Source organism: Pan troglodytes, chromosome 13 (assembly GCF_028858775.2).
Source record: "Pan troglodytes isolate AG18354 chromosome 13, NHGRI_mPanTro3-v2.0_pri, whole genome shotgun sequence".
NCBI classification, from domain to species: Eukaryota; Metazoa; Chordata; class Mammalia; order Primates; family Hominidae; genus Pan; species Pan troglodytes.
The window spans coordinates 136,847,508-136,919,596 of NC_072411.2; the positions used below are offsets into that span (position 1 = coordinate 136,847,508).

Consider the following 72,089-nt stretch of genomic DNA (forward strand, 5'->3'; position numbering starts at 1 on the left):
AGCTGACAAAATTGAGGCCCCGTGATATTTTTGCAGGTACTGATAGAGCTGGCACAAGGACCCAGGAGACCTCCCACACAGCATCCTTTCTACACCAAGACACAGGCTTGATGACTCATCCTCTGTTGACATGAATTTCCAAATTATTAGCTCTTTCCTGGGTAATCAGTGACATCTCATCTTTCCTGGGTTTGCATGGAGTCTTCTGGAAGATTTGGGGTCAGTCTCTACAGCAGCTGCATCTTAATGTGATCCCCCCATGAGTCAAGCCTTGTGTGACCCTTCCCCTTGAGTGGAACCTGCGACTTGATTCTAGCCAATGGAGTATGTCAGAGGTGATGGGATGCCCCTCACTAAAGGTAACGTTACATGCAAGGTGGTACCCCAACCATGGGGCCATGGACCAGTACCCGTTAGGAACCAGGTTGCACAGCAGCAGGTGAGTGGTGGGTGAGCCAGCGAAGCTTCATCTGTATTTACAGCCGCTCCTCATTGCTCACTTACCACCTGAGCTCCACCACCTGTCAGATTAGCAGCAGCATTAGATTCTCACAGGAGCACAAAACCCATTGGGAACTGCGCATGTGAGGGATCTAGGTTGTGTGCTCCTTATGAGAATCTAATGCCTGATGATCTGTCACTGTCTCCCATCACCCCCAGATGGGACTATCTAGTTGTAGGAAAACAAGCTTAAGGCTCCCACTGATTCTGCATTATGGTGAGTTGCAGAATTATTTCATTATATATTACAATGTAATAATAATAGAACATGCACAATTAATGTAATGTCCTTGAATCATCCTGAGACTGCCCCCCACCCCACCCCTGGTCCATGGAAAAATTGTCTTCCATGAAATCAGTCCCTGGTTGCTGCTGTAGGAGATGCTCTCACAGCTGACTGGAGTGAGATTACTTGAAGACATAAGCTGCCATCCTGCAAGAACACCACATGGCAAGGAACGGCAGACAGCCTTTAGGTGCTGAGAGCAGCTGCAGCTACAGCCAGCTAGAAAACAGGACTCAGTGTAGAGCCACAAGGGACTGAATTCTGCCAACAACCACACGAGCTTGGAAGAGGCATGCAGCTTGGCCGATATCTGACCACAACCTTGTAAGAACCTGAGGTCCCAACTAAGCCATGCCCAGTCTGCTGACCCACAGAAGTTGCAAGAGGATAAATGCACAGTTGATTCTCATTATACACCATAGTTATGTTCTGTGAAGTCACCGTGAACACCAAATTAGCAAATACCATTGCTGCTATGGGGAATGCAGGGTTAGGTTCCTATGAGTCTCCGGTCACAACATTTTTTGGTCACCCAATCAATATGTAACCTTGTTTTATGTGTGTTTCTATTGACAGGCACCTGATTTAATATATATTGTTGATTCATTACATTGAACAACTCATGGCCAACAACGCCACAACTCATGCCTGTGTGAAGCTTCTCTAACACGGAATTCCTCCAGGAAGCACATCACAGCCTTCTCATGCTTGGGAACACCAGACGGCTCTTCTGTGCTGTGCCTGGGACCATCTTAAACAGTGAAATCAACATCAAAAACACAAATTGGTGACAAACCATGGCACTAAATAGACTGTGAAAAGGACAATTGTTTACAGCGTGCGAGCTGGAGCAAGAAGGCAGAGCGTTGCTTTGTTCAACTCAGTGGGATGTGTGCCTTGGGTGACTCAAATGTTTCAAAGCTCCATGCACATCCACCAGTGAGCACGAAAGGCACCTCGGGTATCAATTTTGGGGTTACTAATCAATTTCAGCAGTGGGAGAATTCACAAATACGGAATCTGTAAATGATGAGGATGGGCTGTTTTGTTGTTTTCAGCTGCTGAGTTTGTGATCACTTGTTAGGCAGCCATCGCCAACTAACTCAGTCTCTCACTGCCGTCACTCTGCCTGCCGGCGAACCCCAGCCAAGCTCCCTCTCAGAAATAAAATTCTGTTTCCGGTGAACATGCTGTTTCACACTCTGACTTTCTTTGCCTTCAGTCTTCCTTTGAACGTGACTCCTGTTCTGCACGTATGAGGATGTTAAACAAATACTGTTCTTCTGACAAAACCTTTCTGTTACTTGAGTGTTTTATAGCACATTCCTAGAACTCCTATGTATTAGAAAAGCACAAGGAGGTGGAAGGCTTTGCTGCACTTCATAAAAATATGGTCTCTGTAGCAGACACAACTCATTCCCTCAGCCTGGCTTAAACATGAGGTCAAATCTCCTTTATTCCTCATTTTAAATCATCACATGGTTTAAGCTTTTTTCGTATCCCGCAAGATCATTTTTCTTGCTTTTACAAGAATCCCACTTCCTTTCCCTGATGGATCAAAGAATTCCAGAGCTCACTCACCATGACTCACCCATGCCCCAGCCAAGTTCACAGGGCCGACAGAAAACCAGGAAAGTCGTTCTGTCCTCTGGCCAGCCCAGGCCTTGGCTGCATTGCTGTGGTCATTGCCCTGCTGCACAATTTCTCAACCCCAGGGTCACTGGCCACCAGCTCCTTTCCTTTGCTCTCTTCTATACCATTACAGAAAATTGGTTGAATATCTCCATGTGACTGAAGCAGGGACTGTCCCCTCTCACATCTGTCCCTCAGTGCAGGCACCCTCGCCCTTTGGACACAATCCTGAATATCAGACCAGCCAGATGTGTCCCACATTCATTGGCAGAATTGAAGCTGAAAGACCCCAGATCCTGCTCTGTACAGCCTGGGCTTAGCGCTGTCTCCAGTAACTGAGCTGAGTAGGTTGACACCTGTGCATAAAGCCATTGCTTCTCCCAAGGCTTGCACAGAAGATTTAGTGGGCAGGTTGCTAGCACCTTCTACTCTCCACTCAACATTGTCTCAGAGACCATCATCTAACCCTCCACATTAGTGCACCCCTCACCCTCCAAATATGGAATCTGCCCCTCCCTCAATCAGTCCTCAAAACCAGCCTGCCCTCAAGACAGGGTAAAAAACCCTCCCGGTTGCATGTACAGATCCTCCTCCTTTTACAACGGGGTTATGTCCTAATAAACCCATTGTAAGTTGAGAATATCATAAGTTGAAAATGCACTCAATACACCTCGCCTACCCAACATTATAGTTTAGCCTAGCCTAGTTTAAACATGCCTTAGCCAACAGTTGGGCAAAATCATCTCACACAAAGCCTATCTTATAATAAAGTGTTGAATATCTCATGATATTTATTGACTTCTGTACTAAAAGTCAAAAACAGAATGGTTGTATGGATAGCATTGCAAAGTTGAAAAATCGCAAGTCAAACTATGGTAAGTTGGGACCCTCTGTGTTAAAAAATACTATCACAAAGTAGCTCAGAGTAGGACACAAACATCCTCATGTTGAACTGCACCACTGCAGCACAGAACTTAGATAAATGAAGAGAAAGAACAACATTACGTTTATGACATAGGAAGAAAAATCTGATTGTCCACGCACAATTAGCAATGTTTCCCCATCCCAGGGGTTCAGAGTGATTTGCCTATTTTCCCATGTTGCTAGGTTAGTCATCATCATCTGCTTCAATGCAGCAAAATAGGAGGAGAATTAATGAACCATTTCACAGCAAGCACTCACCGCGTCTCAGCATAGGCTTACAGAGTAGCCTCAAAAATAAATTACGCAGACCTGCTTTATGCTTGCAGAATGGAGAGAAGAGCTAACAAAGCCATAATTTTCCCTTCTTTTAAGCCTCTGCTCAAAATATATAGTTTTCCACTTTGGTTGATTCCCCTAGGATTTTGTATTGGTGGTGATTGATTTTCTTCTTTTATCATTATCAATTGATGCTATGTTTTCAGATCACTGAACATTAGAGATGTTACAATCTCATTTATAGAAAGCTATAAAAAGTTAAATTTGGAGAATGAGGGACAATACATAAAAAGCATTCTGAAGCATACTAGCACTTTGGCCTGTAAAATGAAGATAATTGTAATAATTTATCACATAATTCTGCTTAAGATTTAATTATGTTGTGACTTTGAGATTTCTTCTTTCAGAATTTATAACTGCAATGAATCTTAAAACAATAAAGGAGTTGGAGAAGAATAAGGCAGAAGAAAATCCTTGATGTAAAAAAGACACAAGCACAGGATTCTTCAAAGAAAGAAGAAGAATGAGACAAATCTATGTGCCAATGATTACTCTCAACTCAGCCGTTAGCTCATTTGCATTATTTTAATATACATCACCTGCTCATAATATTCCATTTGGCTTCAAAATTCTTCCTCCCTCCATGGCAGAAGTGATTGGACATTATTCTCATGTGACTTCTTTATCCTAGATTTCTCCTTAACAGCTACATTCCAAACTAATATTAAGAACCATCACATGATACCATTTACAAATCATAGGAAACATGCATGGAATTCAAAAGGGATAAAGTAGCATTCTCCAAAATATTTTATGGGCATTCTTATTTGTGCTTCACCTATTCTAAAAAGTGTTTGAGCCTTCTCACTACAATACATGTATTAAAGTAGAATTTTTAAAAGTAAGAGAAGAAAACCGTGGGAATAATGGAAAACAAGGATAGGAAAAGTAAGATGAGGTCAGTGCACCTGTATTATTCAACTAGTACTGCAAAAGTGCTGCATAATAGACAATGACAAAATCTCCGTGGCTGACAACTGCAGCATTCCCTTTGCACTCATAAGCCTGTGAGTCAGCTGGGGGCCTCTCTCACCGCAGACCCTGCTGACTCTGCTCCACGAGTCTCTCGCCCTCCTGGGACCAGAGAGGCCAGTTGGGGCATGTTCTTTTCATAGTGAAGGCAGACCACAGGCTGGCAAATGGAAATGCATGATGCTTCCTAAGGCCTAGGCTCAGACCTGGCAACTGTCAATTCCACTTTCCTCATCTTATGTAAGTAGAAACTCTAAAGCAAATCTGCATAAGGAATGGGATTCTGGGAAATGTAGTTCCCAGCCTTAGATGCCTATAGTGATGGTGGTAAAGGTGAGGGTGATGGTGTGATGGTGATGGGTAGTAGCGGTGATGATGGTGGTAACAGTGGTGGTAATGATGGTGATGATGGTGACAGTGGTAGTGACAGTGGTGGTTATGGTGGTGATGGTGGTGATGCTGTTGGTGGTGATGGTGGTGGTGGTGGTGGGTGATAATGGTGGTTATGGTGGTGGCGGTGGTGGGTGGTGATGGTGGTGATGGTGGTAGTGACGGTGGTGGTTTTGGTGGTAGTGGTGATTATGCTGGTGGTGAAGGTGAATGGTGGTGGTAATGGTAGTGATGTGATGGTGATGGTGATGGTGGTGGTTATGGTGGTGATGGTGGTGGTTATGGTGATGATGGTACCGGTAGCAGTGATGTGATGGTGGTGGAGGTGCAGTGGTGGTGGTAACAAGCTGAAAATAGATAATTAAGCACAGTATGAAAATGTTCAGTCCCTGAGCACCTTTCTAGACATAAGCTTGAAACAACTTCTATACTTTCTAGAATTCAATTCAAAGGGAAACATGATCACAGAGGCTGTAAGATTCACTTAGGGATGGGTCATTTATAATTCATTGGGGAGCAGGTTCTTTTTGTGTGAAGTTTTATCTTCATCAATTTCAATCATTTCTGTTTTTTATCTGATGATTCCACTGTTTTCTCTGTTTTCTTTTTCTGTCACCCTTATGTCTCATCATATCTCTCATTTTTTTCATCTTTTTATGTTTGGGAAAGGTTTTCCTGACTCCACCTTTATTTTTTAATCTCAAATAGTTGTTCTTTTCCATTTCTTTCTTTTTCAGAATATTTTGTTCTTGGTTTATGTACTAAAAATTTTACATCTCTCTATTAATTGGAATATTATTCTTAGATATTTTCTGTATCACAAATTACCATATTTTTTCTGTTTATATTTTTTTCTGTTTCTTTGTTCAGCTCTTTCTTGTTTGAGCTAGAAATCAAAAGGTATCTGAGACAAATGTCAATCAATTTAGAGGTTTATTTTGCCAAAGTTGAGGATGCACCCAGGAAAAAAAAACAGAAGTTACAGTAGGATCTGTGGCCTGTGCTTTATCCGAAGAGAGTTTCATGAACATCAATATGTAAAGGCAAAAGAGCAGACAGGAGTGAAAGGAGGAAAGAAAAAAAAAAAAGGAGGGCAGGCAATGAGGCAAGCAGTTACATTCTTGTGAGGCTCTGATTAGTGCTCACTGCATCGACATTTTACATAAAAAGAGAGGAGTAGGGGGAAAAGTCAATAATGCATTCCTCTCGAGCTCAGTAAATCTACATTTTACATAAGATAAAGTTAGCATGTGAAATTACAGCTCTCTGGGAACAAAGAAAGGCAGGTTTTGTTTGTTTGTTTGTTTCTGTTATATGTATTTTGTTTTGTTTTGTGTGAATCAGTTCACAGGCTGAACTTTTTGCCTCTGGCATAGTGACTTTGGGGTCTTAAGATTTTATTTTTCTTGCACAGAGTTTAGGTCTCCTCCTCTGCTTGGTGATTTTTGGTCTTCTGTTTGGGATTGAGAAAACAGGATGGGTATGTGGTGTTGGTTCTCTCTGTGGCTGAGTCTCTATGGTATGGTAGGGTGTGTTCAATTATTTTAGAAAATAGGCTACAGTGGTTTCTCTTGGAACATCTACAGGCCACCTCTTCTATGGATCAAGGAGTATATATTCTTTGTGAACTTGTGACTTATCAGGACTTTAATAACCCCCCTGCATACCCAGTTAACATATTCTAGGAAGTCGCTTCACCACACGTTTCATTAGCCAACACATTTCCCTCTAACTAGCAGTGTCTGCATTTTCCATTAAATAATCCATGACTTCTCATACTATTTGCCTTTGCCAACTTCATCACATATTCAAACTCCTTCTCTAATAATAAGGCTATATGAACTAAAAATCAACACAGCTTTACAGCATTTTTAATATTTGGAAAAGTCATTTCCCCTCATAATACTTTCTTTCAAAACATTTAAAATTTATTCTCAACACTTTTTTCTTCCACATGAACTTTGGATTTATTTTAACAAGTTTTCCCAAAAATAGTATAGAGACTTTGTTTGGAATTATTTTAATTATGTAAGTTGGGAAATTTAATCATACAAAATAGTCTTATCATCCAAGACATGTTATGTAAATATTGGTATTACTTATTTTTTGGTGTGTAATAATAGTATCTATAATTATTTGTATGTTTTCCAAGTGGTTATAGACATTATAAAGACCTGATTTTTTATATATTACTTTCAGAATCAGCCACTGAATTCTATCCACAATCCATATGTTATTTTGATTGACAGTCTGGGGTGTTCATATACAATCATACTGGCTGCAAATAGTAATACTTCTGTCTTCTTCATATCAAATGTATATTACTTGTTTTTGTCTTCTGTCCAGAGCCTCCAAAGTAACATTGTAATGTGTTGATAGGAATGAGAAACGAAGACCTTCACTAAGTTTATTTTTCTACAGTTTCTCTATTCCTTGACTACACTGGGCAGAGGTATTTATTGTCTTTGCAAATAAATCATTTTTTGTTTCACTTATCAATCCCATCATCTTAAAAGTCATTAATTTCTGATTTCATCTATATTATGTTCTTTCTAATTCCCTATGTTGAATGATAACATATATTTATTTTCTTCTTCATTTGGAAATGAAAGAATTTAGGGTTAATAATTGGCCTCTCCAGATATCTTGGAAAGCCTTAGTTACATAGTGTCTTCCTTTTTAATAATTTTCTAAATATACTGAAATAATATTTGATATCCTATTAGTTATCTGAGAGGGCTTTTATTTTATTTGTTATATCTTAACTAATTGGATTATTCTTTCTAAATGTTTATTATAAATCTTGAATTTTAGAAAATTATGTTCACGAATAGCAAGTTTTGCTTTGAGGATTTTATAGAGGCAAATATATGCAACTTTTGTAAATGTTTCATGGACATTCAAAAATTAGTAGTCCTATTAGTACGAGCTCTATCTTTATCTTTTCTAAGTCTTACATTATCATTGTGATAGGCTGAACAGTGGCCCCTCAAGATATACAGGTCCTAATCCCTCAAACCTTTGGATATTACTTTATAGGACAAGACTTCGCAGATGTGATTAACAGTCTTGAGATGGGAAGATTATCCTGAATCAACTTAAAGGAAAAAAAAACTGAGGCAAAATTAATAAAAGTAGAGAGTTTATTTGGGCCAAATTTGAGGACTGCAACCCAGGAGCATAGATCCAAATTGCCCTGAATCTACATTCTAATTAACAGCAGTTACAAGTGGGATTTTAAAGAAAAGAAGGAGAGGCAGTTCCTAAGCTGTTTACCAAGAATTTACATTAAAATAACATAGTCTATTGAATGGCTATACATTGTCTTTTGTATCACTAATTCCAGGAACAGGATATATGGGTGAGACAGCTGGTCTGAAATGCTTTTAAACAATTGCCCCCAGCATAGTTGTGGAAGGGCGGGGTGAGACTGAAGCCCTGTGCTCGAGTCTCTCTGAGCCTGGTAAGTTCTGCCCACATCGTTCAGACTGCTCTCAGCTATTTTTCTTTTCTCACCTGGATTATCCAGGTATGCCCTAAATGCAAGTCACAAGTATTCTTACAAGAGGGAGGCAGAGAGAGATTTGATAGAGAAGAAGAAGGCCTTGTGACCACTGAAGCTGGACGCTATGCTGCTGGCTTTGAAGGTGGAGGGAGGGGCCAGGAGCCAGGGAATGTAAGGAATGCAGCTCCAAGCTAGAAAAGGCAAGAAAGGGCAGGAAAACAGGTCCTCCCCAGAGCCTCTGGAGACGGTGAGGCCCTACTGACATCTCCATTTCAGCCCAGTGAAACTGATTATAGCCTTCTGACCTGCACAACTGTGAGACAGTCAATATGTGTTGTTTTAAACCATCACATTTGTGGCAATTTGTTATGGCAGCCACACGCAACTAATTCTCTTTTCATTGTTTCCTGATCTACCATAGAGTAGTGGTACTGATAAACTCTCCCTAATAGTTGTATTTTGATCATTTCTTCTTGACTTTTAAAATGTGAATATACAGTGCCAGTACTGTGTTTCTCAGCATATGAAGGCTAAGGACCATTTTTACTGCTAATACCTTTCATAACACAACATGACTTTTATTGCCACTTTAAGGCTCCTTGAGTTGATGCCTACATTTTCTTCATATTGAAATAATCGTTTCCTCTGTCATGTGAACTTTTCTGTCTATCTTTCCCCAGTCTTTTATTTTAAATTGTAAAAGACCTCTCCTTAATATTTATTTCTTGTATCATATCCTATTTTTGCTTCCTACTATAAGACTTTGCTTTGATATAGCGGAATTTAAACTGCCAACATTTATCATCATAACGAAAATGCTTGACCCTTATGCCTCTCATCTTCCTTTGTTAGGCTTTCCATTGTATACTTTACTGTAGCTTTCTTTTATATTCATGTTATTTGTATAATGGTATTTTTAAAAATTATACCAATGAATACTTTTAATTTTTAAAATATCTATTTAAATGTGTTCTCTAATTATCTAAGTCCAGAATAAAGCAATTATTTTGGCTCCTTTTTACATAAGACTTAAAATTTATTACACTTTATCTCTTCCTATGCACTTGATTATTTCCTAGTCTTTGTTAATTTACTTTCACATTACAGACCTAGATCGACGTATATTATCATTGCTATTTTTAATAAAGTAAAAATTATTTGAGATTTTTTTTCTCTTTTTAGGCCATTTTAATGTAACTCATTTATTCATCCAATAAATATTTATTGAGGACCTATACTATGAGCCAGATCCTGAGCTAAGAAGTGGCAGAGCCTCAGTGATCAAGACCACACAGCCTCTGCCTAGGCCTCATGGGCTGTGGTGCTGTGTGGTCTCTGTGTTTGATCCATTTCAGTTCTCACCTACCCTGTGTTCAGGCCACCCTGAACTGGGCTTGGTTCTTTAGAATCACCGTACCTACCATGTTACCAAGCCACCATGCCCTAAAGCCACCATGCCACTATGCCCCTATACCACCATGCTACCCCACTACCACACCACCATGTCACCACGCCACCATGCCACCCATGCCATCATGTCACCATGCTACCACACCATCATGCCATCATTCCACCATGTCACTATGCCACACATCAACTCACCACCATGCCACCATACCACCATGACATGCCACCATGTTGCAATGTCCCCATGTCACCACCTCACCACACCACCATGCCACCACATCATCATGCCACCATGTTACCATGCCACCACATCATGCCATATCACCATGTCACACACCATCATGCCACCATGTTACCATGCCACCACATCATGCCATATCACCATGTCACACACCATCATGCCACCATATCACCACATCATTATGCCACCATGCCACGATACCACCATGTCACCATGTCACAACATCACCACGCCACCATATCACCACATCATGCCACAATGCCATCATGTCACATCACCATATCACCATGCCACCATCTCACCATGATATGGTGAGGTGTTACTTACTGTACCACTGTGTCATGATGCACCCTGTCATACTGAACTATGTTATCACGTTACCACACCACCATCTCACCCTGTCACCATCCCGCCATGCACCATGCCACTATGTTACCTGTCTCCTGGTAGATGTTTGCCTGTTTATTTCCCTCTTGTCCCTTGGACTGTGGGCTTCACAAGGGCATGGACCTTTCTGGTTTTGTTCAAAATTTTGCTTACTAGCACAATGCCTTGGCACCTTGCAACCATTCAATAAATGTTTACTAACTAAAGGGGTGACTAAGTAAGGTGCTCTTTTTTTGGTAATTAATTCTTTTTATTGATTGCTTTTATGTTGGCTAGAATATCTCTTAACTAATTATAAAAGAGAATGTGAATGGTCATTTTCTAATCCCCAATGTAACCAAGGATGACCCTGTGTTGCAAAAGTGTGGCTGGGTATGATAGTCTTTGTACCTAACTTTGACTCAATTTTTACCTCTTAGAAGTGTGTGAATTTGGGGGCATCATGCCCTGGCTTTTGCAGAAGAAATGTCTGATGTCAGATTAATTTTTGTTTGTTTTTAAATAATCTGCCCTCTTTTCTCTTTTGTCTAAATATATGTGAATTTTTATCTTTTTCCTTTAAAAAATCCCATGTAGTGTGTTGGTCTTGCCTAGTATATGGTGAGTGTTCTTCCCCCTGTGGATTAAATGTTCTATCCAGAGAAGTTTTCATGAATTACAACCTCCCTTGAACTACACTGTCCACGTGCAGGTGGCCAAGTGACCTTCCCCCACCCACCACCATGTCGAGAACTAGAGCTCAAAGATATAGAGGAGGAATAAAGGTAGATGAAAGTAGGAACACCGCTGATAGCTTCAGAGATAGTCCTTGTGCAGTGAGAGGGTGTCCGCTCTGTTTTCTGATTAATGTGGACTCAAACAAGGATCACCCAGGGGGTCAAAGTCTTTTCCTACCTTCTCTGGGACCTGCTATGCTGATCTCATGCAGCGGACTTGGGGGAATTCCCTGTGTTCCTCAATTAAACCCAAGCTCTGCTAAAATATACAAATAGTCATCCTAAACTCTAGGTCCAACATTGGCCTAGAAACTCTAGGTCCTAATTTTCCAAGCTGTTAGATGTTTTTATTTTCCGGATTTTTTTTTTTTTTTTTTTTTTTTGAGACGGAGTTTCGCTCTTGTCGCCCAGGCTGGAGTGCAATGGCATGATTTCAGCTCCTGCTCACTACAGCCTCTGCCTCCTGTGTTCAAGCGATTCTCCTGCCTCAGCCTCCCAAGTAGGTGGGATTACAGGTGGCCACCACCATCCCCAGCTAATTTTTGTATTTTTCGGAAGAGATGGGTTTCACCATATTGGCCAAGCTGGTCTCGAATTCCTGACCTCAGGTGATCCTCCCACCTCAGCCTCTTAAAGTGCTGGGAATACAGGCATGAGCCACCATGCCCGGCCTGTTTTTGGGATATTTTAATGGAAAGTGATGGAGTATGAATCTGGCCTGCTCAGGTAGCTCTAGGTCAGCCATGAAATCTGCGTCCTGATAAGGAGCCTGGAGAGGCTTCCTCAAATCCCCAGGCCATGGCATTGCCAGCGCAACACTTGCATCTCCTGACTTAGCCCAGCACTGCCAAGCAGACCTCACGGGTGTCCTTCTGCCACCTTCGTGCTTCCTCCATCCTGGTCTCCCTGTCTGTTTACATCGGTGTTTCTCTTGGCCCAGGGCAGGGTCTCTTTATCTCACGGCCTCTGTGGTCCAGTTAGTTAGGAGAGAGTTTTGAGCAGGTGCAATTAGTGTGGAGTCTCTGGGGCCTGCACTCACACATGCGGGATCCTGACAAGCCCTGAGTCCTGGAACAGCCGCACCCTGCAGTAGCACCCATGGAGCAGCCTTTAGGCCCTAATTCTCCTTTCAAACAATCAGAAGCTTCTGTGGGCCAGAGCCGTCCATAGGGCCTTTGAGAGCCTGGGGAGGTAGAAGGGAGAGTGAGGCATCCATAGCAGTGTCTTCAGGGAAAGGGGGGTTTACCTGTCCCCTGGCACAGTTAGATGTGTAGCTCATGCTTTGACTATAGGGTGCTCTTATGTGTCCACACTTCACAAAGCACAGGGCAGCTCTGTGTTGTTGCCCAGAAGAAAATGAACCGCCCCCCCACCCCACTTCCACTATATGAATTCTCTGCATCGCTGCCTCTAGGCAGCAGGACAGCCAGCAGTAAGCTGCAGACATCCCACCATGCTGCAGCTTGCTGTCTGCAGCAGGAAGCCCCACATACAGCCTGACAGTCAGGCCAAGCCATTTGGCCATTCACCAGTGCTGCAAGCTCAGGCAGGTTGCTTAACCTGTCTCAGTTCCTGCTTCTGAGAAGTAAAGCTAATGGGGTCTATGTCATGAGATTACTGGAAGATTAAGTAAAATAACAAGCATCAGGCAGCTGACACAGAAAGTGTGCCTGAGAGGTGGATGGATGGCTCCCTAGCCCCTCTCTTTGTCTTCTGGGCTGAGCCCCTCCTGATCCCCACAGGGCAAAGGCTGGCTGATTTTCAGTAGTTTAAGCTGGTGTGCAGCAGCTAAACTCCACATTTCTAGACCGTTTGAACAGGGAACCTGAGATGAGGGAGCGTTTGAATTGGCTCATGCAAAAAACAATATTTGCTGGAGGTTAGCTGCTGCATTATGAATTTTTAACCTCCCATAAATCAAACTGTAAAAATGGACAAACACTGAGTTTCCTGTGCCAGGACCAAAATAGACACCGCCTGCGTCTCTTAGACAATTCCGATTATGTTTCCACAACCAAATCATGCTGAGATGAATAGCTGGAATATTTATATTTAGGTCCTAACGTATAATGTAAAATAAATGAAAACAGTCTATCTTCTTGGCACTGAAATTGTGCCACCATATCCATTTACAAAGACGATAACTCAAAGACCAGGCTGTGCAAAGACCATCATGTGCCTGGGGCGGGATTTTGCTTCTCTGCTCCCATTGCTTTTCCCTACAACTGTCGTCACCAGATACCCAATACTAAATGATTAATAGAAAATCCCCAGTGGGATCAGTCCACAGCAAGGTTTAAAGTGAATCCTTTTGTGAATGCTTTATACTGACAAATACAAATGCTTTAAAAGATCCAGGAGATGGAATCTTGTAACTGCAGAGGATGGTATTTTAACTAAAGAAAGCTTTTATTAATTTGACAAACATATCTTTCCCTGGCAACTCCTATGAGCTACAAACTTAGACTAATATCATAACAACTAAGAGATTTTTATTCTTTCAATTTAGTGGTAAAGGGAGGTATTAAAGCACCTGATTTACTATGAGGCAGAAAGAAACATGAGCTCGAGTGTTACAAGCAAATGTTACAGACTTCTAGAAGGAAAGACCGCACCAAAAAAGTGAAGTTGGAGCTGAACTTTAAAGGATGATAAAGGTTTTAGTATGGAAAATAGAGCTCCAGAGGCCAAGAGAAATGTGGTTACACTGAGGTGAAACTGGCAATAGGGTGTGGAGTGAAAGTATGCGATGCAAAAAATAAACTGAAAGCAAGTATGGGCCAGGCACGGTGGCTCACGCCTGTAATCCTAGCACGTTGGGAGACCCACGTGGGAGCATCACTTGAGGCCAGGAGTTTGAGACAAGCCTGGCCCACATGGCAAAGCCCTGTCTCTACTAAAATCACAAAAATTAGCCAGGAATGGTGGCACACACCTGTAGTCCCAGGTACTTGGGAGGTTGAGGCAGGAGGATCACTTGAACCCAGGAGGCAGAGGTTGCAATCAGCCTAGATCATACCACTGCACTCCAGCCTGGGTGACAGAGCAAGACTCGGTCTCCAAAAAAAATAAAGCAAAGTATGAAGCAATTTGGAATAAGGAAGATAGAGCCTTATAGGAGACTGGAGGTTTTTAAAGGCTTCTAACAAAAGGGCTGATATGATATCAGCAGTGTGAATGAATCCATTCATTCACTTAACAAATATTTACCGAGCTCCTCAGTGAGGGATGGAGTGGTAGGTAACAAAACCAATAGGCTCCTGCCCCCATGGACCCACAGTTTCATGGGGTGACAAGCATTAACAAATAAACCTGTAAGTAAATGTATTAGGTTGACGCAAAAGTAATTGTAGTTTCTGCATTACTTTTAATGCAATTACTTTTGTGTCAACCTAATATAATTACAGGCAGAAGAGAGAACTAGGTAAGAAGGGTGCTTAGGGTGATGTCCAAGGATAGCAGGGAGCCCTGACTAATACTGGGGGTTGGAGAGAGGAGAGAAGGCATTGCTGAGGACCTGGCATCCACACTGGGTCCTGGGGGGGTCAATGGAGTTGGAAAGCAGGGCTATGCTGGGGCCAGGGCTGCAGCAGAGATTGGAAGCATTCCAAGTGCAGGACTAGGAACAAAGGCCTTTTGGCAAATGAAGAGGTAGGCATTTTCAAGAAAACAAAAGAGAAGAGAGTGGCATAAGATAACTCCAGGGGCATGGGACATCTGCAGGGCCTGGCAAGGCACATTCAGAATTTTATTTTTATTTATTTATTTATTTGAGACGGAGTCTCACTCTGTCACCCAGGCTGGAGTGCAGTGGTGAGATCTTGACTCACTGCAACCTCCACCTCCCAGGTTCAAGTGATTCTCCTGCCTCAGCCTCCCGAATAGCTGGGACTACAGGCATGTGCCACCACACCCGGCTAACTTTTTGTATTTTTAGTACAGATGGGGTTTCACCGTGTTAACCAGGATGGTCTCGATCTCCTGAACTTGTGATCTGCCCACCTCGGCCTCCCAAAATGCTAGGATTACAGACATGAGCCACCATGCCCGGCCCAATTTTTGTATTTTTAGTAGAGATGGGGTTTCACCATCTTGGCCAGGCTGGTCTTGAACTCCTGACCTTATGATCCACACACCTTGGCCTCATAAAAGCGCTGGGATTACAGGCATGAGCCACTGCACCCGGCCACATTCAGGATTTTAATCAGGAAGTGCAAGGGGAAGCCACTGTCTGGAGTGACAAGATCTGGTTGGTTGAATATATCCCTCTGGCTGCTGTATGGAAGGTGGATCTCAGAGGAGTGAGTCTGAAAGACATTGTGGTGATCCTGAGGACTATCCTCTGATTTTTTTTTTATCTTGTCCGAATTTCTGTCTCAAGGGTCTGGGGAGTCATGTTCTACAAATCATAAATTCTCATCAGATGGGTTTAATTTAACCCTATATAGGATGACTTACTTTCCAACCTGACTCCGGCATAACATTATGAAACAAAGAAGAAAATCAAAATATTTTACCCCAAAACATGTTTCTTTGCCATATCTTGAAATGGCCCTGCAAAGCTGTCCTTTGTGGGGGAAGATTTGCATCTATAAAGAATCTCTATTAACCTAGCTAGTTCTTTTTCTTCAAGACCCTCCCAATCCTAAAGAGATTAACTAAAAGTCTAGCACCTTCTAAAGATCTGAATAGGAAACATTTGTCATCTGTTATCTCTAAAGGGCAGCCACCGTAAGACTTCAAAAGAACCTTGGTCTTCACAATCTTTTATCTTAACCTGAACATTTCCTTTCTGTGATCCCAGGTCTTTAGATAAACTCAACCAATTGTCAACCAGAAAATGTTTAAATTCACCTATAGTCTGGAAGCCCCTGCTTTGAGTTGTTCTGCCTTTCTGGATCAAACCAGAAAGGTTTCTTTAATGTATTTGATTGATGTCTCATGCCTCCCTAAAATGTATAAAACCAAGCTGTGCTCTGACCACCTTGGGCACATGTTCTCAGGACCTCCTGAGGGCTGTGTCAGGGACCATGGTCACTCATATTTGGCTCAGAATAAATCTCTTCAAATATTTTACAGAGTTTGACTCTTTTCATTGACAATGTGAAGGAGATATGCGGCAGTTTGCACAGAGCAGTCCTGGTGAACCAGGAGGCAAGAGGGCAATTTAAGACCTCCTTCAAAGTTACAGCAGACAGATCTTGCTGATGGGTTGGGGGTTGGGAGCAGTAGAGGAGGGAAAAGTCAAGGAGATTCCATGTTCTGACTTGAGCCACTGAGCAGAAGGTGGTAGTTTCCCAGAGATGGAAAAGCCTAAAGTAATGTTAATGCGTAGGCTGCAGGTGAGAGGTCAAGAAATCAACTTGAGATTTGGAAACACTGAATGCCTATGAGACATCCAACGCAGAGGTCAAGTGGGCCATTCACAATATGAGTCAGAAGCTCAGAAAAATGAAAACAACCACAGATCATCTGGGAGGAGGGCAGAGTAGAGGCAACAGCTAGAAAGGGCAGTTTCCATCTTGGCTCCCTGTGCCTGGGATCTGCCGCAGCTGACCTTTCCAGGAAGTCTCTGGTGGTCACCTGCCGACCTTATCACAAAGCTCTCCAAAACACATCAACCTTAATTTCAGGTTCAGGTTCACCCAAGAAGAAAAACAGTAGGCTTTTGTCTTATATCCTTTTGCAATCACTTACCCTTCTCCAAATCTGGGCCCCAAGCAATCATGAGTTTACTTTCTGTTGCGATAGCTTAGCTTTGCCTGTTCTCCTCCTCGGTTCTTTGAATGTGCCTATAAGACTCTCCAACAGGTTTCTTTGATATTATGACAAGTTCTAGACACATCCTGCATTTTCCTTGACTGCAGAATCTGTATTAACTCTTCTCAAGAGCGCTGGTTCCTTTTTGTGGGAAATGATATGTAGAGACCACAATCTGGGTTCAAAGGGTGCTAATTAATAGTGATTCATTGTTACTAGGCCTTTTATAAAGCTAGGAAATTTCTGACTGGGCGTGTTGGCTCATGCCTGTAATCCCAGCACTTTGGGAGGCTGAGACAGGCAGATCACCCGAGGTCAGGAGTTTGAGACCAGACTTGCCAACGTGGTGAAACCCTGTCTCTACTAAATATACAAAAATTAGCTGGACGTGGTGGTGCATGCCTATAATCCCAGCTACTTGGGAGGCTGAGGCAGGATAATCACTTGAACCTGGGAGGCAGAGGTTGCAGTGAGCTGAGATCACACTACTGCCCTTCAGCCTGGGCAACAGAGCGAGACTCTGTCTCAAAAGAAAAAAAAAAGGCTAGGGAATTTCTAAAAATTAAGATAAAACACTTCCTAATTCATACTGCTAGCTTCCGATCCAGATTCTGGATATAGGCTTTTTACTAAAATTGATTAATCTTACTTCTATTCTTTTTTCTCCCACACAGAAAATTCTGGTTCTCAATGACACCAGCATCATTACTGATTTGCTTTCTACTCACACACAAATAGCCTCCAAATAAGAATGCCAACACTATCACCAAAAAGGTAATTGCTGAAAACTGTTTAAGATCTTTAGCAGGTTTTTGGTGGGGAGGGCTTGGGGGTTTGGGAGGTTGGTTTGGCTTTTTTTTGTTTGTTTGGTTGGTTGTTTTTTTTTTTTTTTTTTTTTTGGTCCTGACATTATATCCCACTTGGAATGTATACTGTAATTACCATATTTGGAAATCACTTGAAATAGTTTCTCTTTGTGTGGTATGACATCAAATGCATACATCATGAAATTTGTTCTATTTTGCCTTCTATTTTTATGAATGGTTTTAATGGTGGTTTTGTTTTGCAACTATGTAAAAATATTTACATGTCCCAAGTCAAATTCCAAAAACAAGACATATTCAAAGAATTTTAGCTTCTCTACCTGCTATCCCTTTCCTCTGAGATAGCGTTTTTTTAAGATTTATACCAGCACTGTTTTTACACATGCACATGTGCACACACACATACACATATTCCTTGTACTAGCTCATTTTCCTACTGCTATAAAGAAATACCAAAGACTGGGTCATTTATAAAGGAAAACAGGTTTAACAGACTCAGTTCCACATGGCTGGGGAAGCCTCACAATCATGGCGGAAGGTGAAGGAGAAGCAAAGACACGTGTTACATGACGGCCGTCAAGAGAGAAGTGCAGCATGAAATGGGGGAAGGCCCCTTATAAAACCATCAGATCTTGTGAGAACTCACTCACTACCACAAGAACAGTTTGGAGGTAACAACTCCCATGATTCAATTACCTCCCACCAGGTCCCTTTCACAACAAGATGAGATTTGAGTGGAAACACAGCCAAACAATATCATTCTGCCCCTGGACCCTCCCAGAGCTTATGTTCTTACAGTTCAAAACATAATCATGCCCTTCCAATAGTCCTCCAAAGTCTTAACTCACTCCAGCATTAACTCAAAAGTCCAAGTCGAAAGTCTCATCTGAGACAAAGCAAGTCCCTTCAACCTATGAACCTGTAAAATCAAAAGCAATTTAGTTACTTCCTAGATACAATGGGGGTACAGGCATTGGGTAAATACACCCATTCCAAATGGGAAAAATTGGCCAAAACAAAGAGTCTGCAAGCCCTATGCAAGTCCAAAATCCAATAGTGCAGTCATTAAACCTTACAGTTCCAAAACGATCTCCTTTGACTCCATGTCTCACATCCAGGGCACACTGATGCAAGAGGTGGGCTCCCATAGCCTTTGGCAGCTCTGCCCCTGTGCCTTTACAGGGTACAGCCCCTCTCCTGGCTGCTTTCACCAGCAAGCATTGAATGTCTGTGGCTTTTCCAGGCGCATGGTGCAATCTGTCAGTGGATCTACCATTCTGGGGTGTGGAGGACAGTGGCCCTCTTCTCACAGCTCCACTAGGCAGTACCCCAGTGGGAACTCTTTGTGGGGGCTCCAACCCCACATTTCCCTTCTGCACTGCCCCAGCAGAGGTTCTCCATGAGGGCCTTGCCTTTGCAGGAAACTTCTGCCTGGACAGCTAGGTGTTTCCAAACACCCTCTGAAATCTAAGTGGAGATTCCCAAACCTCTGTTCTTGACCTCTGTGACCCTAAAGACTCAACACCACATAGAAGCTGCCAAGATTTGGGGCTTGTACCCTCTGAAGCCACAGCTGGAGTGGCTAGGATGCAGGACATCAAGTCCTGAGGCTTCACACAGCAGGGAGGCCCTGGACACAGCCCAGGAAACCATTTTTTCCTCCTAGGCCTCCAGGCCTTTGATGGAAGGGGCTGCTGCAAAGGTACCTGACATGCCCTGGAGACATTTTCCCCATTGTCTTGGTGATTAGCATTTGGCTCCTCACCACTTATGCAAACTTCTGCTGCCAGCTTGAATTTCTCCCCAGAAAATGAGTTTTTCTCTCCTAGTGCATCATCAGGCTGCAAATTTTTCAAACTCTTATGCTCTGCTTCCTCTTGAATGCTTTGCTGCTTAGAAATTTCTTCCACCAGATACCCTAAATTATCTCCCTTAAGTTCAAAGTTCCACAGATCTCTAGGGCAGGGCAAAATGCCATCAGTCTCCTTGCATAGCAACAGTGACCTTTGCTCTAGTTCCCAACAAGTTCCTCATCTCCATCTGAGATCACTTCAGCCTGGGTTTTATTGTCCATATCACTATCAGCATTTTGGTCAAAGCCATTCAACAAGTCTCTAGGAAATTCCAAACTTTCCCACATCTTCCTGTCTTCTTCTGAACCCTCCAAACTGTTGCAACCTCTGCTTGTTACCCAGTTCCAAAGTCGCTTCCACATTTTCAGAAATCTTAATAGCAGTACTTCACTCTACCAGTACCAATTTACTGCATTAGTCCATTTTCATACTGCTATGAAGAAATACCCAAGACTGGATAATTTATAATGTGTAAAGGAAAAGAGGTTTAATGGACTCACAGTTCCACATGGCTAGGGAGGCATCACAATCATGGCAGAAGGCAAAGGAGGAGTAAAGCCACGTCTTACCTGGAGGCAGGCAAGAGAGAAGTGCAGCATGAAGCAGAGGAAAAGCCCCTTATAAAACCATCAGATCCTGTAATAACTCACTATCACAAGAACGGTATGGTGGTAACTGCCCCCCATGATTCAATTAACTCCTACTAGGTCCCTCCTATGACACATGGAGATTATGGGAACTACAGTTCATGATGAGATTTGGGTGGGGACACAGCCAAGCCATATCATTCCTATTACCTTTCTGAGATATATGGAAGCATATTGTATGTAAACATATTGTTCTCTTTGTTCTCATTGCCTAATATGACTGCACTGTGGCCTCTGATCATCTTCCTTCCTTTTACACCCTAATGCTCCATTACATGGAAGCACCACTGTTATTCAACCAGTCATCCATCCATGAAAATTTGTCATTTGTAATCTTCCATTATTATAAATAGGGTTGCAATAAATAGTCTTGATCATTTGTCTTTTTGTATTTCTGCTAGCACCACTCATTTTTAGGGCACTTACTACATTCCAGGCCTTAATAATATACCAGTGCGAAGACATAAATCCCTGCTGCTATGATCGAAATATTTGTCTACCCCCACTCCTAAATGTATATGATAAAATGATGGTATTAGAAAGTGGGGCCTTTGGGAGGTGAGGAGGTCATAAAGGTGGATCCCTCATGACTGGAATTAGCATCCTCATAAAAGAGACCCCAGGAAGTCACATCACCCTGTCTGCCATATGAGAACACAGCCAGAAGGCATCACCTGTGAACCAGGAAGCAGGTTCTCACCAGATACAGAATCTGCCAGAACCTCCATCCTCCAGAACCGTGAGGACTAATTTTCTGTTGTTTATAAACACCTAGACTGTGGTATTTTGTCATAGCAGCCCAGATGGACTAAGACACCTGCCCTTAAGAAGTCGTCATTCTGTTGGGGTTGGGGGAAGAAGGACATTACAGAGAATCTGTTGGAATGTGGTAGGGGCTCTGAGGAAAAGTAAAGCTGGGTAAAGGGGATAGGAGCGATGGGATGGGGGTGGGCGTTCTAGCCTATTCAGATAAGTCCCCTCGGATAATAGGGCAGTTCAGCAGAAACCTGGAGGAAGTGAGGGAGTGAGCCACAAAGGCTCCAGGAAGAGGAACAGCAAATGCAAAGAGAAGCACACCTGAAATAGGAACAAATCACAGGCCAGTGTGACTGCCGCAAAGTGAGTGAGGGGAGGTGGCGGGAGAGCAGATCAGAGGCATGGCTGTGGCCTGGATCATGAGGCTCACGGAAGGGTATGGTGCATTCCAGAAGGCCCAGGCACAGGTAAGGCAGGCAACTGTCTGGGAGCCCCAGCACCCATAGCACCCAAGCCCAGCACCACACTCCCGACCAGCTCCCCAAGACTTTGAAACTTGAAGCCCATTCCCATCATCTATGGCACTGGCCCTGCCTGCTCAGGCCTGGGTAGCAGAGTGCATAATACATGGAATGTCTGGGCAGGCCACCATGGGACAGAGCACAGAGGACACCCATACAGCAGCTGATAATGACCACAGGCCCTCTGGACCCAGTCCCCGGCTGCTCCCAAAGCTGTCTGCTCCTTCAGTGTCCAGCTATGCCATCTATCCCAGAAGATTCCCCCTTGGCTTGATGACCTGGTTGCAGCATTTACCTTGGTACACACCTTGTATTGTTTTAGGTGATTAAAAGTAATTCCCACCAACTCCACATGCCATAAGCCTGGGTAAGAAATGCCCCACCTGGTGCACTCCCAGGCCCCAAGCCCTATGCTAATTGACTATTCAAGGCATTCTCTGGCACCCACTCACTCACTATGCCTCAGTTCCCACCTGTAGGTTAGCGAATATGTCATGGGACACCAGGTAAGCGTGACTTTGTTGAGGAGTTAAGCTGAGGAGGAAAACTGAAGTCAGGATAGGCATACAGTGGGTTCTCTGACTTTTGAATCCTTTTAGCCCTGGTTTCCTCATTTAAAGGGATGAGGATAAAAGACTGGTTCCTGTATCATAGGATACATATGTGGGTTAAATGTTAACTGTCACACATGTAGTGGAGTGATGTCTAATATACACTATGTGCAGAAAATGTGTTACACGATGACAGTGATTTTTATTATCATTACCATACATGGCGTCTTAGTTCTTTTGGACTGCTATAGAAAAATATCATAAACTGGGTAGCCGATAAACAACATAAATGTATTTTGGATAGCTCTGGAGGCTGGGAAGACCAAGATTAGGGCACCAGCAGGTTCCATGTCTGGCAAGGGCCCATTTTCTGGTTCTGAGACAGCACCTTCTCACTGTGTCCTCATGGGGTGGAAGTGCTGAGGGATCTCTTAGGGGCCTCTTTGAGAAGGGCACTAATCCCATTTGTGAGGGCTCCAGTCCCATGACCTAATCACCTCCCAGAGGCCCCACCTCCTAATACCATCACCTGGGGGTTAGGTTTCAACGCTAGAAAAAGTCAAACTATACCAGTGACTAGAAGAATTTCATAAAATTCTGGAAAGTCTGTCACGTTCTGATAGTGCTGCTTCTCTCCTCCTGGGGGTCATGCGTAAAATGCCTCAGCCATTCCGAGAGCCAGTGAGGTGATCTGCGGAAGAGAAGAAGAGCAGAGCTGGGCACAGCGTCCCCTCCACTTTGGAAGAGAACCCTGATGGACAAGGGAGTGGTGGTGACGCTCTCAAGAGGTGTTGTGAAGGAAAGGAAGAGATGGAGTGCAGACAGAGGGTGAGGCAGTGCCAAAGGACAAATTTGAGGGTTCCTTTTAAAGACTAGATGTGCCAGCCAGATGCGGCGGCTCACGCCTGTAATCCCAGCACTTTGGGAGGCTGAGGCAGGTGGATCACCTGAGGTCAGGAGTTTGAGACCATCCTGGCCAACATGGTGAAAGCCCCTGTGTACTAAAAATACAAAAATTAGCCAGGTGTGGTGGTGTGTGCCTGTAATCCTAGCTACTGGGGAGGCTGAGGCACGAGAATCGCTTGAACCCAGGAGGCGGAGGTTGCAGTGTGTTGAGATCACACCACTGCACTCCAGCCTGGGTGACAGAGTGGGACTCTGTCTCAAAATAAAAAGAAACAAACAAACAAACAAAACACAAAAAACAAAAAACAAACAAAACAAAGAAACCCAAACTAGATGTGTCTGTTAAAGCCACATTAACAAAAGCAAAACCTCTGCAGAGAGAATGCAATACGGGGCTCTTACTGCACAGCTGGCAGAGGAGGTGAGGAGCCAGCAGGGCAAGCTGAGTAACCCGGGGCTGGCATGTCTGACAGTCACAGCCACCTTGCTGGAGGGAGGCTGGGCAGTGGTGATGTTTGGGGCCGGGAAGCTGGGGCTGGAGATGGAGTGTGGTGGGCTGCCTTTGGGAGCTGCTGCCAGAGACCCAGCAGTGAGCAGAGAGGTGATGCGGACCAGCACCCCCTCCTCCCGCTCAGCCCTAATCTTCCTCTGGGGCCTACCATTGGCCAAACCTGTCCAGGAACCTGGGGTGAGTGGGCCTGAGGAATAGAAGAGCCAGAACTGTGGATGGACAGCTCTATGGGAGATTTGACAACTTTAGGGGTGGGATGAAGGAGGTGAGAATCAGAGCCATGGGGTTGGGGGACGGGGGTCAGAGATGTGGCCAGGGTGGGTCTGGCTGGAGGAGCAGGAAGCCTGTTCTAGCAGTTGGAGCAAAGCTGGCGTTTACAGGGAGAAGGTGCTTCACCCTCAAGGGAGCTCAGAACAGGCCCTGGGAACGCTGGCCTGGGGTCCTGGGTATGCTGGCAAGGGTCCTGAAGAGGTTTCCTCACTGCCACTCCCACAGGAGGGATACTGATATGGTTTGACTGTGTCCCTACCCAAATCTCATCTTGAATCGTAGCTCCCATAATTCCCATGTGCTGTGGGAGGGACCCGGTGGGAGGTGATTGAATCATGGGGGCAGTTTCCCCCATACTGCTCTCATGCTAGTGAATAAGTCTCACGAGATCTGACGGTTTTATAAGGGGAAACCCCTTTTGCTTGGCTCTCATTCTCTCTCTTGTCTGCTGCCATGTAAGACATGTCTTTCACCTTCCACCGTGATTGAGGCCTCCCCAGCCATGTGGAACTGTGGTCCATTAAACCGTGTTTTCTCTATAAATTATCCAGTCTCGCGTATGTCTTTATCAGCAGCATGAAAACAGACTAATACAGATGCTCAGCCACCTCACCTCTCGGAGGAGAAACTGAAGCCTGAGACACCAAGCGCACATCCCCAAAAGTGGCCAAATCAGGATGGAATCCAGGTGCAGATGATTCCAAAGATCAAGCCCCTTGGAGCCACACATCCTCATACACACACACTCTCCCACCTTCTCACTCAGGTGCACTCACAGCCCCTGGCCCCCTGGCACACTCACACTCACACATGTTCACACCCCTCGCACACTCAGCACATCTCCTCAGTCACACTCATGCCACAGTCGCCCACCTACCCCGGGGGTCAGAGTGGCCCTTGGCACAGCCCGGCTGTGGGAAAGGGCCCAGTGCTCTAGGGCTCTCCTGGAGGAAGCTTTCATTGAAGACCAGACCTGGGGCACGCGGCGATGTCCCCACTGTTCGTGAGGTTACTGCACGGGTTTCCGACTTGCCCCTTTGCACAGGGACAGGGCCAGGGCTTAGCACACGGTGCTTAGTAAACAGATGATGGAGGAATGAATGGGTGAAGCCAGGCGTGTCTGGGAGGGAGCCAAAGCCCCGAGGCAGAAGAGAAGGAAGGACAGACATGAACTTGCAGGGTGGGTGGTATGTGCAAAGAGGTGGTGGAATGTTTATTATCCTGAGACCTGGGGTGGAAAGTCCTTTGAGACAGACGCTGGTGTTTGTTCAGGATCCTCTCTACGTGGGTGGGTGGGGGCAGCTGTGTCCCCTGAGGGCTGCATGTGGGCAGGCACCCTGCTTCAGAGGAGGGAAAGCTGCCCCACCTGAGAGTGAGGGAGAGAAAGGAGGAAGAGCAGGGAAGAGCAGGGGAAGTGGGGAGAGGGAGGGGAGGCAGGCAAGGGGCTGGGACCAGACAGGCAAGATGACCTCAAGGAACGAGCTCTCCAGGCACCTGACAGCACCAAGCTGTCTCTATTCAGCTTCTGCACCACTGCCATGCAAGACCCTTCCAGAAAAGTCTTCTCCACTCATGAATGGACATCCTAACTGACCTCAGCTTGGGTGGTGGGAGGGGGATGGACCGTGAGAGAGATAAAGGAGGAGCTGAATTTCATGCTGGGACCACGATGCATAAACAGTTGTGTTTGCTTCACTCCACAAAGGCAGACACATTCAGGGAGGGTGTTCTCAGTAGAGGAAGAATAATGGCAGCTCATAAAATATCATGGAAACTGACAGTAGTGTCTTCCAGGCAAATTTGATAAGCCTGTTCCTAAAATAAACTTAATTCAAAAGGAACACAGGCAGCAGAATGTGAATTATCTTTTAACTTTCTTATTATTTTTCTGGCGCTTCATTCTTTTTACTCAAGATGCTCTAGTAGTAGCTCGTTTTGCCTTTACAAGGAGCAAGGGACTCCAGACTGTCAGCATCTAGCTGAAAAACTGCTTCTGCTTGGGTAGTCCTCAGTCCTCCCAGAGCGTGCACAGCACAGCGGGGAGTTTCAATCGCTGCAGGTGCCCAGGGCTTCAGCCCTGGAGATTCAGGATCAGTTTACCTGGGCTGGGAGATCTGTACTTTTAAAAAGCTTCAAGGTCCTTCAAATGGGCACTCAGAACCAAGAACCATGCTGTTTGGTGCTGAAGCTAATGCCACTCCACCCAAAGCCTCAAAGGTTGCTTAGATACCCACACACTTCTGCTGAAACAAGCTTCCAGAAAGGAATGCACAGATGAATGTCGTTAACAAGGCAGGCCAAATGTTTTGAGTTCAGAAGTATCTTTTCTTTTCTTTTTTTTTTTTTTTTTTTGAGACGGAGTCTTGCTCTGTCGCCCAGGCTGGAGTGCAATGGCACAATCTCATCACAGTGCAACCTCCGCCTCCCAGGTTCAAGCAATTCTCTTGCCTCAGCCTCCTGAGTAGCTGAGATTACAGGCATGCGCCACCATGCCTGGCTACATTTTGCATTTTTAATAGAGACAGGGTTTCACCATGTTGGTCAGGCTGGTCTCAAACTCCTGACCTTGTGATCCACCTGCCTCGGCCTCAAAGTGCTGGGATTACAGGCGTGAGCCATCACACCCAGCCAGAGTTCAGAAGTATTTTAACCCAGTAACTGAATTTTCTTTTTACAAATGTAATGATCTGGGAGGTTTGGCTTAATAATATGGAATATCAAAATGAGGGGAGAAACTGAATAAGGGTGTGTTTATGCTTACATTAATTATTTGTAAGTGTATCTATATAGCTTTAAATAACTCAAGTTGTTTTTCTTTTCTTATTCAAATACCACGAAATCCAAAAGCTATGAATTCTCTGAAATAGGGACTAATGCTTAGAATGTTACACCTTCCTTTCCCCTTCCAAAGTGTCGTTACTACTTTGATAGAAGCTGTAGGCACAGGCTTCATAAGTATAATCATATCACTTTTATTTATAGCCAAGAAAAATTGAGCTTCTTATTGAGAGTACATGTCACTAAGAATCCAGCTTCTGCAGAGGGGGCAGGGGGAAGGTTTTCTGCTTAGTCCGAAATTGCTTTGGCCATGATTGGATTTCAGTGTGAAAAATTGGGGCAGCCTGTTCAGGGTGAGATAGGAGAAAGACAATGTGGAGCCACTAGTTGGTGAGCAGCTGTGAGACAGTCAGCATACAGGCCATGCCTCATTTTCCCATCTACAACCAGGGGTGATTGCAGTATGTGGCATCCAAATGCTGACCACTCTACAGCTTCCACCCTGGGGTCTCAACAGCACTGGGGACCTGAGAACAAGACAGAGGTGAGCCTGGTACAAAGCTTCAGCCACAAACCTACTCATCTATGCTGTCATACTCACTTGGCCCTAGCCAGAACCACAGATGACATCATCCCTGGTAAATTAGCATTATTTCCACCATTACTCGCCTCTGCCTGCCCTCTTGCCTTCTCTTCTAGGAAGTTACGTATCTGAAAGTGGTAATTAATGCAAGTGAGAGATCTGGTCACTTAAATGTGTGTGGTACCTCTCCCCTCTTCTCTTCCTCCTGCTCTAGCTATGTGAGACGTGCCTGCTTCCCCTTTGCCTTCCGCCATGATTGTAAGTTTCCTGAGGCCTCACTAGAAGACACTATGCTTCCCGTACAGCCTGCAGAACCATGAGCCAATTAAACTTCGTTTCTTTATAAATTACCCAGTCTCAGATATATATATATATTTTTTTTTCTTTTTTTTTTTTTGTGAGACAGAGTCTTGCTCTGTCCCCCAGGCTGGAGTGCAGTGGTGCCATCTCGGCTCACTGCAAGCTCCGCCTCCTGGGTTCACGCCATTCTCCTGCCTCAGCCTCCTGAGTAGCTGGGACTACAGGCGCCCACCACCATGCCCGGCTAATTTTTTGTATTTTTAGTAGAGACGAGGTTTCACCGTGTTAGCCAGGATCAGTCTCGGATATTTCTCTATAGCAATGCAAGAATGGACTAATACACATGCTTACTTTCAAAAACTTAAATATATGAAAATTATAAGAAAAAAATTAAAAGGATGGATACTCCCAAAGTAAGAAGATCATCTTTCTTTACATGTTGATGCACTTTCTTGCAGCCTTTGGTCTAAACAGGCCTCTCAAACATCGCTGGGTCCTCCTTGTACATGGGTGCTCAGGAGGTACCAGCACTATTTGTTCCCCAATTCTCCTGGCTCATTTACTCTCACTCTCCCATTCTCCCCAGTTGATTTTGGGCATCCACAAGGGGCTCTCACACAGGGGAAGAAGTGACTTTCACACCAGTCTTCTTGTGATTTCTAGGGCACAAGCAACACTCCTCAGCACCACGGCCACTGCCATCCAAGAAGACATCACCCCCCTTCACCAAAGAGCCCCTATAACAGCCCCAAACCGGCAAGGGCCAAGCAGAACTGTGCTTTCTTCAGGCCCTACTCAATCATGGCCCAAGTCTATACTTCTGCAGGAGAGGGAAAAAACATCCCTTGTCCCAATTTATTTTGAATTTTGTCATCTGTCTTTGGAAAAACAGTCTCATAAATTTTACCTTGCACTCCTCCCTCCCCAGTTCCCCCTTCACAGGCCTTGCCAGTTACTCAGGCAAGAAGACACATACTTGAGAAGTGGGGGGTTGGGGCAGGGGGCAGGGATGCCACCAGCTCCACAGTCAATCTCTTTACTTCTTTTTAAATATATTCTTAATTGACAAATAATAATTATATATATTTATAGGGTACAATGAAATGTTTTGATTATATATACATTATGGAATGAATTAATCGAGCTAATTAACATATCACTTCACATGCTTATTTTGTTGTTGTGAAACATTTAAAATCTGTTCTTGGCTGGGCACAGTGGCTCATGCCTGTAATTCCAGCACTTCGGGAGGCCAAGAAGGGAGGAGCACTTAAACCCAGGAGTTCAAGACCAGCCTGGGCAACACAGTGAAACCCCACCTGTACAAAAGAATACAAAAATTAGCCGGGTGTGGTGGTGTGCAGTTGTAGTCCCAACTACTCAGGAGGCTGAGGTGGGAGGATTGCTTGAGCCCAGGAGGTTGAAGGTGCAGTGAGCCGAGATTGCACCACTGCATTCCAGCCTGGGTAACAGAGTGAGACCCTGTCTTCAAAAAAAAAAAAAAAAAAAAAATCTTTTAACAATTTTGAAATGCACATTGCATTATTAACTATAGTCACCATGCTATGCAATGGATCTCAAAAGCTTATCCCTTGCTGAAACTTTGTGCCCTTTGACCAGCATCTCCATACCCACCCACACCCAGCCCCTGGTGTCTCTACCTCTGTGAGTTTGGCTTTTTCAGATTCCACATATTAAGTGAGATCATGCAGTATTTGTCTTTCTGTGCCTGGCTTATATCACTTAACATAATGTCCTCCCGGTTCATCCATGTTGTCACAAATGACAACATTTGTGAATAGTATTCCATGACGTATATGTACCACATTTAGTGGTACATCAACATACATTTAGTTTGTTTTCATATCTCGGCTATTGTGAATGACACTGCAATGAACATAAGAGTGAAGATACCTCCTCAACATATTGATTTCACTGTCTTTGGATACATACCCAGTAGTGGGACTGGACAGCCAATCTTGATGTAGTCTTAGAACCAGGCTGTGCATGTGAATGTGTGTGTGTATGTTTATGGTGTGCACGCATGTGCCTGTATGTTTGTACACATTACATAATTGTAAACTTTCCATCAGCACAATTTTATATTATTTTTGCTTCATGTCACTTAAGAATATATTATGAATATCTTTACATGTTAAATTTTGGGAAACCTCTTACGTTTGCTGCACGTATATGATTTGCTTCTCCTTACTGGGCATTTGAGTACCTTGCATATTTTTCCATTTTAAATGATCTTGCAGGGAATGTCTTTTGATATCAACCTTTGTTATTTGCCTTGGAGTGAAATTACTGGGTCAGATGGCATTTACATTTTAAGCCCTAACTCTGCTTATAGAATAAAAGGCATGAGCACAATAGAGAATTTCCAAAAGCAAAGCAAGTGCAGTTGTCCTCTGGGGGCTGGGGACAGTCACTCTGGAACCACAGCAGGTGGGTGGCTGTCTGCTACACTTATCCATCTAGGTGCATATATATATATATATATCTTAGACATATTTTTGCTAGAAACAGCCCCGCAGCTTTAGCCTGCAGCTCCCCCCTCTTCCCCCTAGACATTTCTCTTAAGAGTGATGGGAATACATTCTATGAAGCTGCTGTTAGGCGAGACAGCTCCCAGTAATGCCAGCCATCAAGTGATTCCGAAAGGAGCCGTGAGGGGCTGTATGGGTGAATGCTCGGCATTGCAACAGTGCACAGCAGACCACCAGTCTATTATCCACCGAATCTTGAGATTCAGCCGAGGATGCATTCAGTTGCTAAAACTGTCACGGCAGCCACTCGCTGCTAGCTCTTAGGCAAGAAAATGTGCATTCCTTCAGAAATTCAGGGAAAGCCGTTGTCTCTATAAAACAGAAAGTCCAAAGCAATTGCGCAGCTGCATGATGTTCAGCACATTACATGGATTCTTCTCGCATCTGCCTCTTAAGTTGTGTACAAATGATTATGCAATTCTAAATTTGGAAACTTACCTTATTGTATGCACCAGGGACTCAACAGAAATTTTTATATCATATTCAAGAATATCAAGTGGTACCAGGACACTGATTTGGCTAGCATAAACGTTACAATTGCTAAATACATGGAGTCAGACTACCAAAGGATTCATTTGTTTCAATCAATAAATATTCATTGAACACTGAGTCTCTGTGAGACCCTGTGCCAGAACCAGGGAATGCAGTAGAGAAAGACCAGCCTGGTTCTGCTCCAGGCATTAAGCTTCCCACCATGTACACTAGGGCACTTCATCAACAGCAGGGTTATGGCCCGCCTTGGTCATGAGCATAAAGACCATTGCTACTAATCTTTATAGTAAAGCCCTGCAGAGATGGGAGTGAGAGCCCGTCTCTTTGACATTCCAACTCACATCTCTACATTCCCCTGACAGTGAGCTTTCAATTTGCCCTTGTACTGTCCTGTCTCATGTTTCCCTTTGATCTAGAATGCTGATCTGCACCTCTTCTATTGGCATACATCATACAGCCATTCCTTCCATGCCTCGCCTACCTATAACACTTTTAATGGGGAGTCTTGCCCAAGGCTCCAAGCAGAAACAGCCACGCTCTCCTTTACTGTGCATTGTGCATGCCTCCGTGATGGTGTTACTATGCCGGGACCTCTAGGCCATAATTTTACATGTATTAATCTATTAATAGCTCCTTCTCCAGATGTAAGCTAATTGGGGACTGGGACATAAAGTACTTATGGGTTGAATGAATGAATGAATAAGTGAATGCAAAGCTGATGCACACAGATTTTAGCCACAAAGAAAAATTTCCCCAGCCTTTATTAATAGAATATGAGCTTGGAGTTGTTTTTCCAGCCTTAAGAACAGCAGGGCTGGGCACGGTGGCTCACACCTGTAATCCTAGCACTTCGGCAGGTCGAGGTGGGAGGATCACGTGAGGCCAGGAGTTCGAGATTAGGCTGGCCACCATAGTGAAACCCCATCTCTACTAAAAATACAAAAATTAGCTGGATGTGGTGGCAGGTGCCTGTAATCCCAGCTACTTGGGAGGCTGAGGCAGGAGAATTGTTTGAACCTGGGAGGTGGAGGTTGCAGTGAGCCAAGATCGCGCCATTGCACTCCAGCCTGGGTGACAGAGTGAGATTCCACCTCAATTATTAAAAAAAAAAAAAAAAAAAAAGAACAGCAGGACTGGGATGTAGGATGGCTGGAGGCAGAGGTATAACCTATGTCCATGAAGCTGAGAATGACCAATGGCTTGTAAAGAGCTTAGATCCATAACCCTGGACTCACTGCCCCTTGACTGTTGACATATAGGACCCAGAAAAGTAGTGCCACAAAGCATGAGACAGAAAATCAACCATTGTCCCAATTCTATAAAAATTGACTCATTCAATGTAACCCTGGGAGACTTGGTTGAACTTCACCAAAACCCCAGTTCCACAGCCTGTGGCAGGTGGAAGCCCCCACCATGATGCCTGGGTCTCCATAGCCTCACTCCTCTCCCTTCTGTGCTCCTGCCACCTCGTGGGCTGTCACTAGTGGATGCTGAGACACAGAACTCTCCCCTTCAGTAGGATCCACAGGAAATCCATTCACATCAAGCATTTTGTGATTTTTGTTAAACTCGCACTGAAGATTTTGTTTGTCAAAGAAATAGTCATATCACTCACCGCACAAATACACTTGCACCAGCTTGCCCGTGTTGATGCTGCTTCCTTCTATTTTCTGACTCCTTTCCTTCTAGTACAGTCAAAATATTCCCCACTTGATTCTGGCCCTATCCTTTAGTCCATACCCAGTTCCTTTAAGAAATTAGCTTCTACCTCCACTCACTGTATCAATGAAATCCCTCTGAACAAATACAGGGCCATCTCATTAAGGACTTCTGGAGATTTTGACGTTCTCTCTCCCACTTCATCAAGCAGTTGTCAAAATTTGCTGTTTGCCTCCCCCAACCTCCCAATCCACAGGACTCTTCTTTAGATATTAGCATAAATCAGCATGATTTGGGGGAAACAAATCGTATTTCCATGTTTACATGGTCACTGCTTTCTGAGCAAAAGGTGCTGGCAACCTGGGTTAAAGGACGTTTGAATGGCAACAAACCTTGGAAGTTAAAGTAGGAACTTCTGGAAAGATTGGCAGCAGCATCTCCCCTAGCGATGGGTGTTTATATTTCAGTGGTTGACGGACCTAGAAACCTTCTCGTTCTCTCCCCAGAGAGCCTTTGTTTACATTTCAGAGCAAAAGCTCTTTCTCTTTCTCTACTGGGGTGAGAAGAGGAGGAGCAGCTATGTCAGCAGCTTTTATGTAAGCTCCAGAATTTATACTCCTCTCCGGTGGCCCAAATTCCTACATCCGGATCTCGGTTTGTCACTCTGAGGGGGATGGATGCATGGGGCCTGGTGCAATGATGGCTATGTGAGCAATTAGAAATCTATCTCTGATCTAGAAACCTGGCATTTCCCAACAGAACAAACAAGCAAATAAGTAAAGTTATACAAGTAAAAGTTATAAAATGGATCTCTCAACATGAACTTTGTTATTTCTTAGATAAATAAATTGGAAGGAAGTAGAGGACTGTGTAAAGAAAAAAGCAGGGAAGAAATTATTAACATCTCTGTGAATCTATTTCATGGTGACGTGTCATGTAGTTCATGAAACCTAAGATAGCAAAAGTTATAAGATGCACTATTATTTTGTGCACCACTACAAAAGAAAGAAAAAGCCTGCCAATTAATCTATAATGCAATGATTTCTAGTACCTTAGAACTTTTATTTTATTGAAAGAATTATTTTAGATTAAAATATAGACAAATCTGTCATATAAGTGACATAATTTAGTCAAGGTATTCCTAAAGCTTTTTTTACATTTAAAGTCTGAAACTTGTGGATTTCTTTTCAAATTTCAGGTGAACATCAGTGTCATTGATGTTCATGTTGATGACACAGCATTTTTTTAATGCTGGAAATGATTACAATCGCACCTCACAAATTAGTCCTCAATGTCAATAATATCCTAATTGTTGTTGGGCCAGCAGAGACTGTAGGAAGCTGTCAACTGTAGTATGCATCCCAATTTCGAAGATATTGGAATGTGAAAAAATGTGTCTTTTGAATAATTAAAAATATGGTATATGAGATAGACTTTTTGACTTTAAAAAGAAGGAAAGGGGAGAAGACACAAAAGTAGCAGTTGACTGAAGTTATTTTAATAAAAATGTAAGAAAAACATGTCTATTAATCACCATTAATGATCACAATAAACAATTTTTAAGGTGACTTGAGTCAATTTCTGAATTTCCCTTTCTTTCAAAATTCCCAGTAAATGATTAACAATGAAAAGACTTAGGCATATGAAAAATACATGGGCTGAAAAACAGGAACAGTACATATCTGTGAACCTAGAGACCTCTTGACTTTGAGGATGTCAGATGATCCTTGAGTTATGAGGGGGTTCATCCTGATAAACCCATCGTAAGCTGAAAATACCCTAAGTCAAAAACACACTTAACGCACCTAATCTAACAACGAACACTATCACTTCCCCCAGCCTCCCTTAAACGTGCTCAGGATGCTTACATCAGCCGACTGACAGTAGGGCAAAATCATCTCACACAAAGCCCATTTTACAGTAAAGTATTGAATATTTTATGTAATTTCTTGAATACTGTACTGAAAGTGAAAAGTAGAATACTTGTATGGGCTTCTACCAAATGTGTAACACTTTTGTACCATGGTAAAGTTGAAAAATCATTCAGCCAAACCCTCATTAAGTTGGGGACTATCTGTATGGATAGAAGTGGGTCGGAGGTATCCCAGCCACTCTGATTCCACACATGTGAGAGTGCAGCGTTCCTGGACAGTATTGGACAGAATATACTCAAATCTGCAAAGACACAGCGGCAGGAGCTGAGCACGAGGGCAAGACGGTGTCTGATCAACAGGGATGACCTACTGACCACAGCAAGGGCTCCAGGGTCCTCACACCAAGCAGACTGGTGTTGGCTCCCAGGATCCCTGAGACAGAAATGGTGATGCTCCAGTGAATGGAGCCTGCACCCCACACAGGGAAAAGAAAGTTCTCTGGGGAGCCCAGTTCTCCCTTTGTGGCCTAGGACCTGACACACTGACTCTGTCTGATGCACTCACCAGTGGATCTCCAGAGCTCACTCAGAAACTGGCACACAGCAGGTACTTGGGGGTTGGCTGGATTCATTTATTTTACACATATTTGAGAGCCCAGAAAGGAACAAACAGTGGTTGAATCACCAGGCATATGGGAATAAACCAATGTCAGAGTCTCCAAGGAAGTTTACATTCTAATAGAGGCCATAAAGAGATCAATATATCCCAGGTCAGGAGGGGATGAGCCCAGAAAGGACAGGAAAGCAGGTAAGGGAGGCAGGGCTTGGGGGATAGGGGAGCGTGGCTGCCGCTGAAGTAAAATGGTTGGGAATGAGGCTCACAGAAGTTGCTGGGGCAGCAGAGAAATGAATAAAACAATGGAATGAGTCCCATGGACACCTGTGGGAACAGCATTGCAGAAAGAGGGAAGAGCAAGCCAAGGCTCTGAAAAAATAAGCAAATGGATGCAACAGTGAATTTACGGGACTAACCTCCCTATCCATCCAAACCCAAGCTTCCTGACTTCTATTTCACCTGAGACTAAAGATTTGCCCACATCGTCTCTGAAAGAAATGTCCTCAAGTTCACATTCTGAGCAAACACCACCCTTCCTGGCTAAGAATGATGGGCAGGTGGGGGCAAGTGGAGGGTGAGGTTGAAGTACAAAAAATGTATAAAAAGGTGAAGGATGTATAAAAAGATGCAGGAGTTTAAGAGAAGGGCACGATTATGGTGAACTAGAACCAATGTCCCCTAAGAAGTGGACTTGCTCCAAGGAGAAGGAGAGAATTATTTCCGAAGCGTTTTTTTCATACACAGTTTTACTTTCAGCATGATGAGAAAGACAAGGCAGTTCTAGAGAGAGAACATCATCCTGAGGTCAGCGAAAATTGCTTTCAGTAGAAAAGCTATTACCAAATTTTAAAACATAATAAAAGAGTTTAATAAGGTGCCTAGTTACAAAATAAATCTATAAAAATCAATAGCTTTGTTTTTCAGCAATAATAACCTGACACAAAATGTAATGGGAGGAAAATTCCATGCACCATCACGATGATAAATATGAAATACACAGGACAATCTTCATGAGGTATGTCAACGTCCTAGATGAACACTTCAAAATTTACTTACAGAGAGAAGACATCATGTTCATTAAAGGGAACAATTGATGTTGTGGTTTTCGTTTTCTCTGTTGTAATTTTCACTACCTTTGTATTAATTTGCTCTGATGTCTGTATTCCCCACTATGCTGTAAACTTAATAATGGCAAAGACTCGGTTCCATTCTTTGCTGGGTACATATCCAAGTACATAGCCAAGTCTTGGGATGCAGGAGGTGCTCAATAAACATTACTTGGATTAATGAGTGAAGACGGAGATGATCACAAAACTAAATTGTCTTAAAGTGACCTCCAGAAAAATCCAAGATTCTGCCCTGAATCAAAAGAATGGTTTCAAATCATGGTAATTCTTAGACAATCAGGAATTTAATTCTGCCAACATAATATTTCTGGAGCCTCAGCAAAGAGTGTACATCCCAACACATTTAGGCATAGTAAAAGTGAAAAAGATGCTTCCAAGAAAATTACCATCTTGGTAATTTTCCCAGCAGTCCTGGGGGTCAGTAAGGCTCCTTGAAATGTTCCAGAGACTTCCGGGAGAGCGGTAATTCCTCCAGAACTTCCAACATTTATTACATTGACAATATCATGGAAGGAAATGCTTGTTTGGAATCAAACCTAACCTGATAGCTGCAGCACTTTGGCCTTCTTAGACGTGGAAATCAGACAGCATAATCCACATAGAGGTGAAACTCAGTTTCCATTCCACCCCTTCTTCTTGACACTGGGAAGGAAAGGAGAAGGAGCTACTCTTGAAATGGATACCCCATGGTTTAGTAGAAGACACTGATGACTTTTCAGTCTGCAAGAAGAGCTCTAGAACCCAGTATTGGGGGCAAAAAAACAGAGACCACATAATCCTTCTGCATATGGAAAGGATTTGCTTTGAGGAAGGAGATGCCACGAGCAGAACGGGAAGTCAGAGAGCAAACAAAATGGCAGCAGGACCCTGGAGCCCGTGCTGGTGAGAATTGTGAAGGGATTGTCGGAACAAGTCCCAGTGTTCAGTTAAGTCCAGGTCTGTAAACAGATAGTTATATGAATCGAGGAAAGGGAGCCAAGTTCCACATGTAGATTGGTACAAAGACTAGGAATTGGCTGTGGGAGGGAAGAGCTCAGCAAGGCTTTGAGTTCTGCCAGAAGTCAAACTCAGCTTGCAACAATCACAGGGAGATTGGTGGGAGGTAGGGAGGGCTGAGGGGGCAGGTGGATTACTTGGTGAAACTTGCAAGGAAGGGCCAAGAAGGCTCGTCTGAGCGAAGGCCATCCTGGCAGCAAGTCCCTGTTAGCCACATGGAAGGGGACAGCCTTGCTATTCCTTGCAGGACAAATCACCCTTGGAGAGCTACAGCCCGAGACATTTACAACCTAGAGCTTCTCTGTAAGTTACCAGGAGATAAGTGAGAGTATACATACAGCAGATGAAGGCTGATGGAAAGAATTTGGGGTGTTTGGGCTAAAAAGAGAAGTCCATGGGGAAACAAAAAGGTCATCTTCAAAACATGGATGGACTGTACTTATTATTGTTATGATTCTGGAGGGCAAATTGGGGTTAAAAGATGGAAGCGTGAGGCCAGGCACAGTGGGTCACACCTGTAATCCTAGCACTGTGGGAGGCCAAGGCAGGCAGATCAACTTAAAGTTTGAGACCAGCCTAGCCAACATGATGAAACCCTGGCTCTACTAAAACTACAAAAATTAAAATTAGCGGTGGCGGGCACGTGTAATCCCAGCTACTTGAGAGGCTGAGGCAGGATAATCACTTGAACCTGGGAGGTAGAGGTTGCAGTAAGCCAAGTTTGCACCACTGCAGTCCAGCCTGGGGGGCAGAGAAAGACTCCATCTCAAAAAACAAAACAAAACAAAACGTGGAAATAGCAGGAAGAAATAATTTGCCTCAATGCAAGGAAAATATTTCTGGCAATTGGAGACGGCTAAGTATGAGGGTGTCTTTCCCTGCACATCAGTTCCTCTCTCACGGGGTAAGGTGGGTCCACAGGGCAGAGGAGGAAAGAGCCCGGGTCCAGGGTTTGAGGAGGGATTTGGGGAATCGCTGGGGCAAGAGGAGGTGCTTCCATGGGATCCCTTGATAGAAGTCCCAGCATGAACACCAGCCCCAGACGCCTCCGTGGGAAGTGGGAAGTGGAGCTTCTCACAGGCAGGACACAGCTCCTCACAGCAGCAGCGATCAAGCGCTTTGGGGAGCATTTCTAGGGTAAGAACAGACACTCTTGAGCAAACTCAGGGACAGTCAGACAAGCGCCCCTGCTGACTGTCAGGTGGGCTCTTCCCAAGGGAAGAGGTGGCCAGAGCATCTGCTTTCCGGAGTCATGTCACAGAACGGAGGAAACATGGGGTACTCCCCTATGCAGAACGGTTCTCCGAGCTCTCAGCCCAGTCTACGGGGCATTTGTGCTGAGAGTCCATAGGATTGGCTGGGAGGGGGTGGGAGCAAAAAGCCCGAGTGCACCACTAGAGAGATGGGAAGGGACGTATCCTGACTGGCTTGGGAAAGGTCTTCTCCCTTCCTGTGCAGCAAGGGCCCAGGGAAGTGGCATCTAAATCAGTGACTGTGTTGACGGCCATTACAATGAGAAGATTGGCCTCGGCCGCCGTGCTCAGAGGCTCAAGGCAGCCTCCATTGCTCACAGTGGCCCCCCAGGTGCTGGCTGACTACCCCGGTGCCACTGCAGTCAGCACAGGATCAGGAGCAGGAAGCCCGGAGTCTCCCATTTCAGAGAGCAGTTTTCATGGTCACAGGCAGCACCAGAGTGACCCAGCCTGGGCCTAAATAAGAAATCGACTCTGGAGGGAGCAAGGGCTCCCAGATATCTCTGAGGACACCCTCTGGACGCTGTTGCTTTGGCCTTTTGGTGTTGCTAATGCCCTTGGCTTTTTCCCATCCCCTGCAGCGTGTAGATTAATACAAATTCCCTGCATTTCCCATAACCCCTCCCCAAAAGCCTGGTTACATAACTTTTGAGCCTCGTAAAGTGCTCCAAGCATTGTGCTTCAGGGTGAAACCAGCTCTCCAACGTTCCAAGGCAAGAAGCATTGGCCAGCTAAATAGGATTTGGAAGTTCCAAAGAGCAGGCTGGGTAACACATTTAGAGCAGTCTTAGAGCAGTGCCATAGACAATTTTCTGGATCCTTGGATACAACAGCACAGGGAAAATGTGGTTTATGTTGGCAAGCATTGCTTAGATGGGTATAAAAAGAATATTGGCTTAAAATTGGCTGTTTTACACCAATAACAACCTGACACAAAATGTAATGGGAGGAAAATTCCATACACCATCACGATGATAAATATGAAATACACAGGACAATCTTCACGAGGTATGTTCACATGAAGAGGAATCTTCACATGAATCTTCACATGAAAAGGAATTCTATAGCAAAAATATCTCATCAACATGAGGCTGACTTGAGGCTCTTTTAACATGATTGAGTTAAAAGAGTCCAAAAGAAAAGAAATGAACAATGTAATTTGCTCTTATTGCTCCTACTATTATACTTAAAGTGACATGTTTATTTCTATTTTAATAAAAGATAGAAGCTAAAATTCTCTTAAGTGTGAAACAGCTGGGTTTAGAGAGGGTTTGATCAATTAAGCAAGTAAATGCCTCACAAAAACCCCCTACCATTTGGCTGAAAGATAGTCTGTGCTCGGGAGAGGGCTGAGGCTGCAACAATGAAAAATAGCATTTTGCGTCAGTGGAGAGCAGATTGAATCCCATAATCAAATTTGTCATTTGAAAGTAGGCTAGATTTCTCTCTTAGCGCAGGCATTAATTGGATATAAGACAGCAATCACAACTGTGTTTTCAATCTATAGGAAAAATTATCTTCGTTTCCCCAAGGCCTGCAGCTTTGATAAGAAGGCAGGAGTTTTTGGAGGAGAGCGTCGTGTTCGTCTGTCTGTAGACCCTGAGACACTGATTTACAGCAAGACTCACGGTGACAAGGTTTGTATTCTTAAAAACCAGAGATAAGCCATGATTTTGCAAGGGACAAAAACCAACTCTAACTTAAGTGGAAAAGGAAAATTATTAGCTATGGACCTAAAGAACAGAGTGAAGACAGCAATAGCTACACTGTATTCAAACAACCTCCCTATCACACACACACAGCACACACATGCACACATGAACACACTCTCTCTCTCTGGGTTGGCCTAATCCCTCTGGCCAGCTGGCCCTATAAGTCTACCATACACCATAGAGCACTCTATCCTACAGGCCTACTATCTCACCCAGACAAGACAGACTTCTGCCATTTTTTAAAATCCAGGGAGGGACTCTAATTGGGTAGCTGAGGTCACAAGTCCATGGCTGAATCAACTAGCAAGGCCAGGCGTACGGATACCCTAATTGGCTGCCCCACCAGAACCATATGTTTCAAGTGTGAGTAAAAGAATTCCTCTAAAAAAGGGGATGCAATCTTCTGAGAAGACAAAACATCACTACACCATGCTGGCAAAGTTCCGATTCCGCCTTGTTTCCCAGAGCACAGACACAAAAGGCACAGGGAACCAAGGTGATCTGCTTCCGACCTGTGCTGTCCAATATGGTGGGCACCAACCACGTGGCTGCGAGCCCTTGAAATGTGCGTGAGATGTGCTGTAATGCAAAATACACCCTGAATTTTGAAGACATACTAAAAAAAAAAAAGTGTAAACATGGTGAAACCTCGTCTCTACTACTACAAAATACAAAAATTAGCCAGCTGTGGTGGCATGTGCCTGTAATCCCAGGTACTCAGGAGGCTGAGGCAGGATAATTGCTTGCAAGTGGGAGGCGGAGGTTGCAGTGAGCCGAGATCATGCCATTGCACTCCAGCCTGGGTAACAGAGTGAGACTCTGTCCAAAAAAAAAACCTCATTGGTAATAGTTTATTTTAATTACATATTGAAATGATAGTATTTTGGATCTATTACATTAAATAAGATATATTATTCAAAATTTTTACTTCTTTAATGTGGCTATTAGAACTTTTATAATTACATAGGTTATTACCTTAGGTGGCTTGCATTGTATTTCTGTGGGGATGGCTACCTCAGAAATTGAGGGTCACAGAGGCCTCAGATCCTGCCTCATCAAATTAAGCCAAGTGCATCTAGCAAACGCTAGCTATACAAAAAGGAAAGTAGGATGGAATTAACTTCCATTTTTACACAGCATGTCATTAGGGTGCTTAGTGTGTCTGGTTAGATGATATCAACGCTTTTTTCTTTATACTTGCCAGAGTCCCTGCTTTGGTGTCTCCCAGCCATGCCCTTAAAAGATTTCTATCAAAGATCATCATCCAGTTCTTTCAGGAGGCACCAAGCAATAACCAACGCACACAGTTATAAATCTTTGTCTGGGTACCAAAGCCATATATAAATCCATAAGTTATCACGTCTTCCCGTCATCCCATGAAGCAGGTTGAGCAGGCTGAAGTGATTCAGGTTAAAACGTGCACTTTGTCAATGTCATTGTGTCAAAAAGAGTCCAGATCCTAGACGCAGCTACCTCCAGTCTGCAGCCTCTCCATGCCCTAGTGGTCTCATGAATCTGAATAGCTTTCCTGTTTGATGCTAGCTTATTTTCTAGTGTGACCCGTTTTTCTGCAAAAAGCCAGTTTAGGTTGGTAAAGGGAATAAAGGTCTGTGTTGGAAAATTCATTGCCTTTCACTCAGAAAGCTTTCAATGGGAAACAAATTTAGATAGGACAGCCTTACTTCTTTGTATATGGAAAGCACAAAGGACTTTGCGTATTTCATCAGCTTCCCCTCCCAGCATCCCGGAGAGGAGGAAGGCAGGTCTCTGCATCTGGCTGACAGGAGGATTTAGAGATGTCTATTTTAGTCAAAGCCTGCCCCTAAAAGCTTGTGACCTAAAAGAAGCCCTCCAACCTTCTTGCCTTCTGGGCTGTGTCTCAGTTATAAAACAAGGCATCCAAGGACACTTAAGAAAATATTTCCAAATGCAAACTACAGGGTGCCATGCTTAAATATCTCCAAGAGCTGCCCACACCAATGAAGTGCAAAGGTTTGCCGTGGCCTCTAAGACCCTACAGAATCTGACCACAGCCTGGGCCTCCAGCTCTTCTCCTGCTGCCTCCTTCACCTCTCACAGCTCTTCAGCCACATAAACCCTGCCCTGCTTTAAGGAGAGGCAGCTGGTCCTGCCGCGGGGCCTTTCCTGGGGCAGGGTCCTGTGTCTGGAATGCTCATCCCAATAATCCTTGCCTCTGCCTCCTTAGAAGGATCTTCCTAGATCAGTCTGAGCAGTTTTCCATTTCATGCATCTAAGGAGTCAGAAGTTGTAGTTCAGGGCCATCAAGTTAGCCAAGACTGGAGAGGTCAAGATCCCAGAGAAAAGTCAAGCAGAGGCCGGGCGCAGTGGCTCACGCCTGTAATCCCAGCACTCTGGGAGGCCGAGGCGGGCAGATCATGAGGTCAGGAGATCGAGATCATCCTGGCTAACACAGTGAAACCCCATCTCTACTAAAAATACAAAAAATTAGCCAGGCATGGTGGTGGGCGCCTGTAGTCCCAGCTACTAGGGAAGCTGAGGCAGGAGAATCGCTCGAACCCGGGAGGCGGAGGTTGCAGTGAGCCGAGATCGTGCCATTGCACTCCAGCCTAGGACACAGAGAGAGACTCCGTCTCAAAAAAAAAAAAAAAAAAAAAAAGTCAAGCAGAAAGGAGCTAGTCTAACAGTCTCAACCCCTTCCCCGCAGGGAACTCAGCCTATTTGTAAAAGGCATGAACCTAGAGAAGCAGAAAAAAATTAGCTGTAAAAAGCCTGAGGAGCCACACAGGGCTTTTGGCACCATCATAGCACTGGAGAAATTCTTAAAAATGGAATTCAGGGTCTGACAAGGAAGAGCTGCCCTGATAACAGCCAGGCACTCACATGGGGGCCCTGAAGAACCTCATCCTAATGCAGTGTTTCTCAAAGTGAGATCCATGGATCCCTGGGGGTTCCAGACACTCTTCCAGGACATTCAAGAGCTCAGACTATTTCCATAATAACCCTTGCCTTTCTCACTCAGTTGACATTTGCCCTAAAGATGCAAAAGTGATAGTAGATGCCTCACCCAAAATTAAGGCAATGGCACCAAAGCCATAGGAGTCACTGTATTCACCACCACCAGGCACTCACAGAAAAGGAACAAACAAGCAAAGTTAGTTTCCCCTAAGAATACCCTTGATGTTTCAGTAAAAGTGATTAATTTTAGTAAATCTTGACCTCTTCAGCAAACATTGTTCTAATATTCTGTGTGACAAAATGAAGTACCTCTGATGAAAAATGAAATGTGATGGTCGCTTCTGGGAAAAGGAATTGTGTGATTTTTTTTTTTGAGTTGTTAGCTGCATTAGCCTCTTTTCATGGAATGACAATAGTCCTTGAAGGAACAAGTCATAGATAGATAAATAGATCTATCTATATACTATCTATTTATCTACCTATAGATGATACCTATAGGTAGATAGATCTATCTAGCAACTGACAGATAAATTATGGTTAATCAGACTTGAAAGACATTCTGAAAAATGTACAAAGTGAACCTGTCTCTTAAAGGAAAAAATACTGAAGTATAGCATATAAAATTTGAATTTAAGTGAAAATTAGAATTTTGGAAAAATTGAATCTGTCACCAGGAACTTGGTAGCATCCCAATAGTAAAAGGCTTCCCTGATAGGACTGATAATGATATTAATGAATATGCTGTTTTGATTTTGTATAATAAAATGTGTCAACACTTGCAAGATTTGTGTAAGTCAACGACAAATATTTTTTGAATGACCAATGCATGATGTTATAAAATCATGCATCCATTAAAGTTTCATTCAAAGAGCAAGATAGGATAATGGCTTTCCAAGTAATAGAGTATGAAAAGTTTCTAGATATGGCTTCAAATTTCACATTGTGACCAATCCTTAAGAAACTACCACTTGTGGACTTTTGTTGTAGTATTAAAGAATAACCACAGTCATCTGACAAGGATATTAAAATACTCCATCCTTTTCCAATTACATATTGTGTGGAGCTGGATCTTCTTTACATGCCTTAATCAGAACAACAGATTGAAACAGATTGAACACAGAAGCAGATATGAGAATCTGTCTCTCATTAAGCCAGAAATCAGAGATTTGAAAAAATGCAAAACGATGTTACTCTTATGACTAAATTTTTTTGTTTTTGAAGATGGAGATATTTTTCATAAAATATATTATTTAGACTAACATGGAATAGGTTTATGATGATTGATTATTTTGATTTTTATGATTATTTTGAGTAAATAATGAGTAATAATATTTTGAGTAATATTTGAGTAATAATATTTTGAGTAATAATATTTGAGTAATATTTTGAGCAAATAATTATTATTTTGAGTAAAAAGCAAATGTAAAACTTTCTCAGTGTTTAATATGGCAAATATCAATATATGTAACCCACGTTAACAGAAGCTCTTTGGGGATCCCAGTAATTTTTAAGAGTATAAAGGAATCCTGAGACCAAAAGGTTTCAAAATTACTTATCTGGAACAATTGTCAAAATTGGCCATATGCCAGGCCTTAAGGCAAGTCATGAAAAATCTCTGTTTTGAAATTATTCAGAGTGTGTTCTCTCATCATAGTGTAATTAAGTTTGGCATCAGTAAAAATATTTTAGAAATCCCCAATATTTAGAAATTAATCCATTCACCTCTAAATATTCTATGTCAAGAAGATATCCCAATAGAATTTAGAAAATATTTTCAAGTAAATTACAATTAAAAATGACGTGTCAAAATTCATAGTATCTAAATAAAGGTGTACTTAGAGAAAAACTTATAGCACTAACTGTATATATTAGAAGAGAAGCTGAAAAAAGTGATCTAAATATCTATTTAGAAGAAGTAAGAATAACAAAAGCAAACTAAGTCCAAGAAAGCAGGAGGGGGGATAATAAGGTCAGAAATAAGGGCTTAAAACACAAATATTCAATGGAGAAACAGCATAAAAGTTGGTTCTTCTTTGAAAAAAACTAAAAATTAATAAATACTTAAATCACTCATCAAGAAAATTGGAGAAGGCATAAATTACCAAAATCAAAAATAAAAGGTGTCATTAAATAAATTTTAAGATGATACGAGAAAAGTATGAAGTTTAGAAATCATAACTTACCAAAACTGATAGAAATGGAAAACATGAATAGTTCTATACCTACTAAAGAAATTGAATCTTTACGTCAAAAGCTCCCTATAAGGAAAACTCCAGACTTGAATTCATTCAAATATTTTAAGAGGAAATGACATTAATCTTAAACATTTTCTTTTTCATAGGATATAAACATCTCTTCAATTGATTTGATGAGGAAGAAAAGCTTTGATAAAGAAACTTGACAAGAACTTTACAAGGAAGAAAAATTACCAACAATTTCTCCTATCAATGTAGACGAAAAATTCTAAACAAAATGTGAGCAAATTGAATTCCATTTTATGTAAATAGGATAATACATTATAATGAAATCAAGTTTATTTAACAATGCAAGACTGGTTTGCTATTCAAAAATCAATGAAATATGAATACATATGTAGAGCGACTAAATGTTAAGAAACTCCGGTTTCCAGTCCAACATGTGAAGAGCTTGGAAATCTTCATATTAAAAAAAAAACTGAACAAATTGAAAATCAGCAATTCTTACATCCATCAGAGAATTGAGGTCCCAGGGCAATCTGCTGCCTTGAAAATGAAAGAAACAGACAGACAGATACAGAGAATTTCAGCTTAAAAGGAGCAGACGGCCTCAGCTGGACGAGTTCGAGTTTAAAACTCCAGGAGGGGCCAGTCTTGGAGATGCCACACAGCTGGGAGTTTCACCTCCAGAAGCCCTACTGTTACTCAAAACGGGTCCCAAGCCAAACCCCAAGAGAGGGTTCTTAGATCTTGCACAAGAAAGAATTCAAGGCAAGTCCATAAAGTGAAAACAAGTTTGTTAGAAAAGTAAAGAAACAAAAGAATGGCTACTCCATAGGCAGAACAGACCCAAAGGCTGCTGGTTGCCCATTTTTATGGTTATTTATTAATTATATGCTAAACAGGTGGTGGATTATTCATGCCTTTCCTTTTTAGACCATATAGGGCAACTTCCTGACATAGCCACGGCATTTGTAAGCTGGCATGGCGCTGGTGGGAGTGTAGCAGTGAGGACGACCAGGTCACTCTCATCACCATCTTGGTTTTGATGGGTTTTGGCTGGCTTCTTTACTGCAACCTGTCTTATCGGCAAGGTCGTTATGACCTGTATTTTGTGCCTGCCTCCTATCTCATTCTGTGACTTAGACTGTCTGTCTGGGAATGCAGCCCAGTAGGCCTCAGCCTTATTTTACCCACCCCCTATTCAAGATGGAGTTGCTCTGGTTCAGACGTGCCTCTGACACCACCAGTTACTCACTGTGAAGGTTCCTCATACTCCTCACCCTGGAAGGGAGATAGCAACCATTTTAAGATATGGCCGGAGCATTTTGCTCTCCTTAACTGCTGCCCTCATGGGGAAAGCATTTTGCTAGAGCCCAACTTGGGATTTTATCCGGGCCTAACTGGCCTGAGAGAAGGGAAATACTCAATTCGGGCTCACTAAAGACTGAGCCCTGATCACAGGGCTACAGGATGCTTCCCCTCCCCCACACCTCATTGCCTTCTCAATAGAGCTCCTGTGTAATAATGGAGGATCAAGAACTGCAAGCCTTAGGCCCTATTGTAAAATTTTAAAAGTCTCTAGGAAAACCCAAAGACAACAGGGGAGATAAAAACAAGAGCACTAGAGGAAATTTCAGCCTCTGACACTGCAGCCACAGTAAACAGTGTTGACAAAAAGAGTCAAACTGTAAAATATTTTAAGAGATTTATTCTGAGCCAAATATGAGTGACCATGGCCTGTGACACAGCCCTCAGGAGGTCCTGAGAACATGTGCCCAAGGTGGTTGGGGCGCAGCTTGGTTTTATATATTTTAAGGAGGCATGAGACATCAATCATATGCATTTAAGAAATACATTGGTCTAGTTCAGAAAGGTGGGACAACTCAAAGCGGGGGGAGCAGGGCTTCCAGGCTATAGGTAAATTTAAACATTTTCTGGTTGACAATTGGTTGAGTTTATCTGAAGACCTGGAATCAACAGAAAGAAAATGTTCAGGTTAAGATAAAGGCTTGTGGAGATCAAGTTTTACTGCGTAGAGGAAGCTTTCAGATAGCCAACTTCAGAGTGAGCATGTTGTAAAATGTTTATTATCAGACCTAAAAGGGCACCGGGCTCTTAGTTGATTATCTCCTGGATCTGGAAAGGAAAGAAGGAAAAAAAAGGGAAAGGAGATTCTCTATAGAATGTGGATTTTACCCACAAGGGACGACTTTGCAGGACCATTTCAAGACATAACAGAGAAATATGTTTGGGGGTAAAATATTTTGATTTTCTTCCTTGTTGTGCCAGAGTCAGATTGGAAAATAAGTCACAATATACAGGGTTAAATCAAACGCATCTGATGAGAATTTATGGTTTGTAGGGCATGACTCCCTAGACCCCTTAGACAGGAATTTAGGCAGGACAAAAAAAAAAAAAAATCAGAGCTTAGTCTTCAATAGTAAACACAGCCCAATGCCTAATCAGATAAACATAAACTTCACACTCACATCCTATCCACCTCAGTTCCTATTACTCAATACATCGTATTGGGCTTTCAACAAAAAAAATTACAAAGTGTGCTAAAAGCCAAAACACACAGTCTGCAGAGACAAAGCAAGATCAGAACCCACTTTTGCAAAAATCATGAGAGTGAGAAAACCCTGACACAGGGAAATTATGGCAGTGAAAGAGATCTGACTGAACTGATTCCATCTTGCGTTTAACCTCCAAACTGCTCTTGTTCATTCCTGGGCGTAGGCCAAACTAACTTTGGGAGAAATTTAGTTTATAGTTTAACTTTGAAACAAAGATAATAACAGCCCCTCCCTGAAAAAAAAATACCCCTTCTTGTCTAGGGACCAAACTGCCTTTGTAAAACTAACAAATTAGCCACAAGATTAGAAATTATGGCTCAGGAGTCACACATCCAGAGCCCAAAAGATTCCTAACCTCCCCAGTTGCTCCTATAGATAACACTACTACTGTGAAAGCTAAGATTGGTGTTTAAGTATTCTTCAGGATCTGCATTCTGTTGGACCAGCTAGCACCACCCAGACCAATACACTGTCTCATCTGGTCTTGTGAACCCCACCCAGGAACTGACTCAGTGCAAGAGGACAGCTTTGTCCCCTGTGATTTCATTCCTGACCCAACCAGTCAGCATTCCCCATTCCCTTGTCCCCGTCTACCAAACAATCTTTAAAAATTCTAGACTGTGAACATTCAGGAAGGCTGATTTGAGCGATAATAAAACTCTATTCTCCAATTTAGCTAGCTCTGTATGTATTAAACTCTTTCTCTACTGCAGTTTCCCTGTCTTGATAAATTGACTCTATCTGGACAGTGAGGAAGAACTCATTAGATGGTTACAGAACCAAACTCAGATACGGCAGAGATTTTGAAATTATCAGAAAGGTAATTAAAATAACTACAGTAGGCCAGGTTCGGTGGCTCACGGCTATAATCCCAGCACATTGTGAGGCCAAGGTGGGTGGATCACTTGAGCTCAGGAGTTCAAGAGCAGTCTGGGCAACATGGAGAAAACCCGTTTCTACAAAAAATTAAAAACTTAACCAGGTGTATTTGAAACCAGCCTGACCAACATGGTAAAACCCTGTCTCTACTAAAAATACAAAAACTAGCTGGGCGTGGTGGCACGCGCCTATAATTCCAGCTACTCTGGAGACTGAGGCAGGAAAATCACTGGAACCCAGGAGGCAGAGGTTGCAGTGAGCCGAGATTGCACCACTGCACTCCAGACTGGGCAACAGAGTGAGACTCCATCTCAAAAAACAAACAAAAAACAAAAAAACAAAAAACTTAACCTGGTGTAGTGGTGTGCCTCTGTAATTCCAGCTACTCAGGAGTCTGAGGTAGGAGGATCCCTAGAGCCTGGGAGACAGATGTTGCAGTGAGCTGAGATTGCACCACTGCACTCCAGCCTAGGTGACAGAGTAAGACCCTGTCTCAAAAAATGAATAAAATAAAATAAAGACTAGTTAATATGCTAAGAATTTTAATGGACAAAGTGAACAACAGGCAATAGAGCCAATGGTTCATGTAGGCAGAGAGATGGAAATTCAAAAAGGGAAAAGAGTTAAAAGGAAATGCTAGAAATCAGAAGCACTGTAACAGAAATGAAGAATCTTCTTGATGGGCTCATCAGTAGACTGGACACGTTCAAGGAAAGAATCAATGAGCCTGAAGGTAAGTCAATAGGAGCTTCCACAACTGAAACGTGGAGAGAAAGAAGAATGAGAAAGATGGAACAGAATATTCAAGAACTATGGAATAATTACAAAAGGTGTAAATTATTATATATAATAACACTACCATTTTTGACAATATCAAAAAACATTATATACCAAAAAATAAATCAAATAAAAGATTGTAAGTCCTCTACCTACAAAACCACAAAACATCTTTGAGAGAAAGTAAATAAGATATAAATAAATGAAAGAATATATGATGTTCATAGATGGCAAGACTCAAAATTGAAAGATGTTCATTCTTTCCAAATTTACTCAGTACAATTCTGATTAAAAACTTCGGAAAGTTTTCTATGAAAACTGAAAAAATGATTCTATAATTTTTGTGAAATGCAGTGGTACAAGTGCAGCAAAGACAATCTCAAAAAACAAAGTTGGAAGTCTCGAATGACTATATATCAAGACTTATTATGAAGTCATATAAACTAAGACACAACTAGAGACAAATAGATGAATAAAACAAAACAAGATTACAACAGTCCACAAAATGTCACTTTATTTATGGAAAAGGTTACATATTATAGCAGTGAGGAAAAGTTGATCTTTGCACTAAAGTCAACTGGGTATCTTTATTTTTAAAAATGAATTTTGACTCCTTTCTTATATTTTAAACAAAATCAATACCATTTGGATTATAGGCATAAATGTGAAAGGTAAAAAATAATAAGTTTCTAGAAGAGAATTTAAGAGAATGTCTTCATGGTCTTGCATAGCAAAAGTTCCTTTTTTAGGGAACAATAAGTCCTAAACATAACAGGAAAATGATAAAAATTAGACTATATTAAAATTAAGAACTTGTGTTCAACAAAGACAAAATTAAAGGAGTGAAAAAGCAAACCACAGAATGGAGAAAACATATGTAATAAATGTGTCTGACAGATAACTCAAATCTGCTATACACAGGGAAGTCTTCAAATCAATTTAAAAAAAGAAAAAGCAGACAACTAATAGAAAACTGGACAAAAGACTGAATTTAACTTCACAGAAGATATAAAGTGTTCAGTAAACACATAAAAAGATGCTTAACATCCTCAATTGTCAGAAAAAAATGCAAATTAAAACAATGTGATAGCAGTACACCCCATCACAATGACAATTGTTTCCGATGTGGAGGTATTATGAATAATACTGCTATGACTATATTTGTACATATCTTCCAGTGCATATTTGTACAAAATCTGCTGGTTGTATACCTAAAAGAGGAAATGCTGGATCACAGTATGCTTCTATTCAACCTTAATAGAGAGCACTAAAGAAATCTCCAAAGAGGTTAAGCCACTGTCCACTCCCAGCCTACAGAGAAGAGCAGTTGGTAGCAAGAATGTGAAGCAACTGGAGCTCTCACGTTCTGCTGGTGGGAGTACACAGTGGCATAGCCTCTTCGGGAGTTTAAGGGTATCTATGAATGTTAAATATATGCATACACTGTGGGTCAGTATTTCTTTTTTTAGGTATATAACCAACAGATTTTATACCAATATGTGTCAAACAATATGCAAATCTATTCATAGCAATATTATTCATAATAGTCCCACATTAGAAACAATCTCAGTATCCAGCCATAGGAGAATGGATATATAAACTGTGGGCCTGTTCATAGGAAGAAATTCTCTATAATAATCAATACAAGTTAACTACAGCTATATGAATGAAGCTCACACATATACTATTGGAAGAAAGACGTTGGCCGGGGGCGGTGGCTCATGCCTGTAATCCCAACACTTTGGGAGGCTGAGGTGGGCGGATCGCAAGGTCAGGAGATCTAGACCATCCTGGCCAACATGGTGGAACCCCACGTCTACTAAAAATAGAAAAATTAGCTGGGCATAGTGTTGCGTGCCTGTAATCTCAGCTACTTGGGAGGCTGAGGCAGGAGAATCACTTGAACCCGGGAGGCGGAGGTTGCAGTGAGCTGAGTTTGTGCCACTACACTCCAGCCTGGGCGACAGAGTGAGATGTCTCAAAAAAAAAAAAAAAAAAAAATAGAAAGGAGGAAATCAGACATAAAAGTTACACGCTGTATGATCCCACTTCTCTAAAATTCTAACATGGGTAGAACCAATCTATCTTGTTGGAAGTAGGAACAGTGGCTGATGTGGAGAGGTAGAGGCCTGAGAGGTGACACGGTGTGGGGGCCCTGGGGGTGGGTATTGTTGGGTAGCCTGATCTGTGTGCTGGTTGCCCTGGTGTGGCCACTTTGTGAAAGTTGATCAGGCTAGACTCTTAACATGTGCGTACTTTTCTGTAGGTGTATTAGATTTCAGTGAAAAAGCTTGCTTTAATGAACAACTGCAGGGAGAAGTGGGAGTCACCTTTACCTGGAGGCAGAGGAGCAGGAGAATGTTCTTTAGAATGTTCTTTTTTTTTTTTTTTTTTTTTTAAGATGATGTCTTGCTGCGTTGCCCAGGCTGGAGGTAGTGGCTCGATCTTGGCTAACTGCAACCTCCGCCGCCCGGGTTCAAGCAATCCTTTTCCCTCAGCCACTTGAGTAGCTGGGACTACTGACATGCACCGCCATGGCTGGCTAATTTTTAGGAGAGATGGGGTTTCACCGTGTTGGCCAGCTGATCTCAAACTCCTGGCCTCAAGTGATCCATCCACCTCCGCCTCCCAAAGTGCTGGCATTACAGGCATGAGCCACCACTCCCAGCTAGCAGGACAATGTTCTAAAGAGACTACATACAGTCTCTATTTCCTTCCTTCTGAGGAAACAAACAAAAAAACATTTTCCTCTTGTGGGCAGACAGGGTTGCCTTTTTGTTCAGCCTTGTGCTATTCACAGATCCCACAGCAGTGACTGACATGTGGTGACTGGGGAGTCAGTACATCTTTGGTGAATGAGAAGCGAAAATGTTTTTCTTCTCCACTGAGATTCTCTTTTCAATGGCTCTCTGTGGGGGCCAGGATCTATTTTCCATCTCTTGAATCTGGCTGGTCCTGTGACCTGCCTGGGCCAGCTGAAACGGCAGAAGCAATGCTGTGCCCACTCTGGGCGTGGACCTCCAAAGGCCTTGCACGCTTCATCTCTGCTGTTGTGGCTGCTCAGTGAACAAACCCAGCTAGCCTATTGGGGAATGAGACACCACGTGGCAGGAGACTGAAGCACCCCAGCAGAGAGCCAGCCAAGCCCAGAAGCACAGCCCCTTGACTGCCCTGAGGTCACTGCAGACACACAAGGGAGCCCAGGCAGGACCAGAACCACACAGCCGACTTGTAGATGCGTAAGCAGGAATACAGGGTTGCTATTCTAAACTACTTAGTAGAATAGTTTGATACTCAGAAATAGTTAACTGATTAAACAACCTCTGGGGCAGCTTTCACATAAAGTACAATAAAAATGGACCCCCTGTGGTTTGCAGCGCAACCTGCAGACACCGGATGCACTGGCCCTGGAAAGTGCTGTGGGTGTGTCAGCTGGCCAACCCCACTTCCAGCCTCTCTCCCTTTTCTACCTTTTCTATATAAGCTACATATGCTTCACTGATGGCCCAGTTTCCCTGGCCACTGGGTGTGGCCGGCCATAGGACACTGCTCTGGTCAGTTAGATATAGGCAGACACCTGCTAGTGACACCTCTCTTCTCTCTTCCTAACTGTGTCTGTGATGCCTGGAGGTGCCACAACTGTTTCTAAGGCAAACCTGAGAGATTCCCTTATAGTATCATGGAAGACAGTTGCCAGATTTAGCACAAAAGAATAAATGAATAAACAACGATTAACTGAAAGAAATGCCGGACATTCAGGTACCTTTAAATTTGAGTTTTGTTTTGTTTTGTTTTGTTTTGTTTTGTTTAAGACAGAGTCTCACTCTGTTGCCCAGGCTGGAGTGTAGTGGTGTCATCTTGACTCACTGCAACCTCTACCTCTTGGGTTCCAGCTATTCTCATGCCTCAGCCTCCTAAGTAGTTGGAACTACAAGTACACCACTGTGCCTGGCTAATTTTCGTATTTTTAGTAGAGATGGAGTTTCACCACGTTGGCCAGGTTAGTCTCAAACTCCTGGCCTCAAGCGATCCGCCCACCTCAGCCTCCCAAAGGGTTGGGATTACAGGCATGAACCACCATGCCTGGCCCCCAGAGAATAACTTTTTTAGTATAAGTATATCCCGAATATACCATTTTCTCCAACTCTACCATGGAGTCACACATCAGCCCCCGAGTACCTGGGGTACCCATTCAGAGGCTTCCTGTACATGGCTGAACCCCCGTTTGCTTACTCTTCTGAGGTAGGAAGGGCTTCCTGCCACTCCGGCTGAATGCAATGCTAGCATATTTTCAAACTGACGGCAGAGGACCCCACGCTAGTCCAAAGGCTTGATGGACAGCCCTATCTTTTCAGTGTATGTATTGATTGCTCTGCTGTCTTGTATCTTACAGTGCTGCCAGTGGAAAATCTGAGAACAGTTGCATTTTCTTTTATTTCTTTCCCTTTGGAAACTTGTAAGATTTTCTACTGATTCTTGCTGGGCGGTGACATGGTCAGCCTAGGTCCACTGGGCATCTCTTTCATGAGTCCTCAGTGGAACTCGGGCGACTGGTTTTACCTATATACTCAAGTGATTTACAACTTGGAGAGTTATTTCGAGCATCTGCTTAGTGAATTCCTCTCCTACACTGTTACCCTATCATTTTTCTATCCGTTTTTTGTTAGTTAGTTTTTTTTTTTTTTTTTTGAGACAGAGTTTTCTTCTTGTCACCCAGGCTAGAGTGCAACGGCACGATCTCTGCTCACTGCAACCTCTGCCTCCAGGGTTCAAGCTATCCTCCCGCCTCAGCCTCCCTAGTAGCTGGGATTACAGGCACCCACCACCACACCTGGCTAATTTTTGTATTTTTAGTAGAGATGGGGTTTCACCATGTTGGCCAGGCTGGTGTCGAACTCCTGACCTTACATGATCCGTCCGCCTTGCTCTCCCAAAGTGCTGCGATTACAGGCGTGAGCCACCGCGGCCAGCCTATCAGCTTTTATGGCTCTAACATTCAAGTTTCTTATTTTGTTCCCTCATACCATTTTCATCTGCAAATGTTTCTCTGGGCTTCAAGACACATGTCTTCCACTTAATCTTCCAGGCCACTAATTTGTGTTTAAGTAGAGGATGCCATCCCTTTGAAGATATGTGCTTAACTTTTTTTAATTCAAAAATAATTCTTCAGTTCCAGTCCATGCTGTAATTGGATTCTGAAGTGTTCTTACTGATTTTTGGTTCAAGCCACATCTGCTTCCAGCAGCAGGCCTGTTTCTGTGCAAGCTGACTGTGTGTTCTTCCTCTCCTTGTCTGTTGGGAAGACTTAAATGCCTTGTTTTCCTGCCTTGCCTCCTTGCAGCTCTCTTCACCCTTGGAGCCATGCTTGGCTGGGCTACCTTGTTGGTGGCAGCCCTCAGGTGGTGGGGGGCCAGCAGTCACTGCTCCCATGGGCCCTGTTGTGCAGCTTAGGATGCTCAGTTCCCTGCCTGCAGCTGGGAAGCAGCACCCAGGTCCGAACTTTTCCTATTGCAAGGCTATTGCTCTCTCATCCACAGAGGTGGGACACTAGGATCACCTGATCAACTTCCCTGAGGCTCCTCTGAGGGAGACCAGTGAGTCCTCCAGGACAGATCACACTGGCTGGTTCCACCCTTCCAGACTGGTCCCTAGGTCTCCGTGAGCTCCCTGTAGGCACTGTGGAGTCCAAGCCTCACCCCAGGGCTCTGCCTCAGGCACCCAGGCCCTCCCTAGCCTGGAAAAGACCAAACTTCAGTCTCTTACACCTTTAGGCTTTCTCATGCCTTGTAGCCCCGCTTTGGCTGAGCTCAGCAAAGGCACTTGATAGTGCATTCCAGAGACTGTGAGAAAAAGACTCCATGGACCATCTTTCTTCCCTACCGTTTTCCCACAAATGCCCAGGCCTTCTACTTGAGACACCTTTTATTTCTAAAGTTTTAAACTTTGTATATTTTTGTATTACATTTTTAATCAAAAAATAATTTTTCTTTTTTTGAGACAGGGTCTCACTCCGTCGCCCAGGCTGGAGTGGTGAGATCACAGCTCACTGCAGCCTCGACCTCCTGGTCTCAAGCCATCCTCCCACCTCAGCCTCCTGAGCAACTGAGACTACAGGCATGTGCCACCGTGCTCAGCTAATCTTTTATTTTTTGTTGTGATGATGGTCTCACTATGTTGCTCAGGCTGGTCTTGAACTCCTGGCCTCAAACAATTCTCCTGCCTTGGCCTCCCAAATCCTGGGATTACATGCGTGAGCCTGGCCTAAAATAAATATTTTTAACATCAAAAAGAGCTTTGCTTAAAGCATTATAAAAGGAGAAATGAATGTATTTGACTTCATTAGATCAGGATTTTTAAATTTCTGTCTGAGGGAAGGGAAAACGTCCCTTTTGCCCTGGATGGTGTGCTAAGGAATCAAATGACAAAGGCAGGTTGATAGGATGAAGTACATACAGCTTTATTAGCGTACATGGGGAAGAATCACAGAGTGACTGTCCCACTTGCAATGGTACATCTGATGCTTATATACCCCTCTTCTTAGGGGAGAGGGAGATGGGAAGGGGCAGATGATTTTAGGGAGATAGTACATTATTTTTAGGGGAATTCAAGGAGCTTGAAGACATACACTGCCCTGGGACAAAGTCTGTTGGGCCCACAGAGCAGACAACCGTTTGTGACAATAATTTGTGCCTAGCTGCATAGACAGACTTCAGTCTTTCTTCCTGCGATACGAGTTTAGTTAAGGAAAACTCAGGGAGGGACTAAAAATCATTGTTCCTTCTTTGGCAGGTCTGGACTTTAGACAAACAAGGGAACTTCAAAGAATAAGTCCATCCTGCGCTTTGGGAGAGACATAGGATTGAGAGACAGGGGAAGGGCTAAGAGGACGTCAGAGAGACCTTGAGGCCTCTTCTTCACTTCAGAATGTCAAAGTGTCATATTTTGGGGTATCAGTTTCTCAGACCCAACATTTCTTACTTCTAAGACTGTGTTTAGCAAAAGAGTGGAAACCACTTGTGTCCAGTAGCCATGGACAGTTGAGTAAACTATGGTATCTCAAATGGAATACCATGACTATGAAGCTATAAAAAAGGGTGAAAATCTGTGTGCACTGATGTGGAGAGACCACCTGGTTTTAATGGTAAGGGGAAAAGCATGATGCAGAAGAGCATCTAGGGCTCTGCAAACTTTTCCTGTAAAGGGTCAGGTAGCAACTATTTTAGGCTTGCAGGCCACACGTGCTCTCTGTTGCAACTGCTCAACTCTGCCGTGTTAGCAAGAAAGTCGATATGGACAATACATAAACTCATGAGTGTAGCTGTGTTCCAGTAAAACTATATTTATTGCCAGGCCCAGTCGCTCATGCCTGTAATCCCACTTTGGGAGGCCAAGGCAGAAAAATTGCTCGAGCCCAGGACTGAAAGACCAGCCTAAGCAACATAGGGAGACCCCATCTCTACAAAAAATAAAAATAAATATCCAAGTATAGTGGCACCTGTGGTCCCAGCTACTCAGGAGGCTGAGGTAGGAGGATCATTTGAGCCCATAAGGTCAAGTCTGTAGTGAGCTATGATCATGCCACTGCACTCCAGTCTGGGTGACACAGTGAGATCCTGTCTCTACAAATAATAATAATAATAATAATAATAATAACAACTAAACAAACAAAAAAAAACACTTGTATCTACACAACAGATAGGGGCTGGATTTGGCCCATGGGTTATTGTTTGCCAGCCCCTGGTGCAGAAGGCACACCCTAAGGTGATCCCCAGTGCACTGAAGCCTTAGATCATCTACTGCCCTTGAGTTCGCACAAAGCCTGACTTGCTTCTTAGCTAATAAGATATGGCCAAAATGAAGGGATTTTGCAAATATAATTAAGATCCCAGATCAGGTGGTTTTGAGTTAATCAAATGATAGTCTATCTTGGGAAGTCCTAACCTAATTAGATGGAACTCCTTAAATAGGCTTCTCTTTAGGTTAGAAGAGACAAAGAGTGTCTTCTGCTAGCTCTGCTAGCTCTCTCTCCTGCTAGCTTTGAAGAAGCAGACTGCTATGGGTTTTATAGCTGCAAGGAAATAAAGTCTGCCAGCAACTCAAGGGAGCTTGCAAACAGATCCTTCCCCACTCTAGCCTCTGATGAAAACACAGCCCAATTGATGTGTTAACTGCAGCCCTGTGAGACCCTGTGCAGAGAACCCAGCCAAGACACACCCAGATTCCTGGCCCAGAGAAATGGTGAGATAATAAACACACATTGTTTTAAGCCATTAAATTTGTGGTAATTTGTTACACAGCCTAGAAAACCCATACACCTGTTTTATGAAATCTGCTGACACTTATGTAAGAAAGGGAGAAAAAGGGCAGGACTTTTCAGATATGACTTTTTGTATTATTTAGATGTTTAAACCACGTAAACATATTACCTATTCAAAAATTAAATTAAAAAATTTAATCTACTTTCCCATTTGGTAATAAAAGATCATTTTCCAGATTTGTACCTTTCATATTTCAATTATTATTTATTTTCACAGTACCCTTTACCGTGATTCTTTTACATGCTTCTTTTTCCTTCAGAACATCCTTCATTTTATCTCAAACCTCTATGTTCAAAAGGAACTTCTTTCTTTTTTTAAACTTGAGTTTACTTTGCTCAGTGTTGTTCTCCTGGCACCCAACAGAGGGACTGGCATGAGAGATGCCCCCAATAAATACTAACAGAATGACTGAATCACAGTGACCCTCATCTTGGTGTTTGCACATGCCAAACCCACTTGAACAACTCCTGCGCCTACAACCCCCAACCCCTGCAGTTCAGATTTCATCCTCCACTTGGAAAGAAAACTTCTCTACAGAACAAGCTGTCTTGCCGCCTCCTTACCTCCCACCTGCCATCAAGAGATGTTGATGAAACATTATTTCTTGAGGCCTTTTAAACATCTTTTGGGAATATGTTATGCAGAGAAGACATAGTGATGGCAACAGCAAAACACAGGCATCTGTTCTTCTCTGGCTCATTTTCTGAAAACAACTTTCCATTTTCCTAACATGCCCTCTGCCAGCTGACCTATCCTGTTGTGGCCACGGCTTGCAGGGACAGAGTGAGGATATTATGTCCCAGTCTCCCTGCCCCCTTCCCCTACTCCAGGCCCAGCCCTGCCAGTCAAGGCAGCCACCCTGCCCTGATCAATTCCCATTTTAGGAGGCACAAAGAATCTGCCATCAAGCTATCCACCAGGCTCACCATCTGCCTGGGCTGACATCCTGCAAGTGGACCCTCTGCTTTGCTCTGAAGACAGGAACCCCAAGGCACACTTGTCTCCCCATAATTAAGAACCTATATATATATTTTCTTTTATTCTCTTCCATGGACTAGAGTCCAGCCTCCCTTCAGCCCATGATGGTCTCTGGAGCCAAAGAGAAGGTGGTAGGAGTGGAGGGGAGAGATAACAAAAGGCAAACAGCAAGCTGAGTGAAACCGTCCAGAACCCAGAACCATGTCCCTGAGAGTGGATGAGAGTCTGGGGGAATGGGACAGGCTGCCCTTGGGATTTCCCTGAACTCTGAAAAGGAGCTCTCCTGGCCTAAACCGGAAGTGACATGATCTCAGGTGTGGGGGTGGGCCTTGTGCATGCACACACATGCACACACACACATGCACACACAGGTGTACACACAGATACAGTCTTTGTCCTCAGTGAGGTGCCCTATGGTGCTAATCTGAGGTTACTTGACCTGTCCTATCACTAGCAGGTGCATTGGAACCCCACACAGCCTGGGAGCAATCATCACTTCCTGAGAACACTCCCACAGCCTATTACCAAGTTCTGGGGCTCTGTTGCCAGCTCCTAGGTCAAATTTCCTCTCATTCTGTGCTCATCCACCTGGTAGACAATAGCTGCCCAGCTCTTGTCTTGGCACCCTGTACTCTTCTCTTGGCCAATCTGAGCACCACCTATGTTCACAAGCCCACCAAGAGAACCAAGAGAACAGAAAACACAGTCGCTGGTTAGAGTTGGAGAGAGGGGAAATATCAGTCACAAAAACGTACAAGATTTTCCCAAGTGGCCATAAAAAATGTCCAATGGAATCTAAAGTACCAATAATGAAGAGAAAAATCTCACAATATAGTGCTTTTTGTTTTTAAAGCAGGTTATAAAACAGTATTGACTATAGTCCCACTTCTGTTTATCCACTATTATTCTATGTTTCCTAACTCTACACACACCTAAACTTTCTTCCTTTATTCTCTTCCAGCCATGCTGGTCTCTGGAGCCAAAAGGAGGGTGGTAGGAGTGGAGGGGAGAGACAAGGAAAGGCAAAAGGCAGGCTGAGCAAAACTACCCAGATCCCAGAACGGTGTCCCTGAGTGTGGACAAAGGTCTCAAGGAACATATTCTCTGCATTTCTACTCAAACTTCAAACTAAACAGGTCTTACATTCAGGTGGGGACCTCCCCACAGAAGTTATTCCTACATCAGAAAAGATGACCCCCTTCTTCCTGATGCTCAGAGCCATCAATACTCCTTTGTCTCTCACCTAGCACCCAATTCATCTGGAAATCCTATTGGCACCACCTTAAATATGTAAACAGAACCTGATCAAGAGCCCCCATGGTCACCCACCTAATTAGGGGGATGGTGTTGCAGGGCTCCTGCTGTCTCATACAGTGGCCAGAGTTTAGCTTTTCAAACACAAATGGTGTTTGTCCCATCTATCCTCCACCTTCTATCACCTCCCTGAGAATGGCATCCTGCTCTCCTCTGACTGTATCTCTCTGCCCTTGCTATGTAGAATGTGCCTCCACCCCAGGGCCTCTCTGCTTGCTCTTTTCTTGGCCAAGAAACACCTCTCCCAACATGCTCTCTGGCTACAGGTCCTCACTTTTCTGGGGCCCCTGCAAGAGAGGGCTTCCTTAAGGCTGGAGGTGAAACAGCATGTCCCAACATCACTAGCCCCTTCCCTTGCCCTGCACAGCCCTAGACCGCGCATCCTCTTAGATATTCATTTATTTGCTTTTGGTCACCCCCACCCCTCTGTAGAATGGGTACTCTATAAGAGCAGGGATTTTCATCTGTTTTGCACAATGTTGCATCCTCAGTGGACAGAACAGTGGCTGGCACATTAAAGAGCATTTTCTGAATATTCGTTGAATGAATGAACAGGGAACATACCAATTAAATATATACCTACAGGAAGCAGGATGTGGGCAGTATTTTGAGGGGTAGGGGGCCAATACCACTTGGCTTCTTTTGTCTGTTTTTCTGTTTCTATTTCTAAAAGCCTCCCATGGCTGTTGGGAAGTGGGAAGGGAACAGAGATTTCTCTAGGAAGGAATGGTGTCTGATTCTGCTCCATCCCTAACTCCTTTCCCCTTAGCCAGGTAACTGCCATTCCCCTTCCTTGAAGACCTTACATGGGAGAGCCTCTGAACTGAACACAGCTGGGAACAATGGCGGCAACTGTCCTAAAAGCTACAGAAGAAAGCAACATGAGAACCCCTTCACATTTCACCCATTTGATACTCACTCAGTGTGCAGGGCCCCACCATGGAAAGGAGGAGTCCCCTCTGGGGAATGTCCCAGACCAAGGGAAGAGACTTGTAGAGGTGGGTATTTGGTGGAATCTCCTGCAGAGTGGCTGAGTCCTGCCTGCCAGTGAGCCCCCTCTGAGCACACAATACTACCAATCAATGTCTTGGTGACTTCTTAAAATACAACGGCAAACCAAGAAAAGCCTTGAGCCTGAAAGACTAAAACTAACTGTAAACCAAAAATAAAATTCTAAGCCCCCCAGTTGACTGAATGGACCCCCTCAGCCAAGGGGATTCCAAAGAAACCTGAAAAAAAAGTTCAGACCATGACAAGGAGTAGGGTTAGACGTACCTCAGTATACCCTCCTCCCTTTGGAGTTCAGGCACAGCTGACAAGCATTAACTTTGAAACAGAGATCTTAAGACTAACAAAGCAGATTATTTGTAGCAATAAGATACCCAATTCCAACCTGGCTCCAGCATAGGATCACATGACAGATAGCAGGTCCTGAAAAAATTCAAAGTATTTTACCATAAAATATGTTTATTTGACATATTTTGGAAAGTGGTCTCTTGTGGGGGAAATTTGCATTCTGTAGAGAATCTCCTTCCCTTGTTTTTTTCTAGAGAGTCTGGCACCTTTTAAAGTTCTGAATAGGAAACATTTACCTTCTGAGTAGGAAAACATTTGCCATCTATTGCCTCAAAGAGTGGCCACCTATGAGACTTCATCTACACAGTAAGAATCTTGATTTCCACAACCCCTTATCTTTACTCAGACACCACTTTCTATTGATTCCAGGTCTTTAGCTAATAGCTTAAGAAGTGATATCTTTTATTAAGTAGGGAATTCTTTCCCCATTGCTTGTTTTTGTCAGGTTTGTCAAAGATCAGAGGTTGTAGATGTGTGATGTTATTTCTGAGGCCTCTGTTCTGTTCTATTGGTCTATATATCTCTTTTGGTACCAGTACTATGCTGTTTTGGTTACTGTAACCTTGTAGTATAATTTGAAGTTAGGTAGCATCATGCCTCCAGCTTTGTTCTTTTTGCTTAGGATTGTCTTGACCATATGGGCTCTTTTTTGGTTCCATCTGAAATTTAAAGTAGTTTTTCCTATTCTGTGAAGAAAGTCAATGGTAGCTTGATGGAAATAGCATTTTCATGGTATTGAATCTTCCTATCATAAGCATGAAATGTTTTTCCATTTGCTTGTGTCCTCTAGTTCAACCATTGTGGAAGACAGTGTGGCAATTCCTCAAGGATCTAAAACTAGATATACCATTTGACCAAGCAATCCCATTACTGGGTATATACCCAAAGGATTATAAATCATTAAACTATAAAGATATATGCACATGTATATTTATTGCAGCACTATTCACAATAGCAAAGACTTGGAACCAACCCAAATGCCCATCAAGGATAGACTGGATAAAGAAAATGTGGCACATATACACCATGGAATGCTATGCAGCCGTAAAAAAGAATGAGTTCATGTCCTTTGCGGGGACATGGATGAAGCTGGAAACCATCATTCTTAGCAAACTAACACAGGAACAGAAAGCCAAACACCGCATGTTCTCACTCATAAGTGGGAGTTGAACAATGAGAACATATGGGCCAGGGAGGGGAACATCACACACTAGGGTCTGTCAGGGAGTGGCGGCAAGGGGAGGGATAGCATTAGGAGAAATACCTAATGTAGATGACAGGTTGATGGGTGCAGCAAACCACCATGGCACATGTATACCTATGTAACAAACCTGCATGTTCTGCACATGTATCACAGAACTTAAGTATAATAAAAATACATTAAAAAATAAAAATTAAAAAAAAAGATTTGATATCTCATCTCTCCCTAAAACACATAAAACCAAGCTGTAACCCAACCACCTTGGGCACATGTTCTCAGGACCTCCGAAAGCTGTGTCATGGGCCATGGCCCTCATATTTAGCTGAGAACAAATCTCTTCAAATATTTTATAGAATTTCATATTTTTCATCGACATAACCCAAAAGAAAAGAAGACTTGGAAGAAATATAAATAATAGAGAGGATAGAATGGAATACATGAACGCATGTTATACATCAGAGAAACAAAGAATATACTATATCTATAATATTAGAATGATACTAAAAAACAAAACAAAAGAAATGGGAATATTCAGAGAATAAAGAAGAGCTCTTTGAAACATTAAGAAAATGGTAGCAGAATTTTTTAAAAATTATAACAGACCTATAATCCCAGCACTTTGGAAGGCTGAGGCAGGTGGATCACCTGAGGTCAGGAGTTCTAGATCAGCCTGACCAACATGGTGAAACCCCATCTCTACTAAAAACACAAAAATTAGCTGGGTGTGGTGGCAGATGCCTGTAATCCCAGCTACTTGGAAGGCTGAGGCAGGAGAATCACTTAAACCCTGGAGGTGGAAGTTGCAGTGAGCAGAGACCACACCACTGCACTCCAGCCTGGGTGACAGAGTGAGACTCTGTCTCAATACAATAATAACGACAACAACAACAACAGAAGAACTAATATAAAATTGGTAGAATCTTCTGAAAAGTAGATAGCAACAAAGATAAGGAAAATAGGAGATAATGAATAAGAAAACTAGAGGCTCAGCCTAAGGTCTGATAGGAGTTCAACACTTCGGGAAAAGGCAGAGAAAATGGAGGAGAGGAGATTACAAAAACAAAAAACAAAAACAAAAAAAACCTGATGTAAAAGTTTTCCAAAGACAAACAGATCTGAGCTTTCAGACTGAAGAGCATGGCAATTGCTCAGCACAAATGCATGAAAATAGACCCACACCAAAGACCGCTGCTGAGAAATTGAGAACCCAGGAATGAAGAGAAGATCCTAAAACTTCCCAGAGAGAAAATACAGGCCACAAACAGGAAGTTAGGAACTGGAGCAGCATTCAATTTCAAAACACCAACTCTAGAATTGAAAGGAAAGTGGAGTAAAGCCTTCAAATGTCTAAGGGGATTCATTTCTAACCTAGAATTCTATTCCAAGCCAAACAAATTTGAGGATAGATTAAAGACATTTTCAGGCATACAAGTTCTCCTTTTTAAAGAAAAAAATATTCCCAGGGCTCTTTATTAGGAAACTAGTATGGAATGTCTGCCTCCAAGACAAAAGAGTAAACCACAAAAGATGAGAAGGGCTCTAGAAAGCAGGAGTCCAATGTAGGAGAAGGGAGAATGTATTCCCAGGATGATGGTGAAGGAAGATCCCAATTTAACAACTGGGCAGCAGTTAGACAAGAAAAATAAGCAGTGCAGAATAAAGCTAGAGGACAGAAGCTGAAAGAATCTGCCAAGAAAAACAAGGACCTGGGGGATGATCAGTAAGGGATGTAAGGGGTTCTGGCCAAATTTGAGGATTAGATAGTGACAAGTACAAAGACAACAGAAAAAGGTAGGTAGTTGTGAACTCCAGGAAAAACAAAAAGTTGCATAAGAAAGGACATGATATCATAGGAAGACAGTGTTTTTCAGTTATGACTCATGTAAATATTACCAAAATATATCCAAGAATATATAAATGCAGAATGCCAATCTGACTCAATTATAACATTACACTTTAAGAGGCTGTGGTGTGGGGAGGCAGGAGGAGACTGGTGCTGAGAAAGCTGGGGGATGTTTTGGATATTTCGTGGAGGGTGGCCTTCAGATAATGCCAACAATTCTAAATCAACAAATAGTAGCACATCTTTGTTATTGAGAAAAGATGAAATATCAGAAAAAAATAAACAACTGAAATTGATTTACCTTTTGAGAGTGGAAATGGGGATGAGGAAGTGAGAAACAAGGGATTATTGTTTTCATCATAAGCCTCCTAGGACCAAGGACCACTAGATGCTTTAAACTATAGACACGCATTACTTTGATAAACATTTAAAATAACAACAGAAAGTCACAACGGAAATCACCATGCATATGCCAAAAATTGTTAAATCTTCAATTATGTAAAAATAAAGAACAAAGCACAAAATTAAAATCAACAAGAAGAAAATTATGTCCTAGAGAATTTCCTACCCAAGTCTAGCTTACTTTCTCCTCAGTGAATAGCTTTGTCATTGATTTGTTTTGCTGATTTAATGTAAATCCTGAGACATCATCATACAAAGTTGAACGTGTATGTCACATAGTGCTGTGTCTTAGGACCTGTCATAGTGTCTGGCATCTCATAGCTCCTCAAGGAATATTTGTGGATTTGAAGTAAAGTTACAGGAGCCTCCTTGTGTCCGAGATTCCTCAGATTTTCTCAGAGATTCCTTTAAGAACCATCTCCATGAAAATCATTTCTGAACTTTCTATAAAACTTCACAAAACATTAGTCATTAATTTGCTTAATGTTCCCTTCAGAAGGATCCACAAGATAAATTCCTCTCTGAATTTAACACCCCAAAAAAGTCAGCCTTCTGAAGAAATGGTGTCTAGCAATGAGAATTATGTAACTTGTCCTTAGCTTTAGCTCCTAGGGCTGAAAGTTTTGTGTCTACTTCAGGTAGGTTAATAACTGGAGGGACCTTCAAGCTGATGAACACTCTTTGAGTTTTTGTTAATGCTTATTCAGGAGATGAAAAGTGACTTATTCTCTTCCTTTTCTAATGTCAGTTTTAAGTGAATATTTATTCTCTAGGACATGAGTTGCATTTTTTTACTTTTTTATAGACCTGTTTGTTTGAACAGGTCTGTGAGAAAGTAAATTGTAGGAAAGTGTTCACTTATTTTTCTATATGCATAATCAAGTATCGGAATGCTCAAGAATTTGTGTCACAGCTAAGATACTGCCACTGTAGGAACTTGGGTCTGAATTCTCTCTTCCTATGTTTGACCAGCTGGGTAGAACGTGCATTTACTGGTCTTGGTGGTGGATGCAGAACCAGCACAGGGAGCTCAGCCCCTCAGGAACTCCTAGGACATCTTCTTGGTGTGGCTTCTGCCCTCAGGACAGACTTAGGATGGTGGGTTGGCAAGACATTCTCTAGTTTCTTTTTTTCAGAAACTCTTGTTCTCAGGAGACTGACTCTTGTCCAGCCAGTTGATGATTGCATTGTACTTGTCTTGAAGTTTCTCCTCTTCCACAGTGGCCTTCTGATTGAGAGCACAGGAGTTCAGTGAATGGTTAAAACACAGCTTGCCTCTGTGCTTCTCCTCTTCTGCCTGTGCCTCTCATCTTCTTGCTCCATGAACTCAATATCTTCCTTTCTCAAAGACATCCTTTGTCTTCAACAATCATAAACTTCTTCTCTTTGCCTGTGCTCTGCTCTGCTGACACACGGGGCTTCCCATAGGCCTCGGGGTCATAGTTTAGATCAACTTGAAGAATGCTGTGGACCCTCAGGCAGGTTGTCATTGGTCATTGATTGCTGTCTCATTTTCATAAATCTGAGTAAGTGTATGATGCTGGTTGTCTGAGAAGCAATAAAGTCTGCACTGCTTAGTGGCCCAGCAGATCAGAACAGAAATAATTCCAACAGAGACTTCTATTCCAAAGATCTTTGAGAAAAAAAAAAAATCCTAAACATTGCTAGATCTGTGCCAGATTAAATTGTGGTCCAGACAGCTTTATCTAAGTGACAGTCTCATCCTATCATTGAGAAGTCCCACGTAGGTTTCTTATTCTTTGACATATGACAGAGTGCCCCACTAGGGCGATGTTATAAATCTGTGACCTCCTGGGCATGGTGGATCATGCCTGTAATCCCAGCACTTTGGGAGGCCAAGGCAGGTGGGTCACCTGAAGTCAGGAGTTCGAGACCAGCCTGACCAATATGGTGAAACCCCGTCTCTACTAAAAATACAAAAATTAGTTGGACGTCTTGGCATACACCTGTAGTCCCAGCTACTCTGGAGGCTGAGACAGGAGAAATGCTTGAACCTGGGAAGCAGAGGTTGCAGTGAGACAAGATCACGCCACTGCACTCCAGCCTGGGTGACAGAGCAAGACTCATCTCAAAAAAATAAAATAAAATGAAATATACAAATAAATAAATAAATCTGTGACTTGATGAGTTTGCTGTTTTGAAGGGCCCAGGTACCAGGGGCCAGTGGACAAGAGACCATTCAGTTCTTCAAGCTGAGGATGGATATGGAGAATCAGTTGCTTTATGGGGCAGGGGGGCTCAATCATATTCATGGTTAGATGCTTGCAGTAAGTGTGGAGGTAACAGAAATCCCTTTTGGTTTTTTCACACTTGAGTTTGGCAATGAAATCATTGACCATTCAGTTGTCAAAGTCTTCTTTAACTCAAGTGGATTTGTTCGGATGAAGACTTGACATAAAAGATACCATCTTCAGAAGGGAGAATAGATACATCAAAATGCCACTTCCACCTTCGAAGATCAATATAACTCTTTTAACATCAACCTTCTTGTCTAAGCCATGAACAGATGCAGTGAACATTGCCTCATTGATGATTCTGAGCACAGTGAGACTGTTCATGCTTCCAATTAAGAGATGAAATAAGCAGACCCATGACGACAAAACAGTAAAAATCCTCCCAGAGGTAGCTTCTGCAATCTTCTCCATGTTTTTCAGAAACGTAAAAGACAGCTTCTTGGGATGGAAGCTTTCATTCCCTCACGTGTACTGTACCTGGGATTACTGCCACACGCCACCACCACCACCATCATGTAAGCCCCACCCAAATATCCAAACAGATCCTTAGTGATGAAATGGTCTTGGTAAGCTTCAACCACAGTTTGATTCATTGCACTATCACTGATCATCCAATCAATTGTTCCGTGCTGGTGAGGACCACAAAGCTTGGGATGGTCCTGTTTTCCTGATCATTGCCTGGATTTCCATGTCCCCCTGCTGGAAGATACCCACATAGCAATATATGGTGCCAGGACCAACCCCAGATCCATGTGATATCATTGCTAGTCCTCACCCAGGAGAGCACCAGGCTCCAGGAGGATGGGTCTGGTTGTTCAGCAAGTGGTGTAAAAAAAACAGGAGCTCTGTGTGCTGAGTAGAATAAACAAAAACTGATTTTTGACAAATAAAACATTTATATCTCTTTATATTCTAAACTACATATTTGTTTCACACTAGACATAACATTACATTTTAACTCTTCAAAATTATTTTGCATCTGACGGTTTTCCCGTCACTCATAACTGAAGTGCATTAGTCACACTTATTAAGAGTAGAGATGATTTTACGTAGCTAAAGGGTCTTCTTCCTAATAGCCTCAGAAATGCTTTTCTTTTTACCTTTCATGTTGGCCACACAAAAAAAATCCCAATTTTCTTACAGCTCTTGTTCTCATTTCTATTTTCTTTTATAATTTTTAAAATTATGTCTCGTCTTTTAAGAGTTAGGTGAGTGCAAAAGTAATTGTGGTTTTTTGAATTGTTGGAATTTGCCATTTGATATTGGAATACATCTTTTAAAAATGTGGTTATGTTATACATTGTTTTAATAGGCATTTCTTGCTTTATGTCTTTTTGCTAATGACTTATTACTTGCTGTTTATTCTTGTGTTTATTTTAGACTATGGAAATGCTGTTAGACAAAAAGCAAATTCTAGCGATTTTCTTATTCGAGTTCAAAATGGGTCATAAAGCAGTGGAGACAACTCACAACATCAACAACACATTTGGCCCAGGAACTGCTAAAGAACGAACAGTGCAGTGGTGCTTCAAGGAGTTTTGCAAAGGAGACAAGAGCCTTGAAGATCAGGAGCATAGTGACTGGCCATCAGAAGTTGACAATGACCAATTGAGAGAAATTATCGAAGCTGATCCTCTTATAACTACACCAGAAGTTGCCAAAGAATTCAACATCGACCTGTCTGTAGTCCTTCGGCATTTGAAGCAAATTGGAAAGTTTAAAAAGCTCAATAAGTGGGTGCCTCGCGAGCTGAGCGAAGAAAAAAAAACAAACATCGTTTTGAAGTGTGGTCTTCTCTTATTCTATGCAACAACAACGAACCATTTCTTGATCAGATTGTGAGATGCGACGAAAAGTAGATTTTATAGGACAACCACTGATGACCAGCTCAGTGGTTAGACCAAGAAGAAGCTCCAAAGAACTTCCCAAAACCAAACTTGCACCAGAAAATGGTCATGGTCACTGGTGGTCTGCTGCTGATCTGATCCACTATAGCTTTCTGAATTCTGGCAAAATCATGACATCTGAGAAGTATGCTCAGCAAATTGATGGATGCACCAAAAACTGCAACACTTACAGCTGGCATTGGTCAACAGAAATGGCCAATTCTTCACAACAATGCCTTACCGCACATCACACAACAAAGGCTTCAAAAGTTGAACGAATTGTGCTACGAAGTTTTGCTTCATCTGCCATATTCACCTGATCTCTCACCAACCAACTACTACTTCTTCAAGCATCTCAACAACAGGTCTCATCTTTTAAGAGGAATCTTAAATGTTTTAAGTTTAAAAAAAATAACATAAATGACTCATTCCTATGAAACAGGATGACATCATTTGTTTTTTGGCTCCAGGATTTCCAGAGACTACATCAGCCCCCTTCCAACAAATTTCTGTTTGTTGGAATCTAGTTAAAGGCAAGCCTGTTATTGTGCAAAGTTCTCAGCAGAGACAGATCTAGGCCAAAGAGAAACTATTTCTCCATGTTTTGTTTTGTTTTCTTCAGGAAGGTGACATCTGCTTCTGCAGGAATAGCATCTTATCTACACTCTTTTCTTCACCTGTGTGAAGAGTTGCATAGGGAAACCTGAATTAATTAACTGTGCCGTATTTCCAATTTATTCCAGGGACGTTTATGACTTCTTTATGAATTGGCACCTGCTTCTTGCTCTGGCTTTTTTTTCTAGAACAGAGCCTGGTATATATTAAATCCTTAGGAATTGTTGCTATATGGTTGCAATTATTTTTTCTTTTTTTTGCCATTCTGCTTTGCTCTCTCTTGCCCATACTCTTGAATTTTCTCACTTTCTTCCTCGCTCCCTCCTGTGATTGCTCCTTTGCACACTGTGTTTCCTGAGATAACTTACATGTAATTGTGGCCAGCAAAACTGGAGTCAAGGGACACCCATAGTTTACGAATGGTGGCAGAAAATGTGGTATTTAAACAAGGGTTGGGATAGAGTCACCTAACGGATTCATTAGTCAGTGTATTAGTCCATTTTCATACTGCTATGAAGAAATACTCAAGACGGGGTAATTTATAGAGAAAAAGAGATTTAATGGACTCACAGTTCCACATGGCTGGGGAGGCCTCACAATCATGGCAGAAGGTGAAGGGGGAGCACAGGCATGTCTTACATGGCAGCAGGCAAGACAGCATGTGCAGGGGAACTGCCCTGTATAAAACCATCAGATCTCGTGACACTTACTCACTATCACAAGAACCACGAGAACAGCATAGGAAAAACCCCCACCGGGTCCCTCGCATGACACATGGGGATTATGGGGGCTACAATTCAAGATGAGATTTGGGTGAGGACACAGCCAAACCATATCAGTTAGGAAACTGTCCCTTAAATGGAGGACAAAGTGATTTCCCAAGAACTGCTTCTTCTCATCAGAGGATCTTAAGCAACAGAGAGAGTTTAACTCCTGACTTCACCCACAATAGTAGGAGGCTGGGTCCTTGGCTCATCAACAATCCAGTCATGAGGAGGGAGCAAAGGACAGACATGTGTGTGTCAGCCAGAAGGTGGGTATAACCAGAGGTTTTCCCCCTGACATCAAGAGATACAGAGAGGTGAAGGTCCAGACTGTGGTGGAATTATGTCCAGTGACAAGGAATTTTGTGCTAGGCACTGAGAACAGAGAGCTAAACGGAATTGACACAGTCCTTGCCATCACAGTGCTTACCATCTTGGCAAAAAATAAAGAAAGATATATAGACATTTATTTCTGATGTATGACTGAATGATCCGGGGACTCCCCATTCCCCTGCTGAAACAAACAAGCAAATCCTGAATAAAATATCATTGAAAATGCACTAATAGCCTGGGAAAAAAAATTAGACATATATATTCAGTGAAATAATGTCCTCCAAGAATTCATGTCTTCCCAATACCTTGTGAAGGGAAGTAAGGTATATAACTAACAAACTAGCAGAGGCGGGAAATGAAATAGGAAAACTACTCAATAATAAATCCAAAGAAAGGGAGAAAGGAGGGGGAAACATAGAAAAGTGAGGATAATAGAAAGTACAAATAAATATGGTAGAAATAAATCCAAATATATTAATAACTACAATTTTTGAAGGGAATGTGATACTACAGGTTTAAAAATATCAAATTACATTTTTAGATCAGACTAGATTTTTTTTAAATCCAGCTACCTCTATTTACAAGAGGCACACCAAATTATATGTCAACAAAGATACTGAAAGTAAAAGGTTGAAAAAAATATACCAGGACAATGTTAAACAAAAATTAAACTATGGTATGTAATTAATAACAGATAAATCAACCTTAGAAAAGTATTACTAGAGATAAGAGTATCTTAGTCCATTTGTGCTGCTATAACAAAAATACCTGAGACTGGGTAATTTATCAAGAACAGAAATGTATTTCCTGCAGTCCTGGAGAACAGGAAGTCCAAGATCAAGACTTCCGTCTGGGCGTGGTGGGTCATGCCTGTAATCCCAGCACTTTGGAAGGCTGAGGCAGGCAGTCACGAGGTCAGGAGTTCGAGACCAGGCTGGCCGGCATGGTGAAACTCTGTCTCTACTAAAAATACAAAAATTAGCCGGGCATGGTAGTATGTGCCTGTAGTCCCAGCTACTCAGGAGGCTGAGGCAGGAGAATCGCTTGAACCCAGGAGGTGGAGGTAGTGGTGAGCCAAGATCACACCACTGCACTCCAGCCTGGCGACAGAGTGAGACTCCATCTAAAAAAAAAAAAAAAAAAAAAAAATCCATACTTCCGCAGGCTCAGCATCCCCTGAGGGCTTCTCTCTACTTCCAAGGTGACACCCTGATGCTGCATCCTCCAACCTGGACAAACACCACATCCTCTCTTTGCATGACAAAAGAGATAGAAGGGGAAAGAGAGCTGAACAATGCATGAAGCCTTTTTTATAAAGGTCACTCACATGACTTAATCACCTTTAAAGGCCCCACCTATTACCATCACATTGCTGATTAAGTTTCAGCACATGAATTTGGCAGAGGTGTGCCATATAGTGCTAAAAGTACAGTTCATCCAGTAGATGTACCCATTAACAAAGCTTAAAAATATAGACAACAAAAATTTGACAGAACTACAAATAGAAACAAAAATAGCCTGTAATCCCTGCACTTTTGGGGCTGAAGCAGGAGAATGGCTTCAGGCCAGGAGTTCAAGACCAGCCTGGGTAACACAGTGAGACCCAATTTCTGTTTAAAA

At 42.8% G+C, this 72,089-nt stretch overlaps 1 long non-coding RNA gene across 1 annotated transcript; it reads left to right on the forward strand.

Annotated features, from left to right (window-relative positions):
* Nucleotides 1-4,790: 4,790 nt before the first annotated feature.
* LOC129143262 (uncharacterized) lies at nt 4,791-39,762 on the forward strand. Its single transcript, XR_008546540.1, has 3 exons — nt 4,791-4,891; nt 17,732-17,831; nt 39,633-39,762. It is a non-coding gene; the product is annotated as an uncharacterized LOC129143262 (long non-coding RNA).
* The last annotated feature ends 32,327 nt before the right edge of the window (nt 39,763-72,089 follow it).